The sequence below is a fragment of the Battus philenor genome, unplaced genomic scaffold (genome assembly GCF_028537555.1).
Source record: "Battus philenor isolate CCGP_79_NKW_IND1 unplaced genomic scaffold, ilBatPhil1.0.hap1 SCAF_15, whole genome shotgun sequence".
NCBI classification, from domain to species: Eukaryota; Metazoa; Arthropoda; class Insecta; order Lepidoptera; family Papilionidae; genus Battus; species Battus philenor.
This window is the reverse complement of record NW_027181677.1, coordinates 5,261,214-5,322,161: the sequence shown is the minus strand read 5'-3', so window position 1 is coordinate 5,322,161 and position 60,948 is coordinate 5,261,214. Positions and strand designations below refer to the sequence as shown.

At 31.6% G+C, this 60,948-nt stretch overlaps 1 protein-coding gene across 1 annotated transcript; it reads right to left on the bottom strand.

The window, feature by feature from the left end:
* Positions 1–424: 424 nt before the first annotated feature.
* Positions 425–38,188, bottom strand: LOC137918728 (microtubule-associated protein futsch). Its single transcript, XM_068761612.1, is given in 33 exon segments — positions 425–1,927; positions 2,750–2,885; positions 6,024–6,210; positions 6,631–6,816; positions 7,717–7,893; positions 9,221–9,297; positions 9,577–9,729; positions 13,272–13,418; positions 14,358–14,495; positions 15,235–15,358; positions 15,825–16,010; positions 16,374–16,585; positions 16,906–17,123; positions 17,191–18,044; positions 18,108–18,317; positions 18,394–18,692; positions 18,770–19,301; positions 19,394–19,544; positions 19,621–19,704; positions 20,262–20,429; positions 20,615–20,752; positions 20,959–21,153; positions 21,222–21,863; positions 21,929–22,068; positions 22,190–22,302; positions 22,392–22,581; positions 22,687–22,816; positions 24,051–24,116; positions 25,124–25,228; positions 26,812–26,976; positions 27,488–27,592; positions 35,100–35,230; positions 38,129–38,188. Coding segments are annotated over 33 exon segments (6,426 nt in total). The 5' UTR covers positions 38,144–38,188; the 3' UTR covers positions 425–1,875.
* Positions 38,189–60,948: the final 22,760 nt, after the last annotated feature.

The window sequence follows — 60,948 nt, the reverse complement described above, 5'->3', positions numbered from 1 at the left end:
TACGTCGCATACATTGTTTAAACATTCAGATGTAATTCATTTTAAGATGAAAAGACCGTTAACAGTTGGTATTTCGAAGTCACTGTGCTATTATAAGTTACTTTTCAACTTCGTTATAATTCCTATCAGACCTTCTGGCTAACTTAGACTCTGAAATATATATTGCAATAAATAAATCTGCATTTTAGATCTCCAAGTTACTTATTTACTGAACACATTACAGTAACTATTTTAACCTTCACAATTTTATTGAATATTACATTGAATAATTATTAATATAACGTGCGTTTTTAAAATTCATTGCAATAAATTAAACAGATTTATCAATAAGTATATATCAATATTAAACACTCACTAGTTTTACATGGCTAATCTAAAAGCACAAACCGAGTCTGTTTTTATTCAAGTCTTTATTCTTTATTTAAATATATTTGAGCTTTTACATACAAGATATCATTTTCGATTAACCTTCTTTATTATTTAATATTTTAATGCACAATTTTAAGTCACCTAATATGGACCACGTCTAAAGGTAGATAAGTTAGCATTTAATATTAAATTTTCTAAAAATTAACCTGATATCAATAACAATAGTTGAATAATATTTGAAACACATCTCAAAAACACGAATATTTTTAATATATGCAAACGAATTCACGTCGAGATAAAATTTTTGAATAGAAATGGTTCCACAACATCGATAAAATATGAATGGCCTTAAATTAACAGGTAATTAATATTTTTATTGAAAAAAAATACATTATCCTAGTGATAATCATTTTCCATTTGTTTCTTAAATATTTAAATGTCGTAACATCTAAGAGACTAGTATTGGCACATCGATATTAAAACAATCGCTTACACTGGCACGTAACGTAGACAAGAATGACGAACTTTCTTTCCTTATTCATAGATAATAACTGTATTTTACTACTTCTATGATTTATATATTATTTTCGTCTACATTAAGTTCAAAATCGATTTGATTTTTTTCGAATATTTATCTTTCATAATCTTTACATCACTACGTCATATCTAAGATCCATTAAAATTTTTAACTAAACATAGTCTAATGATAGTGGTGATGACGTTTCATTTCTACGGTAAACTCTCTATTTATTATGTTAATGAATATTATAACTCTGTTGATATATAAAGAGCCGTATTTATCCGTGATCGATATTTAAAATGAACTTTTTAGTCTCATTGGTTCAGTCGCGTATATAAAAAGTGAATATTTTAAATCTTCATCTCATGTTATTTTAATACATTTCTTTAAGTTAACATTGTTTAAAGCTTTGCTTTTATAAAACAATGATCACTTTCGATGCACCGTTACAATTTATCTTAACTTTACTTTCGGCTACACTTTAATCCAAGTTAGTATCTAGACTTCCAGAGGTCCATTTGAGTAAATATTCATTACTAAAATCATATTTTTAATAACTGAATATTCATTGAAATTTATTTTTAATCTTTATAATTTACATTTAAACTTTTTTAGTATTTGATATCAGCAGGAAGAGAATCTTTACCTTCAGGACGGGTGGAAACGATGTCTTCGTTTTGCTTTATAATCTGCCTAAACATCAATAAAATAACTTCTTCGTGTCAATAAATATAACATTTTTAATTTAAATAAACTAAGATGTCATCTATTGTAAATAGTACATTTCCTTAAATAGAATACTTCGCTCTACATTACTAATAATCATTTGATGTTCATAGCTAATCTGTAGTATTGAAATATCTAAAATTAGTTTGGTCATTCGAGTAAGGAAGTAAGGAACGTATATAAATAAAATGAGGACTAATACATTTTTAAAAAATAAATTATATAATATCGAATGAATCTTCCGAAAGAATAAAATGTCGTCAACCGGCCTTCATCCATCGATCTATTGAGTACTCCAAGGCCGCCATCCACCTACAAGAATAAATTTTAATTGAATAAAATAAAAATAGTGATTATTGTATTATTTAACAAAATGTTTAAAAGTTTTTTTTAACAAAAAATTTGAATAACAGACAGATTGATATATGTTTTCAACTCAATGATGGTAGATTCCATAGAGCCACTGTAACAATTATAACACTGCAAATATATATATAAAGAATTACTTCATTTTCCAAGAAGCTGTAAGGCTCTGATATTGATTAAAATTTTGATAAAAGAACCAAATTTTCAATATTTATATATTTTTTTGATAATTATCTAACTTTCATCCTCCCAATAAAATAAAATTTTGGTAATTTTTAAAATCAATCCTTAAATTTATATTAAATTAAAATACTCCTGTCATTTGACAAATAAAATTTACTAAGAAGGAAAGAGAAAGAAATAGAAAAAAATATTTTTGTAATTTTCCTACAGCAAAATTAATTGACGTCTAAAATTTAAAGATAGATCTAACAATAGGAAACTTAGAGATGTATTGTATCAATAGTTTTTCGAAAAGTCTGCTAATAGCTATAGCAATTTGATGTTAAAAAAGTGATTTATTGTTGGGATTCAGCTTACCCACGCCTCATGACCTACCAGTAAGATCATAGTAAAGTAATGTTCACATTGACCATTTCATTCAAGTCCACGTAAATATTTTTATTTTTTGATTAAAAAAAAAAAGGGTTGGTCAAGTGAATATACTATATAATAACCACATAATTACGGATAGTGATTGTTAAAACGGCGTGGGTTTTTCGATAGGAGTGTTTAGTGTAAACAAAAAATTACTAAATAATAACTAACCGTTTTCTGTCCATTTCCGACTCTGTATGGAAATAGAAGTGTCTTTGTTTCGGCTCTGTTGGCATCACTTCGAATGCATATTTCTTGCCTCCCGGTGCACACGTCTGTATTCTGTATCCGTGAAGGCAAGCCATGCCTGTGAACAAATATTATCAATGTAATCATCAATTACGTCGAAAGGCGTCCACTGCTAGACTTAGACTCGCCTGTAGGTAACAATAGATTAAAAATATAATATTATTATTAATAAAAAGTCCGTGTATGAAGTTACCCGAAGTACTAACGGTATTTTTGACCAGCATTTACTGCTTGAGCTGGCAGACCGTTATAGGCCCTTAATCTTATGGCATTTAGAAAAAAACCTTATTTACGTAACTTTGCACGAGGCCTTCCTCAGGAACCAAAGCTCGGGACGTTACAATACATAGATTATTAACTGATTGAGAGGCCGCCGAGTTCTTATATTGCTTATTTTATGGATAGCTCAATTGTTGTCAATTAATGTACGGTATACCTTAATGTGTGATCGCTTTATACAAGTTGATTTGAAATAAGTGTTAAATTTTTCAGATGAATGAGCTATACATTATTATATGCTCTATAGCTTTTACATTTAAAAACAACCACCCTGTGTATTTATATTTAGAATTCTAAGAGTTTAGTCTCTATTGCAATTAATGAGAAGTCTCTCCTGAGTCTTAAAGATTATTTGTGGGAGACCAGTAATTATTTTTGAAAAGATTGGTTTATTACATACAAGCTATTTTGTGCTTTCGTTGTATGTATAAAAATTAAATATCGTCAACAACTTCATTAAAAAATTATTTTCCTCAATAGCTGGAGACATATTTCATTGTTTTTTGTATAATGTAATACCAGGTCAGTCAAAACTAAACATGGAGTGGTATACATATAGGAAAAAATTGAATTGAAAGTAAATAAGAAAAATATGGCCGCGGTCTAATGGGGAAATTCTTTAACAAACCCTTAATCTAAATAGATTTAAGAGATATTAATTAAAGTTATTGATTTAATTAGATATTATTCATAATTACAGATGAAGTAAGAGGCAATGTATATGTATTTTATGTCTCCTAATAAAATACAACGGAAACCATTATATGACATTTAACTTACTACATTCGTACAAATTCTATAAATAATTTGAGATTTCTTATGTATCATTAAAAATGCTAGTGAAATAGCTGCACCGTGCCTTAGCACGTCTACACGGGGGAGTTTCGGCCGCTTCGCCAATCCCCCGTCAAAACCGCCGCCCTTTTCTGAGGCGCGGTACAGCGGTTTCGGTAGCACTATAATAATCTTAATTATGGAAAATAGCAATCGCTGCTTTTGGTTTACATTATCATCTTATAACACATTTTTATAAATTTATTGATGACATCTGATATTGTTTTCAAAAGTAAACGATTGTCGAATAATTATTACCATTATTAACGAATAATCGAGAAACTAGTAACAAACTAAAAGTACAAAATATGTCTGTCGAAATTAGAATATCACCTACGAGACGCAATCTTAATGACCGAAACAGTGTACCTTTATATGAACAATAATTGACTTTTTTGTTAAAGCCTTTTATAGACAAGATTCCATTTAAAATTCTCCCACGTATCCGACGAACAAAAAAGGCCGTTTACGTTTTGAATTTTTTGTGGATTTTATAACACAAGAATTTAAAATCTGATATTCAAATACTGCTACTGTCATGGTTAAAATAAAAATAATTATCATATATTTGCTCCGTACTGGGAATAATTTAATATTTATAAGTATTTTTTCATTTAAGCATATATCCAAACATTTTGATTCAAATTTAAAATGTAAAATAAAAACATATATTCTCATACCTAAGTAGTATTTCTCACAACCAAACCACAGAGTAAATTAAAACTATACACAGCTGTCAAATATTTGACGTCGTTAAAAACCGAAGAAAAAAAAACTTGTTACGATCTAATCAAACTATAATTATCGTGACAATAAAAAATAATCACATTCATAGGTCTTCCAGTATACGAAACGTCTATTCCTTTTGTTTACTGTGATATTATTTATTAATGATCTATAAATGAAGTGATCGTTATAATAAGCATTTTGTATTTATCTTTCGCAATTTAAATACTGCTGGAAACTTTAATACATCAATACTAAGGATCGCGGTCCCTTTTGGAAAGTTCGTCGCTATGGTACGCCTTGTGTGAACAGCTTCGGTCATTGCAGTATCAAGTGTAGATCGGACCTGATCCAACCAGCGCATGGGCCTGCGGCCTCGTGACTGCCTTTTGGGTGATCAAAAGTTTTTCTAAATTGTCACAGTTTTTATGGGTTTTGTGAACGAAAAATTAAAATATCCTCCCCATGCACGTAAAGAAAGGTTCGTCTTACACCCAGCGCAACCACCTTACAATAAAATTAAACCTAAATATTTTATATTAGTCATTTACACTATCGTATTCTATTACGGTTTCTCTATGAATTGTAAGACTTTGTTTAGTCGCGGATTAATATCCGGACAAACGCTATGTTTACCTTGGGATAATCCCTTTAAGTACTTTATTTATAAATACAGGTACATGCAGAAGTATCAAGTAAATCCTTATTCGCACGATCGAAGCACGAACTTTTTCTTAGAATATTTTAAATGCAATGTAAATCGATTCTTTTTTACTTCGTAGTTAAATATAATGAAAAATATATTTCACTCGGCATAATAGTGTCGTAATTGACAATGAGTTTGATGGTCTTTACAATTGCTAATATTATTGAGATGCAAGCGGATTGAATAACATCGTAATTCATATTGGAGATGTAACATAGACATAGGTAAATTTTTAAAAAATATAAGTTTTCCGATTATTTTAGAACTAATTGCCTATTCGGCTTTGTTTAGCTTTGTTGATGTTGAGTTAGTGTAGTACAGTTGGACCGCGAACTAGTCAAATAATCTACTAACTAAACCGTCGGATTGTCTGGTGAGTGATGACATTTGCATGTGTGAAGAACTAAGCAAGTGTCTATGTTTAGTGTAGTGACTTATGTGTGGGATGCGAGTTGTACTATCTACGAGGTGGTCAGAACAGGTTACGGATCCCTTCTAATTTAAACAATAAGTAAAAAAAAATAACTACAAAAGATATATATGTTAGATATATATACCTGAAGAAGGCTTATTTTTTTCTTTAAAACCAGTCGCAATTAAAATAAAAAGAATCAGTGATATAAATTGTAATGAAAGCATTTTAGTACTAACCAAATGCACTTTTGCTGTTGCCGTCACTATAAAAGTATAGGCAAGCGTCTTTTAGGACGCAGTATCTCTTGGCCCAAGATTTCCACTTCGAGCCGAGTTTCATGAGGTATCCGAAGCAGTCTGGACGTAGAATTGAAGTTGGTGGAAGCTTCATATTTCTCATAGTCACCTCCAGCCATCCATCTCTCTGAAAATATTAACAAATTAAAAAAAAAGTTAAATAAAATATATCTATCAGATGTATTATTTTTACCACTTTTAGTATAATAATAAAAGCATCACAATTTCCAATAAGGCCGCCTGCAACCCCGGATCTTTTTTCTTTAATTCATTTGTTTTCCTCAAGATAAATTTCACATAATTTTTAATATAATAGGAGGTATTTGCATGGATTTTAATTTTTGTATATTAGGTGTGGTAACGAGATATAAAGAATTAAACTCTAACTTACTGCTAAAATAGTTGCAGCATCTTGTCATGGTCAAAGTCTACAAAACCATATACTAGCTGATCTGCAGTATACATATATTTTAAATTAAAATATCGACTTACTACAGTGCCACCTGTTAGTGTAAGGCTAAACTACTACGACGAATGTGTCAAGTACCTGATTACTAGCTTCGATAGCATGTGCGAGCACAGCACGCCATCTAGCGGACGCTTCTGCGCTGTCAGCTGCGAGTTGCAGCCGTGTGCCACCGCCTCGCTGTAATCTGAATCCATATGCTCGCCCCGCATCTTCTTCTGTCAGTTGATAATTCACCAGCATTAAGGCTCCCACCGGATGAATGCTCTGAAAGGACAATAATAATGCATTTGTTTAATTTTAAAGGCTTCATTAAAAACCAAATCGTGCTAACAAACTTTTTGAAATAATTCCCGCAGTAAGAAAGATTCTCTTAATGTACAAGTATTCGAACATAATTTACTATGTACGCAACGTAAATGCCAGTTCTTTCGACGCTTGAACGCTTGCCAATTGAGAAACGTTTATTGATTCTTCTTAGAGAAATAAATAAACAAATCTGTTGTCTGCAACGATTAAAATAAGAACTATACAACTATTCAAAAAGATTATTTTCACACATTTAATGACAAAATTGCCTTTGTATTCAAAGTATAAAGCGGCCAAAAGGGAGAAATATCTGATTTACAAATTAATTCGTAATTTACGTACATGTAAATACATAAACATCTACTTTTTAATTTTGAAGCATTTTTATGCGAAACTTTGCTTGTATCCTGTTACTATTTATGACTTGAAATTAACAATAAAATTAATTATATTAAAACTTTGTTGTATCACTATTAATAAATCTGCTCAAATTTATATGTAACTAAGACAAATAAAAATTGCATTTCGATTTTTTTTTTATTAAATTTTTTTTATATTTTTAATATTGAAGATCCTTTATTTACCATATTATTATGAAGTACGACTAGAAATTGGTGTAAAAGCTTTAAAGCTTTTTTCTGATAAACGAGCTAATATAAATACATTTTTACGTATTAAATACATTCTATAATATCTTTTTTTTATTTACAACCAAATCTTTTCTCAGGTTTTACTATTAGACAATGTCCCGGAGTTAACGTTAAGACTCCACACTTTGTGATACACTCTTGATGACACTCCTGTATATAAAAAATATAGATAAGAGCTTGTGTAAATACGTACACGAATTTTACTTACCGAGTCGGTTTTGTAGTAATATAAGCAATTATCCCTTTTAAGCACGAACCACCGTCTCGTCCACCTCGGCGGGTGGTGGGGTTTTAGTGGAGCGGCTCGCCACAAATACCCCGAGTACAAGGCTGCTGGACCTCCCTCGTGTGCTAAAGACGCCACTACATCACAAGTTCTTGCTACCTGTGAGACCACAATGTTTTTTTTTATTAAATATTGTTAACGACAGAAGTAATTCGGCCAGCTAAGTGTACTGCTTTGAATTATTAGAGAATATAAAATACAGCTAATTGAGTTTTTTTGGCACTTAATATTATATATGCTCAGTCATAGTATCATAGTCTGTTACTACACAAACTAATTCTCATTGACCTTTCAAATCCCCTTTAAATTGATTACCATCTAGTCATAGCCTGTTCCACGATTAAACTAAGAAGAACTTGTATAGCCGGCCCGAAATGTAAGGCCCGTGGCGATTGCGATGAGCTGTCTCAGGATCACTACATGGGTGATCAAGAGAGTAGCGAAGTCTTTGCTTCTACAGCATAGCTGAAGCGAGGATAGTATTTAGATTTCTCTACTCTCTGCCACTAAGCGGAGATCTGCTGGCGGTTGGATGATATTTGTCCTCCACTGCCGAATCATGGTCAGGAGCAGAGTTAAAAAATCCGCCACAATGAATTGTAAAGGAACTGCTTGAGACTACATTTTTTCTAGGTTCCCTTAGACTGGGAATCGGCCCTGCTTTGAATATAGGGGCCGAAATGAATGCGTAACGTTTCGGCGCTGCTGTATTTGTAAAAAGAAAGGGAGATTTGGGCTTCGGATGTGTGAAAAGATCATGAGGCATCACATATAGTGACGATAGAGGATCATTGTAAGGGCTATAATTGGCTATATATAATCTGTCAAGAGCGGATATACCAACTCATATCCCCACGTAAAACAAAATAAGCTATTCATTAAGTACGAACGCGTTTCCATATTTACATAAGATCTAATTTATTAAGGGATAAGACTAAATTGAGTTGAAATGATGCGTCACTATATTCTAAACTCGCATTGATTGTAGCTTCGTTGTCATTTAACACAAAAAATATGGCATGATGATGTGAACAATGAATACAAAGGAGTAGGGTCACCAAAATAGCATAGCGATAAATACCTTCATTGCAAACGTAGTATCTCAGGTCACGTACTAGCACAGAATAAGAATACTGATGGTTATACTGCGTACAAATTTCATATAACATTTTTCGCTTCTCAATGGATACGTATCTTGCGTATCCAGATTATTTAAGTACTTAGCATGACATATTTTATTTGTGGTACAATTTCTATAAATTACTGGTCATGGCTATAAACATGTCTTTTACATTCGTCAAATAAGCTTTTAATGCTTTTTGTTACTGATATTTTTTTTAAATTAATAATCTTATGTATATGTAAATACGTTGCAATCAAAATAACCCGTTGGTAAAGAAGCTAGTGTACAAATTTTAAAACTCACTTCTAATTCCAATATTTCCGATCCAGAATGCGCAATTTTCACCACTTCAGAATGTGTCTTGTCTAGCACATTGATTCCTGTAAAAAATAGTATTAAAATTTAATGAATAATTTCCACTTTTTTTAAAAAAAATATTTCACTGTGAGTTTTATAATTATTTAATAAAATAGGCAATGGACATAAATCATCTTTTGTTAAGGTAACTAAAAAAGTAATATTTTAAAAAATATTATATAATTAGTAATTCAATGTTTATACTAAAATAAAGATTTAGGAGACGTAGACGAAGATGATTGGGATAAACTGCAGTGTTATTACTCTGTGTATATATATCTATAGTAAATAAATTATCTTACCATTAACTGCAATTACAATATCACCAACTTCCAAGCCGGAGGTTTCGGCCGGTGTATCAGGCTCGATCGCTGACACGACGACGGGTTTGCTACCGTGAATTCTGAATCCAAATTCTTCATTGCCCCGCCTTACGACAACCGTCTTGTCGCTTTCTGTTTTCATGCAAACATATTCGTAAATAGTTTATATCAAAAAAGTACAGACGAAAATAGATCATGTACGTATTTATTCTTGAATACACAAATAATTTAATAGTGTTTTACTATAATATTTAGTTTAAATTCATAAACAAACAAGATGGAATATGATATCTTGTTGCAACTAGACCTTCGGTGCTTAATAGAGGAGAATTAAAAAGAGATTAAGAAAGCCTACTCTAAATTAATAAACGAAGAAGAAAGAAAAGATAAAGAAAACCTAATATCCGAGCAGTAGGGGAATTTTAATTACTAAACTCAGTCTGACCATAGAAGGGTTTGATTTTCGCTACGCGCTTAGAGTGTGGTTTTTTTTTTAATGGCCCCCGCTATTGGGGGCCTCTCGTACCCCCTATCTTTTGTGGGACAGGGACTTTACGGGCAAATTTATTTAATTATTCACATCTTTTTTATTTTCTTTCTCTTCATGTATACTTCTTAAGATCTTTCATTCAGTTTTCTTACACATTTCTCCTTTCATTCTCTTCACATTGATACTAGTCACAAACGATTGTAAGAACTTATTTCCTAGAACCAAAACAAATAATACATCGAATCTTGTTGCAGATTTAGATCCACAACCTGGTGTTTTCTCCAAGAGGTTGTGACCCAATATTATAATGCTTTACGATAAAAACAAACTTAAATCAGTTAAAATCCGCCAGTGGTCTGTGTAATCTTTTCTTGTATTTTAAACGTAGGATATTTTTGGATCGCTTCTACTTACGCACATGACGACCTAATATTTTTTATCTACCTCAATACATTCATGGTGCGTCAAGATTTCAAGAATACAGCTGACCATGACACAAATTCAATTGCTCGATAACCCAGAACGGATATAACGGCGTATTTGCCTGTCATAATGACTTTCGCCAAATGTTTTGGCTCTATGCCCGGGCAGTTTAGATAAACAATGCCTCCCTGCATGGATGGTAAAAGTTAAGTTGAAACATACGTAATTTGGCAGCAAATTGACGTAATTTAGTTAATGTGTTATCATTCACTAAATTACGTCAATCATCTGAAACTCAGTTTATTAGTAGTTAGTCATTTCTGAGTTCTGGAATAATAATTATGCATATTATTATAACAGCGTGTTAAAAAATCATAGTCAATGAATTACAGTTTTACAATAGGCAATATGTCTATAAAGAAGTTTTTTCGTCATTAAATGATTAGGTACAAGTTTTATTAAACAAACACATAGAGATAGAGCTTATTAAACCAATCAGCTTATTAAAGAAAAAACCTCTCCTGAAAATACTATATGTAATTGATTTTTATATTAATATATTATTTGTACTATCATTAGAAAACGTCTAAATATTTGCAGCTAACAAACTACTTCTTTGAAATGGATTCAGAAGAAATTCTTGCTTTTAGCTTTATGGCTTTTTCTGTTTCATCTGACATGAACTTTCGGAACTATAGTCCGCTAGCTCTATATCAAATATTATAACCAAATACGTGGCCGTAGAGTGAAGGCTTGTACTAAAACAGTTTGTTTAGTGAGAAGAGAAGGTTACTGGTTAATTGTTAAAGCGAGGTCTACTCGGTGGTCGAACAGTACATGCACGAACCCTTTCTACTAATTGACGAAACTATTTCTCTACCCCTATTATCTATCTGATTTTAAAAATTTGTAAATAAATCAACGTAGTGTAGTGTATAATTTTATGCTGACGTAGTCAATGTGATGACTTATGGCAAATATATTTTTAATTTTTTGTGACATTTACACGGTAAATAAAAACAATTCATTAGTATAATTAATTATAAACAATCTCCTATCAATATTCTTAATCGTCACAAACTTTAAGATCTATTCAATTCAAAAAGTAGTAAAATTATTTCATACTTATGAAATATTATATAAAACTAAAAATACGTTAAAATTATACCAATTTGATGTTATAAGACAAAATTAACAAACACTATTTTTAATTGAGTAAAAAAAATGGATCGAAAGTTGTAACATTCATCTGTAGATGTTACTGAAAAAGTTAATCAGATGGACTTTCAATTTGACAAATAAAAAACGCTGAAAGATAAGAAAATAAATACAATATCATTACAAAAATATTTTATACCATTGAGCACTTTCACAATTTTAAAATTATACAATATTAGTTGTTAGTATATAAAAGCATTTAAAATATATAAGAGTTGTGTTAAAATTTCTCATTTTACCACTGGGTTCTGGAGCAACAAGTCTGTTTACTTGCGATTGTCGACACCATAACACGAGCATCAATTTAAATATTTCCTCCAATTTCTTCCGTAAATTTCCGCTTGAATTATTCAATACATCTTTAACTATAATTAAGAAAAGAAAAGTGATTATCAGTGATTGTAATTTTTTTTGCGGTAAATAAATTATTTCGATTTAGAATTATTTTGAATAATAAATCAAGAAAAAATTATGAATAGAGTACTTACATGTGTGTCCCATATTGATGTCGATACATTCAAATGAAGGATCTTGACCCTGATTCGTCACTTTTGTAATTTACGCGCATGTACTGTTTCTAGGATGACGTCACTCAACAATTTCCCGATGTGAAATCAATAGAAAATGTAAGAATTACAGCGACCGATGTATAAATACCGTCTAGCCGCAGTCGCGTGTCTGCATCAACTGAGTACTGACGTTTGAGAGCTTATAGAATTAAATTTAGTTCGCTCGAAATCGGTTAGTAACGGAATGGTCAATTTACTTACCTATAGATTATTTTTCGTGTCTCAATTTTATGAAATGATTCACTTTTTATACATTTCAACGAAATATTGAAGGTCACGTAAAATCCAATTTCATTTTTTCATGTTTCGTAACAATTGTAAATAGCATTCGTCAATATATCTGTTACATCACGGTTGACTAATTTAACAGAAATACAAGTATATACGAAAGAATTTAGGGGACAGTTCTATAATAATGGGCGATGCTATTTAAGAGGCGAGTGTACCAGAAATAGGGACCACGTCACTGTTCCGCTGTAACACGTCCAGATTGTGCGTTGCGTTCACGATTGTGACGTAATTATAAACAATAGATAGATATTTTTGCGAACGATCATCAAAATATTTTGAAGGAAGAATAATGACGTTAAATGACAAACAATATAAATTTAAAAAGATATTAATTACGTAAGAAGCAATTGACGAATCATTTCGATCAGAACTATCGAATTTCAGATGTTTTTTTTACCTCACCGCCTTTACACATAGACTTTATTTTTTACTACCAATGTCATCACCATTTCAGCCCTGGAATGTCTACATCAGGATTTAGGCCTCCTCCATATGTTTCAAATAGAACTGGTTAAGAGTGACCTCAATAAGATCATTCATCCACCTTGTCGGTGAAGACGACTTACGCGGCGCTTGTCGAACGCCCCAGTGATCATAAGAACAGGTGTATGTCAAATTAAAGTAGGCAGGCCTGCCCACTATACTTTGAACAGTACACAAGATATAAGACAAGTATTGCTCACCGAAAGAATTGTCAGCCTGTCTTCTATTAAGCTCGATACAAGCTCGCCTGTGAACAAGTCTGTGGGTCAACGCGACGTATCTTTTGTTGAATTCTACTTCGGATTCCGTCAACTCGTCGTGACTTGACTCCGTTGTTTCTACCAAATCTGTAAAAATATCTTTATTTTGCATATTTTGTAATTTCTTCATCATCATCATTTTTGGCTGTATGGTGTCCAGTGTTGGACACACATTTCTCAAGATTTACAATAAGATCGGACGGAAACGGCCTTGATTTAGCAGCTTCCGACGCAAAGTCATCTGTCCGCCTCGCGGGTGGACCGCCTTGCTGTTCCGTGGTTTTTACTCTAAAACGTACAAGGCGCTTGCCCACTTACACTTAAACTTGATAATACTCAGATGATTATATGTATATGGGTTACTTTTGTTTATCTACCGATCTTCTCATTCCTAATTCGATCTCTAAGAAAAAAAATCAAAATATTTACTATGCTTAATTATTTTGTATAGTCTTTTAGGTCCACATATTCTGTTAACCTTCAATAAATATATTTAAATATGTTATTAGGCGGGAAGACTTTCTCACTTCATAAATATATATAACTATGTATTTTTGATTGATTTAGCTATCGTTTTTTATGTTTTTGTTAAGGTTTTTGTGGAGAAAGGGAATAATTAAAAAATTTTTGTGAAAAGATGACTTGTCTTATCCTGTACCCACCACATAGTAAATTAAAATATCTGTATGTAACGACAAATTATTTTACGTCAATCAAAAGAAGTGTATGAATTTTAATCAATGAAAATGCAACCACACTATTTGTAATAAAGACTTTAAATGTACGAAAAAATATAATTTTAATTTGTAAGCCATTTCTGTTTCTGATTAACGCATTAAAGTTATTAATCACTCTGATATAAGTTATTTTTCTAGAGGACAGCTAATAACCAATAACTTTTGATAGTACGAAGTCTGTCGAAAGTCTTACATTAAGTTAGTCGTATAAATAAAGGTTATACGATAAAATTGTAATTAAATTAATTCACATAGTATTGATTAAATTGCTAAAGTAATTGTTTCTTACCTGGCGGTATCCTAGTCCAATGATCATCATTCTCAGATAGCAAAATCCAATTGCCACACCACCACGGCGCCGCGTAAACTCCTTTTTCTTCCCGGCAGTTTTCAGCCCCCTCTGAGCTTCCGGAACATTCTTCGTGCTCTGGTGTTAAATTAATGTAATTTTAAATATGCTGAACTATTTATCTTTTTATCAAAAAACAGAGATTTTTTTTAATGCCCGCAGACAACCAGACAATTTCTTCAAACTGCTGGTTATAGGGAAAATAAATTGTTAAAGATCACGTGGTCGATGACCTACCTACTGTTTTGATTCAGTCAAATCAGTAACTGTACTCTCTATTTCTACTGCTCTAAAGTAAGCAGAGGATCGGAAAATATGGAAAGAGCTTATCATAGATTCCGTCAAGATTTTTCTAGATGGAATTTTAAAACTAATGAGACGACTATGAAGAAGAAAAATCAGTAAATAATACTTTTTAATCAATCATGTTTTAAGATCGGAAGATGTTTAAATGGATACTAGTGTTATTGTATATTTCGTTAAAGCTTTTGTGTTGGTAATAAAAACATTTTAATGGTCAAATTACTATGAATTGATCACATGAACAAATTGCATTGAAAAATATAAATATTTATTTAATATAATTCATACCATAGATAATTCTTAAAAGACTACCTTAAAAATTTACTTTACCTTGAAGTACTACGTTAAGAATTTCAATGAATAATAATGAGCAGATAAAGAACTGTAGTGTAATATATTTTAATATTAAAGGCGTACTAAAAATTGGATTCGCAATAATATTTATATCAGTAATTATATTTTAAAATATCATTAGACCTAATAATAAAAGTTTAAAAATAAAATAAAGACTAACCGTCTGGGTCAACGCTTGCATTTGACCCTGCGAGTTTATCAAGGCTGTTTCCCGCAGAACGTGCTATACGCGAATCTGGAGGTTTCTCAGTAGTAGCGTATTCCTCCTTACCTCGTTCTTCAGACTGAACATAAAATATGTACACTTGTAATCATACATTATAGAATTTTAACTAAAACTGTGTAATACCGCATATAATTCGGCTAAATTTCTTATATATTTCTAATGTTTAATTAATAATGCAATTTCTTTAAGAGGCCGATATTTTATATATTATTCCAGAAATATCATAAAGATTTTTTACTAACATTAGTCTAAATTATCAATTGTATAATTTACTATTAACAAAAATTATTGAATTTATAATTTTTTCATACTTTATCTCGAGACAAGTCCAAAGGTTTTAAAATGGAATTATAAAAAAAATGTAGTAACACATGTTATAAAATTTACTTTTTGTGTTTCGCAAGGGTGTTTTGAAGAGTTAGCTATAGCTCCACAGTAATGCTAGGAGTTGTATGACGGTAAAGAGCAGCCAAGTATAATAACATGTTTTTTTTTAAAACATCTATTCGTAATAACTAACAAACCTTTGCGCGGACGTCTTGTCTGTGGCGATAATGATGTTTAGACTTATCTTCTGATCGATATCTTTTGTCAAGCTTTTTGTACAAACGAGTTCCACTCGACGACTTTTTTTGAGGTAAACATGAGGGCGAATCTGCAAAACCTGCGGGTGCTGGCACTATATCAGGAGTTGCATCAGCGTATGATTCCTAAAATTAAAAAAAAAAATAATCACATCATCATTATTTAAGCTGCAGAACGTCCATTGCGGAACATAGACCTCTTTTATAGATTTCCCAAAGAATCAGTCGGAAGTGACCTGCATCTAGCATCTTCCGACGATCTTAAGAATGATATTTTTTAACATAATAGGTGGACATATACTCTGCACTTGTTGGCCTGTGGTCTCTAGTCCAGAAACTTAAGGCTTCAGTGACCATTTGTTCTACTGTTCTGTAGCTTGCCTACTGCCACTTTGACTTGCCAATCTACTGAGACACTGCTGTGCCATAAGTCATCATAAGAATATTCATTTTGAATCTTATTTAAATAAAAAAATTGCTTATTCTTACATCCGTATGAGATGTTCTCGATGCTCGACTGTCGTGGTCATGAGTTGCTGTTACTATGTGAACTTCTTTACCACAATGTAAACAATGTGCTCTAGCCTCTCCATCACCGCCAGTAACACTATGTTCCGTTTGTTCCGAATAAAAAACAGAATCGGAACCTGGAGACACAGATCGAAGTGATTCTGCGGAAGCTGCCTTTGCGAATTTTCCTTCTGGAATTAAATCTTGTTAAATTTTAAGTTTTTGACAAGAAACATTAAAAAAAGTTTTGCTAAATTCAAACGATAGACTCATTTCATAGATCAGTTGTTAAATATCGATGTTGACTTTCTCAAAGCTAATTGAAAATAATAGTGTAAATATGTTTTGATTTTATCTTAATAAATAATTCATATAACAAATGTACGAAATATTATGTTTGTCTTCATACAATTTATTAATTACATAATAAAAAGGTCACTTTCAATTTTAGAGTTCAAGAGTGAAAATTTTTAATGTCTTCAATAGTAGTTGCAAAAAAATCTTTATCAACCTTTATCTTGTTTGCGATGGTGTCGTGGTGATGTTGTTGGGCTTTTTACGTAACGTAACGGTGTCAATCTTGTTCCCGCGCTGGCGAGAGTCCGTGTAGTTTCTATATCCTCTGCTTCGAGTGAACTCATACAAGGTACAGTAGGTATTGACTGTTTTCTACGAGGTAAACTTCCGGGCAGCGATATACTTTCATTAGATCCACTTTTTCTTCGAGGCCTATTAAATTAGTTAAAAGTAAGTAATGAAGCACGAAATAACACAACTGCAATGTTAATCAATATACCTGTAGCAATGATTGTTTCCCGATGTAGGTGATTTTACTAATATAGAATTAGCACCGGTTTTCCTTCTAGGACTATCGCGTAAACGTCTATGTTTTCTAGGAGACACACTTCCGTTACCTACACCTTCTTTTCGATATTGTTCACTAGAGTCATCAGAAGTTGGAATATTGAGGTGAAGTTTCATGTTAGAGCCTAAACCATCTCTACGGTCATAATGTTGAGGCCGATGTCCGTGCATTACATCCATGTTTTTATTTTGAGTTGGACTTTTTGCTTTCAATTTTGTTCTTTTTACATAACGCTCTCTTTCAACTGGTCGCTTCATTTCAATTTCCTTTTCTTTTAATACCTTTTCTTTAATAGATTTCTCGATGTCAATTGGCTCTCTGGGAGATGAGTGGATACTTTTGTTCTTTTCAACAAAATGTGTTTTTTTCTTTCTGCTTTCACATGGTTTTTCTTCTAATGGCGATTTAGCGCTGGAAGGTTTGTAGGCATTTCTTTCAGAACGAATATTTTGATCGACATCTTTATCCTTTCGACCCCAGTCATCTTGTGAAGTGGAAATAGAATCGTCATATGATTTAGAAAATTCTAAGGTGAAAGCCCTTTTTTTTCTTTTCTTTTCATCTGCAAGCCAAGATTTCTGTCTGCTTGTTGATCTATATTTCTGTGAATGTTTGTATGCTACAACGAAAAAAAAACATAATTAAAAAAAATGAATAGCTGGCATTAACTGACTGTAACTATGTAATTACATACTCAGTCCGCCATCGTCGTCATCATCTACAGGACTCTCATAGTATCCAGAGGAAGAATAATGAGCGCTTCTTTCATCATCAGATAAGGATCCCTAAAAAATTAAAAGCTTTAGCATTGCAGTACATAAATTTAATATAAATTAAAGATGAATTACCATCATCTTAGGCACAAGTTGCTCTTTTTGATCTTGATTGTCCTTTTGATCTTCCTTCGCTTTCGGAGCTTGCTTTTCTGCAACTTTTTTACTACTTTCGCCAATAGTTTTGTCTTCTACATTTTCAGTAACATTTGGATTTGAGCCACCTATACTGTAGCTTCCGCTAGAACTACTTTTACCGCTAATTGTATCACGAGTCGTAGTACTCTTGAAATAAAATTTTAAGTTTTTTGTTCAATTAATGTAGATAAGAACACCAGAAGAGATATAATAATCTACTTACAGTTTTTGACGCCTCTTTAGGTTTATTAACTTCAGTCTTTTCTCTCCTTATATGTTGAATTGTATGATTAATATCCGCCTTTACTTCAAATCTTTCTACACTAGGCTTTGATATTCTATCTGACAAAGTCATAGGAGGCGATGATAGATCAGGAACTATAAAATCTTCATTAATTTGTAATGGCGGTGAAAAACTTGGAACAATTAAATCTTCTGCAATATTATCTGTTTTTGTAGAAGAATATAAGCTAGAAGCACTTTCGAAGGACGAGCCTTCTTGCGTTTTATTATTTTCAGGGTCTGAAAAGATTGTATAAGAAATTAAAAATCGGAGTTTTTACGTTAAGTTTGTAAATTGTAGTTTTATTTTTACTTACGATTATTTTGATTTTTACTGTTGCTTTTCTTTGAACTATCCGAATTTGCGGTCACGTAATCTTCCGTTGTAGTTGTACTTTCAGAAACATCTGTTGTATTAATTTTTCCTGAATCAGTTCTAGCTAAGCTTGTTTCACTACTTGTAGTTTTGGTTAATACTGGCTCAGGCGGAGTTTCGGCAATCGGTTTAGGAATTGATCCGTTTGGTTCTTTCTGTTGTGCTTTTTTCTGAAGATCTCTTCGCCTTGACGGACTTAAAGCACGCTCTCTCTTTTTGTTTATAAAACTCGGTGTTCTTTTAAACGGAATATCAGATAAGTCGAGACTTGGATGTGTAATAGCGATTGCTGGTGTGTGATTTGACTTTGGAGGTCCAGTTGGAGATGGTGTTTTAGATATCATAGGTTGTTTGGTTATCGGTAATGTAACACTTGGAACTACGGCCGGTGGTGATAATGATACTCTTATTTGTTGGGAAGAGCTTGTACTTGATGTATCTAATTTTGTTCGTGGTGAAGTAGGCGATTGGCTCTGTAAAATTAATTGTATCGGTTAAATTTTTCATGTTGTAAATTTTTTACCTTTAATTTATTTTTTAAATATAGGTCGAATAAATAAAATACTTGTGAGGCGTCGAATTCCTCATCTAAAGCATCAGTGTCTAACGACGAACGTTGCTGATGTTGTAATAGTAACAACTGTTTCCTTCGTGACGTAGGTGTTAATAGCGCTAGAGCACCTGGTGATGCAGCAAGTGAACTAAGATCAGAAGAACTGAAACAGAAAATGTTAATATAGTTTTACAGGAATTTCTTGTAATACCTTAAATTCTTTTATTTATCTCAAATACCTAATAACAGTTCCATTTTCTGTGCCAGAGTCTACTTGCAGAACAGTGGTTTGTGATTCGTTCCACATGCCATCCGAATGATCCCTGTTATAAAGTTTTTTTACAATATAATTAAAATATATATAATAAGAATAATAAAATAATATAAAGGAATATTAAATAGATTTTATATGTATAAAACCGTTATGAATATTCTACAAAAAATAAAAATGTATAAATATTAATAGAATATAATACATTTACACGATTTAAATTACCGATGCAGAAAGAATATTATGATTCTCTTTATAAATTTTAAATTATGGGCCTATATTATTAAAAATAAAATTGAAAAGAGACTGCAGCGTCTAGCTGAAGTAAATAATCAACAAGCAGTCAGAAATAAATGAAGGAAAATACGTCATTGTTAGTTTAAATTAAATGGACTTAAAAATAACATGTGTCATAGCCATACTAATACTACTTTGCGCTGATAAAAAACATAACAAGGTACCTTTTCTAAATTTGATTGAACTCGATATGTTAAATCGGTTAAGAGCTACCGATTTCATCTTAATATTGTCCAAGTGAACCATATACAGTTTATAATTTTTCATTACAAATAAGCCATGGTACATATCTATAATATTGTTCTGTCATACCTGCTATGGTCAATTGTAAGCGATTCATTGGAAGCACATAGTGATGTTTTTTCTAATGGTGTTAATATTGTCGTGACGTTATTAGAAATTATAGCTCGTTTTGATTTTGGTTCCACTTCATTACCAAGTAACACCGGGTCTGGGGACCCGGGACTAGACTTAGCCGTGCTAAAATTAAACGAATTAGATGTTAAAATACCTTTCCAATTAACCACTTAAAAAACGTTGCGAAAAAAATTGATAACCATATCTATTTAAAAATTTTAGTTAGGTTTTTCTTTTATTTATTGTAATAATCCACATTTTATCAACATCATTTCAATAATCATGACATATTTTGCAAGCGTGCATACCTGGGTGTGGGTATCCCATCCTTGATGATAGAATCTGTCTGTTCCTCAAAACTAACGCTTCGAATTCTAAATGGTTCATGCTTGTAACTAATATATTTTTCATGAAAATCTTCATATGGTGCATTTCCGTCGGAAGAACTATGAAGAGAATTCTATGCATGAGAATGGATGAAGAGAAGCATTTGCATACTGAATTATACTTAAATGCAACTAGATAATAGGCAAGAGCTTAACAGAAAGAATGAATTTTGCATTATAAGTTATCGCACCAGTCTGTGGAAGTCTTATGATTGTGCAGAAAATATACTGCATGCTCCAGCATTAAAATTTATTATGTATTTTACCTGAAAGAACCGTCTGGTTCAAAACCGAAAATGCCTTCGTCCTTTATTGGAGTTTGACTATAATTTTGGCCAACGTAATTCTTATACATATCATCCCTTTCACGATCTTCTCTTGTCATATTTTCTTGACTAGTAGACATAACTATCGGCGTGTCTTTGATGCCTTCGCCACTGGAAATAATTTCATTTTTTCTTCTAAAAATATAACCAGAGATAGTTACACGTACTCTGTTAAAACAAAAGTTAAACATAAAGCAACTTACACGTCCAACAAGATTTCCCCCTCAGACAATGTCTTTTGTAAAATCCTTTTATTTTTTCGCCGTAAAGTTGTGAATGGTATTGCTTCATCATCAGGCCTGGGTTCAAAATCTATTATAATTTCTTTTTCATTTTTCTCACTGTCGTCTGTTGTAGTCGCCGAAGTCTCAGTAGAAGGCTCTGATTGGAATGTTGAAGTTTTTGATAGAGGTTGGGAAGTATTTACTGTCTTTTGAGAAGCATCACTGGTGCTTTTAGATAAGATTGATTTCAGGGATCGTTCACCCTTCGCTTGTTTTGCTATTTCTTGTTGTAAATATTCCAAATTACGACGATTAAGCGCCATACTTTTCTCTATATTCTCAATATCGTCATCAATCGTATCGTCACGATCACTTTCGTGAATAAATTGAAAGTTCTGTTGGAAATACTCTTGTGCTTGTCGTTGTAATGTACTCAATTCAGAAGATTTATCTATTTGTGATGAAGAGGCTACAGACTTTACGGATGAAGAGGTTACATCGTCGGAATCTTCTCTTTGCATCAGCGGTGATGAAGGCATTACTGAAGTTGGTGACCGAGGCGACCTAGGTGGCTCTTCGGATTGCGTTCGATGTAATTTTTCGTGATCGTGATTTATAAAACTGAAACATATATAAGTAAATATCATATATGATTGTTTTAAAGTAAATGCATTTTATTAATATACCTTTCAATTGTAGCATTGATTTCATTCGAAGTTTCATGGCCTATTAAGCGATCACCCCCAACTTCGGAAAAAGACTTTGTGAGCCTTCGTGCACCAACAGTGTAGCCATTTGTTTGTACACCTGCCGCGACCATTTTGACCTTGAAGAAAATGAAAAAACGTGAGATTTCCTTTTGATTTATATTCACATCAAATCAATAATAACAAGACGTCATATGAAGAGATAATAAAGTTTTAAGATATTTAAAAATAAATACGTACTCTTTTGATTGTTCTAGGACTCAGTGATAAATAATTTGGAGGGAGCGGCTTTCTTCCTAAGCAAACTTCAGTCTGGGTAGCCTGTGTTCGCATAACTCCCTTTTTAATTGAATCTAAAATAAAAATACGAATACAAAGTTTAAAAAGTACATATATAAAAAAAATCTGCATTCATATAAATAATATATTAAATTTTACATACCAAGCACGACAACTTTTGGTTGATCTTGCTGTTGTGGTCTTTGCGGGGGCGCTACAGGATGAGCTGGTATTGGACCAATCGGAGGCGGATAGTGAATAGGTGCCGGTACGTTTTGGGCAGCTATGTATTGCGGATATGGTGTAAATGGTTGGAACATCACTGGTAATGTTGAATAAGGTTTCGGCTCAGGCTGCAATAAATGAAAAACTAAATTAATGAAATTACATTTATCAAAGGAATTTACAAATCAATTACTCGTTTTCAAATACATCCCGAATAACGAAAAATATTTTACCTTTACAGTTCTACCATCAATCAGACGTTCACAATCGCGTCTGAACCGATTTCCACCAACAGCGGCCGGCATCACAGAATCGTCAAAGGTTGTCAACGTGTGAGATCGGGCGAAGGACACGTGTTTAGTTCTAAAGCAAATAAGATTTTTATTATACAGTTATTAATCACATGTGTATACAATTTATAAAATAATTTTGTTATCCAGCAAATATAAATATCAATGATATCTATTTTCAGGAGGAACTATTTTTTTTACTAAACGGAAATTTACATGAAATTTAACTATTAATTGGTTCCCTGTTTATACTAATTAACGCCACTGGATTATTTTTTTGGGTCTACATTAAAGAAATAGTGCAAACAGAAGCAATCAAATCGACTGCAACTTTTAAACTAACATGTAACGATATTTCCGAAATAGATTCATCATGTTGGAAAAATGTGATTGAAAGTTTTATATTAAAGGATCCACGTCTTTGCCACCTACGCAGGACCGAGATGACGTCTTTAGCCGTTTTATAATTTTTCATAAATATCAATTCTTAAGCTCAATTCTCAAAGCAAAAGATTTTGAAATAAATGCGAAATATTTGTTTTCATTCAATGATCAACGCCATGCTCTGGTGTTTAACATTTTGAAATAATATTATTCTGTCCCTCACCGTGATTGGGGGCAGCATCTACAGTTATAAGATGATACATCTCGTTAGACAAGTAATTTCATTAGTCTGTCTTGAGAACGAACGGTTTACTGGCATCAAGCTGTTAAATCCGATTATATTAAATTAAACCAAATATACAATAACCAAGTTACCTTGTTAATTATTTAAAAATAAATGACAATGTCTCGTTTAATGAGTAGCACGTATTGTATAGATGATGATTGGATGTGGATGTAAAATGTATAAAAGCGTCAATGTATAGCACATTTGTTGGTAATAGGTTTAATTTAAAGCTTGTACACCTATTTCCTATCATCCTATACATCGTGATCACTCTAAGATATGTTACGTTAGTTAATTTTTTTATTGGAATACGATACGCCGTATATCTTTTGGTACTTCAAACTCTAAGGGGTAGATAGTAGGAGATTAGTGAACAAAGGGAAAAATTATTAATATAATTATAAATGTTAAGAAAAAAAATATCGGAGGATATGAAACAGGGGATGGTAAATAATATGGAACTTTATTATAATATTATAATTACTATGTTATTATAACGTTATTTATTATTTCTTTAACCATAGTTTTTTTAAAAGGATTTTAATTCACCCCTTTATCGATTTCACATCCATGATCCTGCAAATATATTCAAGTGTATTGTGTGTGCGATTCTTTGGTGAAAAACTCGAATGCTTACCTGTGTGGAGGTATAGTGAGGGGTGGTGGCGGTGGCGGTGGTGGTATTGGGGTGTGCGCGGGACAACTGAAAATAAAATGTCTTCGTTCATACTAATTACGAGCGTGTCGATACTAAATTATAAACTGTTGCATTTGAATTGGATAATGAAGATGAATATGTGAAAGATAAAAGCAAATATTTTACTAAGTGCTACAAATATGTTGTTATTTGATTTTGGTCGATGTCGCATCTAAAGTTTCTCTATGTATGGACCAATATGCTTTACTATAATTAGATTTAGTAATCTATAAGAGTATTCTTCTATTAGAATAATAAAACTGTTTAAAAAAAATTGAGATGAATATTGGTTCAACAAACATTTGCTCAATACTAAGTCTTGTAACTGTACGCCCAACAGGTTGGTAATGTTTTCACTATAGTATTCACTACCAGCGGCGGTTCTAGAAAGCGCCAATAACAGTTAATAAGTACTTTACAACCTTTGGTAAATAAGACTTCCCAACGAAATCAACATTAATTAGGATATTTTGATATACTAGAAAGAGAATACCTAACACGGGGTACAAAGGCTTGGCTCGGAATAGAGTACAAAAAAGAAAACAAAGATATTTAAAACGAAGTTTGTAATTGATTTACGACTGGTATTTGTACCTCAAGTAATTTGTAAACTACAGAAGATTCTTTATAATTTCGTCGAAATGAGCGGAAAAGGTCAACGTACAGGAGTGGACGTTTTACGGTTAAAATTATGATAATGTTGTATTGTTATCATATCTATCTATCCGCGTACTCGCTCTATCTATCTGTATCTATCTATATCTATCTGTATCTATCATGAAAGTCCTAGATTCTAAAATTTATACACACGAAGTTTTTTATTTCTACATTATGTATATTCATTGTTAATCTGTTTGTAATTAGCCAAATATACAAGACATTAGGTTTCCGATCCTGTTAAAACCTTTAGAATTGTTCCAGCTAATTCTATTCTTATCAATCTAGGTTCAAATAAAAATGATAGGTATGTGAAATTTAAACTGTAGGTAATTGTAGTTTAATAAATGACTTACGGTATTATTGAAGGAGGCCGAGGTAGAGAACCTCCTCGGCTAACAGACGCGATTTGGTCGACATTGTAAGTTTGCGGCCAACCCGCGTTATCTTCTATTACCGATCTGTGAAAAGAAAGTGGTTGTGTATAATTTTTTTTTTTGTATTTAATAAGGTCAGCTATCATTTATATTATTTTGTATCTTAAAAAGCTACGCATAATCATCACCATCGCGTAAGCTCAACTTAGGCATACTCCTAGGATCCAAGATCATGGAAATGACCGGTTTTACACAACTTGCATTAGGCCTGCATTTAGGAACGTGCCGCGACCTTGATTAAGTTTTCAGTCCATCCAGTAGTAGCCTAGCCACGTTGCGTTTTTTTCTACTTGATGTACGAAGATGAGCAAATGTCTTTATGAGTAGTTTTTATTGGACTTTATAGAAGTATGTATTTTAATTCTAATGTTTATAAAATTGAGCTTTTTAGGCATGCAGGTTAAGAAAACAGGCTACTAATCTTTCTATTCTTCTTTACAGACTGCATCAAAATTTTGGTTAAGAATCGGCCTATAAAATATTGAAGATTCGCCGCCATCTTCAAACAATTTTAAAGGTACTAAAGAACACTTGGGTATAGGGTGCCCAAGAAATAAGGTTAGATATTTTACTACGGATTTCGCAGACCGGAATATTTTCAATATCGCCCATAGTTAAGTACCTTTCAACATTCTCTCCCTTAATAGAATTTAGATACGCTTTGCCGCGTTTCCGAAATGACCTCAAGGTTTTATATACATTTATATCACCGGTAGGTTAATTGGATACAGGTTTTTATGATAGTACTACAAATTGAAAATAATTTAACGCCCAATATCTAGAATTTATATTAGATACAGCATATATATTTAAGGTGCGTTTAGAGAAGAATTTCCACCCACAGGTTAGACAGAAGACATTGTACCGTGAGCTTTCAACCGGTAGACTTTCTACGGCTGAAATAATGATTTTGATGATATAATTTATAAAAATATATCTTATACCATAATAGAATAACTCTACAACTATAGCAATCAGTATAATCAATAACGAAAACACAAAATAATTTAAGAAAACACATAAGTACTTTTAGCATGCAAAATATAGTAACAAGGCTAAGAAAATGATAATGCCTGTCCACCAATAGTCGTCAGCTTTTTTTTTTTTTTTTTGTTTTTACTTCAAGATATAAAGCAAACCAGTTTCACCATTTAGGGTGATTAGGAGAGATCTTGAAAGTTTAAAGCAAATGTACCTAATACAGGAGATTCTATTATTTATTACGATTTTGAAGATATAAGTACCTTGGTGTTCTATAATAGAATTAACGTTTTACATAATTATATATTTATTTAACTTAGTTACAAAAATGTCTTCAACTATAATTAACATTATCGCCCTGTTGCTTCTGCAATTAATGCGCAAAATTCCCTAAAATCACGTTGGAGGAGTTCATGTGATGTTTGATGTAGCACTAAATTTTAAATTGTAAATTATTTTATTATTCAGTAAAATTATGGTCTCCGTGTCTATAAGCATCGTGGTTTGGATCTCGATTCTTGACATTTTTCAATGTTTAGGTTACAAACTATTTAAAACCGTTTTAATGTCTTACCTTTGTTACATATCTTAACGTTATAGTTAATATTTAATTAAGAAATACTAACTGTGGCCACTCCATCCGGGTGAAGTCTTCATCCTCAGGCATCCAGGTATACCTTTTGGGGTCAGGTTGGCTGCACACGGACCGTGGCCTCCGACGAAAGTAGGAGCATTCCAGGTCGGCATCATAGGCGCATAGTTCTGGTGGTGCTGGTGAAGGCTGCCCAAACCTGACGTATACAATAGAATAATTTTTTTTCACCGATAATTGCAACCTTTTGAGCCATGGTTTCGCTTAGTTTGGCAAAAGATGTGGCCCTCTAGTAGGCCTTCAGGCAAAGCTACCTGAAAGAGGTTAGAGGTTAGTGTTATGTGCCTTCAGCGAACGGTTGTTTAGTTTCTGTCTGTCTGCGTCTCCGGGGCCTTATACCCTGTCTCTCTAAAGAGGGTTTACGTATGTGAAGTAAAAGGTTTGGTGTAACCTTAATCGTTCCCTTCGCGTTCAACTAGATTTAGTTTGAAGAAATCTATGGTAAGCGCCTTCAGCTCCAACCCAATGAAGTAATATGTATCAAGTGATAGACGGTGTTTTTATTGATAAAAAGAATATCTTAACCACTTGTAATGTGAACTAAACATTTTCACGATAAATTTAAAGATTTCTTTAATTAAATACTCCTCGATAAATTTTCATATCGAAAAAATATTGAAATGTTCAGAGTAAATCAAACCCTTCATAACCTTTGTATGTTTTACCTGGGATAGCGTTGTATGGGTGCGTAATCAGTGTTGAGGTTCTCATCCGAGGGCACTCGGCGACGGACGCACACGGATAAAAATGATGCTCTGTGAATAAAATTATCCATTGTTACTGAAATATTAACATTACTTTTTGTAAGAAAAGGTATAAGAGTTTTAAATCAAAGGTGCTTTTGTTCGTTTTTCAGCAATATTTTTTTAATTTTACTTTAATTGGAGCACAACCGTGGGGAAGTGTCAGTGACTCAAATCCATTATGCAGAGATTAAAAATAGTATCCCAAGACGCATTGCAAACGCATCTTGGTTTATAACCAAATCAGGAATCCATGGAGGACTGAACTTGGCGCTGTTAAGGAGTTCATGGTAATTGGAAATAAATATTATGCGACTTGAAAATCACCCGAATGATTTGGCTACCGAATTAACAACCATACATTAGTTATGTCATAACGTCAATACGTCTCAAACGTGATACACAAAAATTTGGTGACGGATGGTATAGGATGAGGTATCTCCTACTCAGGAGCCACTTACAAGTGATAAAGGAAAAGGAAAAAATCTGCTTTAAGTCTGTCCCTCAACAGTACTTTAAGGGGCACACCTAGTGTGACAGCCAGAAAAAAAGGCGATTTTTGGGAATTAATAAAAACAAAACTAGTAGATCAATCGTTTTAAAATTTTAAAGGTATATTTATACATGTTTTGAGAATACACAGTATAATTTTTGGAATAATATTTTAAATATTTTTGAAATAACACGCGATCTCCGGCGGCGCCAAAAAAAAAAGGCCCTCCACTGCTGGAGTGATTGCAGCCTTCTCCGTTGATAAAACCTAAAAAAAAAAATTCTCGTTAAACAAAAACATATTGTCTGTACGATGACCCTCGGACGAATCAAAAATTCAAAAATTGACAAAATGGCGGCATGTTGAAAAAAAAAGTTAAATTTTACCCAAAATTTTGGTGGTTTTTGGCCTACCAAAATCCGATTTTTGATCAGATCAAAAAACTGGAGGGTCATCGTATGGAGAACTATATAGAGAAGATGTGAAAAAAATTTGATAGCGATCGGATCATTTGTCTCCGAGTAATCACTCCAGCAAATTCGAAAAATGCTGTTTCGAGATAAACGCGTTTAAAGATAAAATAATCGTTTTCACTGTTATAAATGGATTAAAGTCGTACTTACAGCTAATCTGCTATTCCAGGCCCATATGTTTCACCTTCCTCTTCCTCAAAAAGGGCTCGTTGAGCTGAAGAAGCTGTCCACAAATTTTTAAAACATCCATCAAAAGTTTGATGGTAAAATTTGCTTGCTAGATCCATTAGTCCGCAAAAAAGATTGATCCCATTTATTCCGACGTCCAAAAGACGCATCACAGCAACAAGACGTCTATTTATTTCAAATACGTTATCGACCTTTGGTCCAGAATTAATGTACCAATTACCACATTCACAAATGATAGCTATTTTAAACCCCTGGCCTCTTGGACTTGCTTGATTAAAAGTAATTTCCTTGTGACATGTTTTGCACATCACTAAATTGCTGATACCTGGAGGCTCACAATAGAAACCTGAATCCTATTTGCAAAGGTTGGAAAAGACGGTAGACTCCGAACAGTAGCTCAGGTATGTCCCGTAGCCAATGCAACTACCTAACTGCCGAGCGGCTACTCTTTTAAATGGCTGTAACTCAAAAACTATTTAAGATATCAATTCAAAATTTTAGTATGTTATTTTTAAAGGTATAACCTATCGAAATATGAAAATAAAAAAAAATCGATTTTTTGAAAATTTCACACTAGGTGTGCCCCTTAATGAATTTAAATTCGTCAATTTTTGGTGTATTATGATTTCATCTCTTAATGTTTATAGGACGGTAGAATAAAACAAGATATTTATAGGTTAGAAAATATTGTAATAAAACATAAAATATGATATACAACCAAAGACTTAGCCATACGAAAATTTCGCAAAAATTATAATAACATAAATCTCATTGGTCGTTTCGGCCCATGAAAGCCTACTACAAGCCGTAGACCTTCCCCATAGGTATCTTTGGGGGTATTCCATAATCGCCACTATTGCGTGCGGGTTGGCAATTAGAGTGCGGTATTATGGTACGCAGAGGACACTGCTGTCCATCTTCTGGAAAGTTATTTGTGAATAGTGGCAATCCTATATAATTAATGCACAAAGTATGAATAATGCATGTATGCATCCTGAGAATCGAACCCCATCCTCTATCGCTGGGTTACAATTGCTCGCACAAAGAGTTTTAAATCCGTTTACAAAAATGATAAATATGAAGTTAATTAAGATTGCGAATCATTATTTGCGATGGTATGTATAAATTCAATTAAAAATTATTACCAATCATTTCAACAGAAAAATTGTTTGATATTTTTATGTTTTTAAAATTTTGATACAGAATGTATGCAAAACATATTTTTTGTTTACTGTTTATATGTAAGATATGTTCAAATCTTGCGTTATCAGTTTCAATAAAAAATACGTGATGGTGACAACTTAAAAGCATACACAACAAAGAGATCGATAACACATTGAATTTTATTTACACCCCGTCGTATCTTCCTCAATTTTTTCATATAGACTTAATAATATCCCGCCAGCGGAGAATAATAAAATGCTCAATTTGTTACTCCTACGCTCCCAAAACGGTTCACGTTTTATTGATAAAATCGTGGCAGTTGCTGAACACAAAAGGAAAATAAAAGAAAGCTTTCGATTACTTTTGCCAATTTAGCTAAGAAAACGTAATAAAATTCGTCGATTAATTAAACTCTTCGTATTTTATTCATTTATATCGGATCGGAAAAATAGCCTTAGTAATTTTCTTTTTTGGAGAACTACTGATTTCCAACATTACTAATATATCTACTCGTAATTCTGATTACCACAAAAAAAATTAATACGATATAATTTCGGACGGTCTTCGTATATTCGACTAATAGCGTAATACTGTCTTAAGAGATCCCGAAGGCTCTGTTGTTTCTAGCGACAGCTCTGTTCTGTCAGCGAGTTGTAATTTATGGCGTATAAATAACGACGTAATCTAACAAGACACAAATAATCGCGTCCCTACAACAATTAATTTTAAGAAACAAGTCGTAACAATATATGCTGCAATATTTGCGTCTATTGCTGAACTTAGGCCTCCCTCATAGATTTAGACTTATTATATTAGATTTGTTGGAATCGTACTATATCCAGCTTCTTCCGATGAGTTTAGTATTATCATCTATCCGCCTTATGAGTGGACATTCTTCGCTGGCCTGTGATCTCTACACAAAATCTTTAATTACCAGCAGTCATTGCAATGTTTATATCTTTTTTGGTAACTGTATTACTTTTTATGAAATGGCGGCATAGAATGCTAATAGACAGGTATGTACATTATAAATACTATATAGATGTGCTATTAAATCTCCATAAAGTCTTTGAAAGTCAGGTTTATATTTACATAAGTATTTAAATGGCATGAAAATTTAATACGCAAATGAAACGAATATTTATATATTATTTCTGTATTACTAAATTATTCCTAAGGAAAGTTTGGCTGACGGCGGTACAGGTCTTTAATACCACAAAGTATTAATGTTTCACAAGTAAGCTCGTTGAGGAAGTTCGCTTCGGCGAATTATCAGTAGCGACTGAAAATTAATGCAGCGCTACAAAGAGATTTCTTAATTTGTTGCAGACTTCCTTTGTTACGGGAATAAATATTTACGTAACGGTGGAAAAATTAATATACTTTTATTCCTTGAAGTAACTTTGTTCTATAGTTTTAATTATTACTTTCGTTCGACTACCTCTCCGCAAATATATAAAAAATACGATGTTAGATTTATTATATTGAATTATTTAATTACAGTTGATACAAGAATGAAAGTAAATAATTTTTATTATGTTAAAGAAAAGAGATTTTTATTAGGGATTTAGTTATTATAAACCTTTGAGTTATGTGCGGGATTTCTCTACGTGGATTTCTCCATTCATATACAGCGAGATTCGTAAACGATTGAAAACATCCGACACAGCGTATTGGCAAATGAAAGTGACAGTAGGCAGGTCGTATAGAGTGCAGAAATAATAGTCGCGGAAGCATTAAGGTTTTTGGACTGATCACAAACCGGCAAGCACTGCGTAGGACGTCAAAAGGTGGATAGAGGAGCCTGTTAAAGAAGTCGCTTGATACACAGCTAAAACCATTAAAATACCTTTGTTTCTGTGTGTGTGTGTTGCACAGGTAATACAATGAAGATACCTAGTCTCTGAGTACCTTCACAGGTTCAAGCTAAAGGAGGACCCCTCGTGCTTCTGTGAACCGGGCGTGGGCCAGACCGTGGTCCACCTTGTGGCCCACTGTCCGGCGTTCGGAAGACTGCGCGCAGATTCCGAATGCCGGATGGGCAAAAAGATAGAAGAAAAGAATATCTCGGCCATCATGCAAGACGAAGGGGAGAGAGTATGCTTCCTCAGCTACTGCAGGAAGGTGGTAATAAATACAATAGGTAAAAATAAATAATGTTGCAAAATAAAATAGTAAAGAAACCTAGAATGTAGTGGTTGAGGATGAATGTATGGCTAATGGAATGAATTGAAATGGGAAAATTGTAGAATGAAAGAATAACGACAGATAAGATGATATATGAAAGAGAAGAATGGTAATAATAAAAAAAAATGAATAAATTACTAGAATTAAAAAGTCTCTGTCCCACACGAGATAGGGGAACGAGAGGTCACCAACAGCGGGGACCATTATATAAAAAAAAATTAAGATACCTTTGTTTCTGTGTGTGTTTGTTGCACAGCTGAAGCAATGAAGATACCTTTCTTTCTGTGTATGTGTGTTACAATGTGTCCGTTGTGTGTTTTGCGGTAGTTGTACACGAAAAATATATTTAGATCTATATGAGAAACTTTTGGGCTTATTTGATTTTGATGATAAACTGTTTATAAATAGTTTTGTTCCAACTTTGAAACAAATAGTAGCCTTACTCAGCGTATCTCGCGTAAGAGGCGTGACTCATTAGGCAAATGGTTATTTGACGAGAAGTTGAACAAGCGTTTATTTCTTTTTAAATAATTGTAAAAATATAAAAAAACAAGATTTACCTTTTATGAAATTAAAAGCATTGTCGTAAAAATTCTTTGTAAATTTGCCTTACGAGCAAATACAGTTAAATATTATATGAACGGCAAAAAGGGATTTGCTATCTATCCCCCGTGGGTAACAATTTCTGAGTGGCACGTATAAACATTGTGGAGAATTGACTGTAACATATATTATGCAAGGACAGAACATTGATAGGAGCCGAGGGAACGACCTCATTCCTCTTAAGTAAGAACAGGTGGAAACTTTCTTATATAACATCGACATGCCGTTTGGTGAGAAGTGTTATCACTGACAAACGACTGTCTTCGCTTCTTTATGCATAATGTTCCATTTTTGGTTTCATAAATGTATTTACTGGGTATATATACTTTTTGATTTACTTTGCAATATATTTATTTATTTTATAACCATGCTATTCATTTAAAGGTAACTAAACCGACCATTCCATAAACAGCGCGCATTCAATTTTTCATTATACAACTAGCTGCCCCGACTGACTTCGTGCTGGTAAAAGGGGTAAAAGCTCTGTCACAATCTAAGAGGCAAAATAAACAATTAAATCGTATTTTAAAGCAATCGACTTATAAAATATGTAATTAAATGACATTATACAATATACTAATAATAAACAACGATTGTTTAGAATATTTGAAATCAATAAAATAGAGTCTGTGTTTTATGTATAAGTTAAGGTGTTAAATCTATCGATATTAAGTAATCTCATGTGTGAATGGATAAAGATTCCATTAAAGACATTAAGCTCTACTAATGCTTGTACGATAGTATAGTTACCCTTAACATAGTTTTTAACAGAAGTAAATCTTTCTACACTTTACCCGTAAGTTGTAAGACCATAACAGTCTTGGATTGAGATTATATTTTTTTATATAGAGAGATTATATAAAAAAGAGTTTTTGATTATATTCTCTTTCCAGACTTCTTATTCAAGCAAATAAAGAATAACGTCATAATTGCAAATGTCGAAAAATGCCAAAGTATTGATTGCTTAAATTAGGTAGTTTTGGTATGTTTTGTGTTGTGAAGAATTTCTTTCCTAATAGAAATTCTTTTTCCCAAAAAATATACACGATGAATACTCTATTAATATTAAAAATAATTTGCAATATGAAGAACTCTCAGTGTAAGTATCGCAAACATGTACAAAGGAGCTGGTTATTAATTCACACCATTAAGTGCTTAAGAACTTAATAAGTAAGCTCGTAATAAGTCCTTAAGAACTATAGCCAACACTCATTACTTTGCTAAGAAGCCACAAACGTAAAGTTTCATAACGAGAATAAAAGATTATTTAAGATTGTATCCCTACACGAAATGTAAAGTATTTTATATATGTAAATGAAAGCGTCTGAATCCAAATACGATTCTAAGTATTCAAGAGTAAAAAAGATATAATTTTGATTAAAATGACAAAATAGAAAGAAAAATATTATAATACATAAAAAAATATTACACACCCGGATAGATATTTGTTTAATGTGATCAAATTGAAAAATTGCTAAAAGAACATTGAAATTGATACTGAGTAGTTAATTAACGTCATATGTCATATTCCGGACCAAAAAAATCTAATACAGGACCCTAAATATAATACATGTATTCTTCCCTGTTTCGTATTCTTGGTTCTTTAGTCACGGTATCGCGTTTAATTTATAGTATTTTTCTCTCCTAGCACAGCGCAGGAAGTTTACCTATAAGGTAGACAAAGATGCTTCCAACTTAATCCGGTGACATTAGGTCAGGCGCAGTCTAACTTGTTTCATTAGAAATCTATCCGAGAAACCCGTTTCTAGCAGTCTATGCTCTGCGGCTGAAATTATGATCTATCACTGCATATCCCTGCAAATGTAGTATTAACCAGAGATTTAAAGTAGAAAATATATAATAATACAATATTAGTTTTGCGGTCACTAGATCGACATATAAAATAATGTTTACTATTCGCACTCAAACAACAAAAAAGATTGTTAACGTTTTCTATATCAATTTTAAGAAAAACGGAGTCTCAGATCAAAAGAAAAACTGTAAAAAAAATAATTTAAGAAAAACCCTAAAATACTATCATTCGTATTATTTAGTTCTTAAATATGTATATGTTTATATTTTTAGTAACTAAATATTTAATAAGGATCTAGTTTATTAAGAATTTTACTTGAAGGTAAAAATTATCATCAGATATTAACTTTTATTTAACTATAATAAATCATTAATAAACAACTTGTACAAGTTAAAATATAACTGTATCTATATTACTCAACAAACTACTGGAATATTTTAAAAATAATGCACTGGGTAACATACGAACAAAAGAGCAGCTCAACAGAAAGGCTTAGTTTTGCTTAATAAATTTTTAAACTCTCGAAAGAAGATAAATCGTATGAGTTTTTAGTCCCGTTATAGTTTTCATAAGAAATGTTTAAATTTTGACACGTACCTGTTGGCTCTCGAACATGGACTCTCGATGTGGTACTGCGACAGGCAGCCGAGGAATCGGTCCTTTTTGGACTTTTCCAGCTCCAACAAATCCAGTTGCTTGTTGTTGATACAGTATTGCTCTCGGAACTCCTGTAAAATAATAATATAGATAAATGTTAGACAGTCTATTCATTCACCATTCCTAGACTGAATGTGACTGAATATCAAATAAAGCGATTTTTTTAAGAATTACGTTTATGGTGCGAGTACTGAAAATACTTAATTTATTTCTCGCAGTTAATGTTCACTCTAGCCAAGCTCAAGCTCTAGCTCTATCGTATTAAGGAATTGATTAGTCAATGTTGCAGCTGTATTAATACAGTCCTCAAAGCAAGGATTATCTTTAGATATATACAGGCTTAATGCAGACAGCGTGATGTCATATCTTATGATTTTTTAATCGAAGGACTTTTATTTGGTGTTTCTATCTATGCAAATAAGTAATTAAAGCCAGCTGTCGATCTCGAATAATAATGTCGTTATTGCATTGTTCCGAAGCGATTTCAATGTTGTTAGCCCTAAGGCCTTTACAGCTTCGTCAGATAAGAGTTTTAATATCGATAAGATAATATTGTTACAAATTCCTCACTTTTTATGCTACAAGACAAAACATTTCATGACCATCATTCTATCGTCTGTTAACGCCATCTAGTGTACTGGGACATGAATTAAATCTTCTTAAATCCAGTGACCTAAAATTACGATATATATGTATATTTGTTTGATTTGATAGTTTCTCTTAAACGTGAACCGTTATGATGTAACTCTGCTAGAATCAAGATACAGATTTTTTATTACTAGGCAATAGTATTATTTGATTGAAAAAAATGCTACAATAATAGGACACCAGATAAAATTCCTAAAGTTTCTGTTGGTAAATTAAAAAAAAAAATTGTTAAAGAACATATGTGTGCTATGGATTACTTCACTGTAAATGACTTTACAGAAGATAGGACACTGAACTGATGTACTCGTGTTTAAGATATTGTAATGCTAATTAAAAATGTAATTTTATTCATGTATGAAATGTTTGGACTATCATCGAAATTAGTGGTACATTAAACTAGACGTCATCAATTAGAGGTGTAAAAATGTGTAAGATTAAATGGAGAATTGTTGACTTTGAATATGATAATCTATATAGTCAAGATATGCAGCGATACAATGCCATTTTACAGTACAAGAAGTACTAATGCTTTAAGGCTAATGATTATTATATAATAAGCACAATGTATGCTGTACGAAGCCGAGGTAAAGCAATCTGAAAACTAACGTAAAATAAATGATTCCAATTTGAATATCGTTGTATCGAATTTCATATTCTATTCGTAAAGATTTTGATCCTCCACGCTCACCCCATTTCACGTGGCTTTATTCAGCTAATAGGATTTAAAGTCATCCATCAACCGGCGTTGTATCGGTTTCAGTTACCAAAATTGCAAAATTGCTCACGGCTGCACGCATGATTGAATAATCTTGCCGCATTCTCTTGTTTATTCTATACATATTTTTGAAATACCTTACGCTTAACATAAACACACCCTTTGTAATATTTTTGTTGTTAAAATTATTTTTTTATGTATTGATGTCCTTATAAAAATGAATTTATCCTTAGCCATGCTAAGGAATGAAAATAACTCGAAACTATTTCATTGTTTTTTTCTGTTTCCTGATATTTTGTAGGAAGTTCATGTTAAAAAATGTAATACAAGAAAATTAATAATATAATTTTGTTTTTACATAAATTTGTTTGACAGTACAGGCGCTGTTAATTTTAATTTTAAAAATTTCATTAATTAGTTTTTATCGTTTTCGTATTTATTTTAAATATTATTTTATTAACATTAAATCAATAAATTATGCGATCACTCTGTTTAATTAGTTTATTTTTATTGCAATGCGACATGCTAATCACTTCTGGTAGTACAAACTCCTCGATGTACGCTTTATAATAATACTTATTTTGTTATGACACTTACGCTAGTTAACCTGTAATTTTGGTCACCATGGCGTTCTTAAATAGAATTTGGTTATATATATAATACTTTTAGGCGGCTGATAATGGCATGGTTGTAATATTTAATTACTAAGCCTCATTCAAAAAAGACTTGCCAGTCATTAAAATTACGTCAAAAGAGTTTACAACGACCATGGTATCACAATTAATAATTTTAGAGAAATTATATTTGAAAACCGATACGTTTTTATGAGTTTAAATTAAAAAATGATTGAAAATATTTAAAGAGATTACATAATTTTCATTAAGAAAATATTAGAAGTTGCTTCCTTCAAAATCTACTGAAGTGTTTGTAGTAACTAAGCTTCGTCTGCTCAATTTAATGAGAAACAATTTAATTCAGAACGTATAAAAATTACAAGATAAACGAAATTTCATATGATTACTACTTTTTTCGTTACACTGAATTCTCTCAGTAAGAAAAATACTTTTAATCGATGGAGATGTATGTATTTAGTATTTCTTTACTATCGTTACGGAAGCAGGCGCTTCACTGCAGGATTTTATCATCTCCTATAGCTTATCAATAAGACTGAAAATTAGCGGCCTCAATAATCTTCCAACGACTTTAATAAGGTCGTCTATCCACGTTCTGAGTGGACGTCCTGGGCTATGCTTGCCTGTCTGTGTGACCTTAGGGTCCAGGGCCACCTCTTCTGAGCGCTATGTGGCTTGGTCTACCTATTGCCACATTAACTTGCCAATTCGCGGGTAATTTTGTACGTCTACGTCAGTTTGTATCTCGTAGAGAAATCCCGTGCATAGCCGAAGAAGCTCTAAATCTTCTCTCCATGTTTCACTGCCTGGAGTTATCTGGTAACAGAAATTGTTTGTAATGTCGGGCGAAGCGTTTGTCCTACGCCTAAAAGGATGATGACGACTCTTCGTCAGTCAATTTAATAGAACTGATATAGTATATGACCAATGAAATAACATATAAGTTTATTAGTAATACTTGTTACAAAACAAACCTGCTTGGAGTACATGGTGGTCTTGCTGGCAGGCCGGTCGTCGATGGCCCTCTGCCGCTTTCTGCCCGCGTTTTCATCCTCTGACTCGTAGCCTTTGGCTGAATGCGCTATGTCGGCCTGTAAAATTAAAACAGATTAAAACAAAGAGCTTTTAAATCTTTTGTTAATTACTATTAGATAACCATCAAGTATGAATTATATGAAACACAGGCTCGGTCATAACGACATTTTGATGCCTTTTTTAAGTATATGCTAACTAATGTATATCGACGAAAATGGCTAAAAGGTGTGTGGTTGGCAGGCAAAGAAGTCAGCTGACTAAGTTCTTCTCAGACCATGCTATTACAAGGGAGGTTAATTTGTGTTAGTTTCTATGAAATTAAGATAGTAATGCTTTGGACACGCTTTTCATGACTTTCAAAATTGATTAGTGTAAATTGTCCAAGTGGATAATAAATAGAGTAAATGACAGAAAGAGAGAAGAAGCTTTGTTTGTACAATAAGAAAGGCAACCTAAGTTTCTTTCATGTTGCTAGTTTGCGAGAAGACCAGCTACATGAAAGAGACTTGGGTTGCCTTTGTACAAATAGAAGGTTGACGAGGTGCAGCCTTATTGTTCCCAGAACGTTAGGGAGAGGCTTTTCCTAAGATTGAAAAGAGATCGGAGGGAGGTTAATTATTTTATTTTTTTTCACTCGATGTAAAAGCTAAATATCTTCTGATACATGATTAACCGTATTCACCATAACAATTAATATTTCAATGAACAGTTATGTTGATCGTTCCGGATTACTTTCCGTTTTACGGATTATTATAAAAAATAAAACAAAAAAGAATTTAGAACTAATATATCCGTTTACATCAATTCTCAGATTTGATGGATCGTTTTATTACCTCGCAAAGAAAAAGTTAATGTAAATGAATATGATTCATAGACGGTAGTGATCACATATATTTTCAAGGGCTTATTCGTTTTTTATCATCACTTAAGAAAAAAAGTCTTATGACGTATTTCTATAGCAGAAGATGATACTCTCAACATTATTTTTGATCATATCTACTATTCTCGCCTTGTGCAGTCTTTTTTGGATTAAAGACATGCCGGTATCCTTACTACTAAAAAAAATATTTAATGTCTGTTTCTTGTTTTGCCTTCGATTGTAGATTATAATACCTAAAACCTAAGCCACTACATACTACATAGTACAAAAAATTTTTTGTTCAAATATCTTAGTTGGGACACAAACTATATTTTGCATGTATACATATTGTATGGTACACCATAACATTTCCTACAAAAGAAATGGTAATGTTATTATAACAGATGGTAGCATAACGATCGTCCTAATGACCAGCGTTGTTATGAGAGTGAAACATGTTCGAGTTCTTCTAATGATCTACGGAAAGAAAGTCATCCCGCACTTGACCGATCGTCAGTCCAGCACGGCCCAAATGTCGTATTCTAATTCTGATTCTGACACAGTATTCTGATGTCGCTCGTGTACATTATCAAATGAACATTATTATACACGGAATTCCGTCAAATGTCTTCTTGAGTGGTTTCTTTCCTAAAAATATCAACAAAAGAGAGTCTACATTGGCAAAATTGAAGTTGAATAAACATAAAAAATCTTCTCATGAAACACACGTAAATTATATTCAAATCTAAACTTTCAGTATTAATGTTATTTTAAGTGAGCTTTATGTACTAGCGTGGTAGTAAAAAAAAGAAAAAAAAATGCTAATGGACTTTTCCGAGATCTGTTCTTAAATAATTTGTGTCGTCGCTTCAGTAAATTTTAATCAAAAGAAAACGTAGTAGTTTGTTATCGGAAAAAAATACCCTGCTCTCTTTACTTCATTTGATAACCAATTATAAATTACTTTATTATTTTGTTTATTTTATAAATTGGACACAGATATTTGGAATAACAAAGTGAGCCGATGCCAATGTTAACTCGGCCTAGATTTGAAAGTAATATTTTTTGAAAGTACAAGATCTTCTTTTCGTGGCGATGGAGCAGTTTTAGTGACGAAGGTTGTTGCAGGATCTGCTTTCATGATGACAGTGAATTTTTTGCAGGTAGATAAAGCTATAGCATTAGGGACTGTAACAATAAGTCGGCACGTCTAAATTAATAAATTATGTGAACTCCTGGGTAAGAGAGAGATGTAGATGCAATCTTCTCATATCTTGAGTTACCTTTTTGTTCTGTCAAAATGGAATATGTAATATGTTAACATGTCTATATGAATGCTAATGTTAAAAATAGAAATAATATTAAAAAAAATTCATAGCAGCTCGATCAGCTAAATGGTTACAATTTCTTTTTATTGTCTTAAGACTTATATAGGCATATTAACATAGGTGCGTTTCAAATATCTGTAAAATTTCTTTACTTTTATTTTGACTTCATGTCAAAGGTGCCAGGGTACAATATCAATAAAAAATTAGATTGATTAGGTTTTTTATTTGCCTAAGTACATGGGTACAAAGTAGCAGCCAGATAATAGTAACCGATCAAGTTGAGGTTCAGCCTCGGGTGCCTTTAAGTCAGAATGCGAAACAGGTATTATCTACGAGTGACAGGAAGCTGATATCCCCTAGTGGGGGCCCTTAAGCTTAGTGACTCCACGGAGCGTCAATATAAGCAATCTAAGAGTTTCGCGCACTCTTAATCCGGTAAAATATTTGTATGTCGCGGCCTGTGCCGAGGCTCCGAAGGAAGCCCGCGAGCTTCGCTAACTTACAAGAGGTTTTACGCTAAGCGCCCTTTACAGGGTGTAAAACACCCCCAAACACCTCCAGAATTGGAAAAATCTTCATGAGCAGTAATGTGATAAAACAAAAAAGAAAAATTGTATTTTTTAGGAATTAAAGAGGTACTAAGGGCCGGCGCCCTGTGATAACAACGCACTTCCTACACCACAGATAAAGCCACATCTGAGAAGAATAATAAATTGAACGTACCTAAAAGTTCATATGATAAAAATAAATAAACAAATAATTTTGTCAAATAGGAACCACTAAGGAGTAATTCCTAATAAATATTTTGGCAATATAACTTATCATATTCACGTGAAAGTAAAACTAACGACTGTGGTAATGTTCTGAGAACTCTAAATCGTCTCTTATGTTGTTAGTTCTCTAGAGAATTTCATACGAACATGACAATGCTTTTAGTTATAACAACTGTTCTTGTGGTTGACTTACGGAAACTATTTGTTTTTGTTTGTAATATAAGAATATGAGAAATATTTATCACAGATATTCCTCTATATCGTCGTATTGAGAGAATAAACTGTAATGGAAATTTTTGGAAAGACGTGATAGTGAAAAATCTTTAAGACCAACTGAAAATATTAGGGTGTGCAGAAACAGCGCTATTTTAAGCGCGCTTGAACTGAATAAATATTTACTATAGTTTAAATAAGAAAACTCATTTTTCAACTTTTCTTCATCTCTGACTTAAATGCGTAATAAGCTTCAGTCATTAAGGTAAAATACTTGAGTCTTTTCAGACAACGACTTGTAATTATTTCTTTGAGAAAATGTATTTATAAGTCATGACTTAAATAATATTATTCAGATGCTTAAGATCGCTATAATTTATAACAGCTTTAATTGAGTGAAGTTTATATTTTCTGTCACATTTTTAAATTAGTCTCTCTTTTTTTTAAAAAAAACTTGTTAGCTCATAATTTTAGTCCTCGTTGTTTGAATCGAGCTTGGAATGACGAATATGGTTTCTCAGTTGAGTTTGATATTAAGTTGCAGAAAAGCTATTTTTTGTTACTCAATCTTAATCAATTAGTTTCATTTTGAAAAGATTTATCATCAGATATACCATTCATCAAAAACAAATTTTTATAGTGGTTGTACATTACGCAATTGGTACTATAATAAGAAAAAACGAAATTTTTATAGTTTGTCACATGGTTTATAGTCTATATTTTTGGAATAAATTAATAGATTAATCTGATTAAATTATATTTTTGAACCCCCTTTTAGTAACTCTATCAAAAATAAATTTTAATTTAGAACTAGAAGTATCAGATCACGTAATTTGTAGTATATACTGTTCGTCGGATGACTCTAATTTTACATGCTTGAAATATAAAATAATTTACAGAAAAGATATTTATGTTCGGAAAACTCTAACTGTAACCTAATCAAAACAAATTTTAATTGAAAACTAGAAGTTTTAGATGGTTTAAATGATAGTATAGCTAGGGAACGATAAAGCGTTTACAGCTTGTCAGGTGGTTTAGTTTGTATTTTTTGAAAAAATTAATAGATCAATTTGCTGAAAATATATTTTTTAAACATCTAACTGAAATTTCGTATACTATAACATCGTTATAGATTTCGTAATTTGTAGTAGAGTTATGAAAGAACGTAGTATATGCTGTTCGTCAGATGATGAAAGTAATTTGTTGAACAGCACACAGTTTATATGTTTGAAATAAATTAAGAAATTAATTCACCGAAAAGATATTACTGAACATTTAATCCCATCAAAAGAAATTTTAATTAAAAAGAAGATGTTTTAGATCGTATAATTTGTAGTAAAGCTGGAGAGTAGCGAAGTGTATAAATTTTGTCAGACGATTTTTAGTTCTCTGAAAATATATTACCGAACCTCTAACTGTAATTCCACCAAAACAATTTTCAATTGAGAATTAGACGTTTCAGATCTTGAAATTTGTAGAGAGCCAGTAAAGAAGTGTATAGTGTTTCACAGAAAACTTTTTATATATAAGCTTCCAATAAATAATTTTCAAAAAGGTTTATTTTGAACATTTAACCTTTATCTAAAGAAATACAATGATACATTTTAATTAAAAACTAGAGGTTACAGATTCTGTAGTTTGAAGCAGAGCTAGGAAATAACGAAGTATGTGCTGTTTACGGTTTTCTGTTTACATTTTGAATAAATTAAAACAGTAATTTATAAAAAGGATATTTCTGAACTATTTTATTAAACAAATATTATGTTCGCGAATTTCTGATCGGGTTCAATCAGAAAAATAAGTTAAAAAGCATTTTATTTATGTAAGTAACTTGAACCAATCTGTGAAGGAACACCTGGGACTAAGAAAGGCTTTCACAGTTCTTTCACAGACGGCATTTCATTAAAATGGAATCGTATATTAAAAGGGTGCCCGGGGCGTTGCTCACAACTGTTACCAGTTGACTGGACCACTTAAAGGCTTTTATCTTTTCTTTTGGCTTTCGGTATTATTTCAAGAAAAATATTGCAGAGAAGTATTGTAGATATAAACTGCTGATATATAAATAGCTGATATAGACTGCAAGTCAACTAAGAAGCTAAATAATGTCCAATAATACAAAAAATTCAAAGAAAACATTGGTTATTGAAAAAGATAAATTATTAATTATCTTAAATAAACGAAACAAAATAAGTTACATATTGATTCTGGAAAGTCAAAAAACTAGAGTAGGAAATACAAAGGTTTATTATTTTACATTTATTTAAGTTTCATTATTGTTTTCATAAAATAAAAAAGTCGTTATGTTGAAATTTCGATCCATTCAGCATTTGCCATTAGTTTTTATTCAAATTGTGTACGACGTTTTCCCCAAAAATATTTTGCTGATTATATTTGTAAAGATTATAAACAAAAATTAAGTAATATTCTTTCTAAAATGTAAATAATTTTGAAGTTTATATAGGTTAGGAATGAGTTGCTATAACTCTTGTATTAAAGATATTTGTGAAGGTGATCATAGAAAACCCGACCAATTTTTTGCAAGCTATTCTCAGAGTACGTTTGGATTCCTCTTGGCCACGTGTTTTAAGTTGAAGGTCGTCATTAAAAGAGAGTTTAATCCGTTTCTCCTTTCTAACAAATATCGTTTCCATCACCTGAAGTACACAAACAAGTAATCACTATGAAATAAACAATGAAGAAAATGGTAATTATTCATTTACTTACTTCATTATTCATCAACAGGGTGTAAAAAGGAATCAAAGAGGGAATCCAAATAAAGGCAAAAGGGGAAGTACAAGAAGCTGTTATATCACAAATGGTTTCGATTTTTATAAACTATTATAGTATAGAATAAATAAATGAAAAATTGTATCAAGAAATAATTAATAGTCTGTACCTAATAATTTTGCACCGAATAAATTCTGAACCGGCACAGGACCAGAGGAAGAAGCGAAGAGTCCTTTTCGTGTAAATTTTGAAATTAGTTCATTGCTAACGTAATGGAAAAATGTGAGGAATTTAGTGTGCTTTAAAAAAATATACTAAACATATGTGACGTGAAATCCGGGTAGACCAAACTAGACAAAAAAGAACAAATGTTTTCTATGAGTGTAAGCTTAAGTTCTAACAGTATTACAACGCCACATCTGATGTTTTATAATGATATTGAAAATAGATTTTGTTATATAATTCTAATTAATATTCTGTATGGGATATTTTTTTTAAATCTCATGTATGGTATGCTATAAATTTACCTGGGTAGAAACTGACACCCCCGATCCGCTCACGCCACCTGGAAACAAAATAAAAAAGTCAATTATTTTTCCATGAAGACTTTTTTACTGTCCGTATTTTTCAATTACGAACTATACATAGATTTGTATATTTAGGTTATGAAGATGAGTTGTTGTTTTCATTTTATGACTGTTTATATACATTAAGGACTCTTCTCTTTATTAAAATAATAATATTACGTAAATTTTTATTTCACTGCTAAAATATATTCAAATATAATATTACGTTAGATATAACACATCGAAGATTAAACTAAAGCTCAACCATTTGAGTGTGAACCAACAGATTTCCACATTTATGACGTAAATATAGATTTATGATAACAGGCGTGAAATAGAACAATATTTCACTCTACAGTGAATTACTAAGCCTTTCTGTTTTTCGCGCAAAATATATAAAGGTAATTGGTTCAGGCTTCTCTCTGCTTTGATGACATTTGAGACCTGAAGGTATTACGTTTAATTCCAGTAATATAAGTAACCAAAGGTCGATGGTTGGAAGAAAACTTTATTGGTGTATTAACAATTTAAATGTTTGTAATTTATGAGTAAATAAAAATTATAATTATTATAATGTGTTTATATATGGTTTCTTCGTGTTGAATAATCAAATGCACATGACAAAATAAATTTATAAACGCACATTTTTTTATTCTAGAACATTGTGTTCACTTTTTATTTATTTCTTAACAGAGAACACACAATGTACAATCAAAGTACAATATTAAGTTTTTTTTTAAAATAAGTAGGTGATTAGTATAAGATGAATCTCTAACAATATATACACACACACAAATAACAAACATATGAAACACTATATGCTACTAATATTAATACTACATTATATTAAGATCAAAGGATCAAACGAATTTAATAATTAAATTGGACTTTGATCACTGGAACGGGAGATGAACGGCCCCATGCACCAGTGTATCTGATCAGGTGAACCACGCTCGATAACACAGTATCCGAAGCAATACACTGCGCAGAAAACCCGCACAGATGGTGTAACAAAGTGTGCCAAACAGTTTCCAAATAGGTTCACGTTCACAAACAGTGAGAGTTGCAACGCAAGGAGAAAAAAAAAATGAAGAAATTCAATTTAATTCGTTTTTAAAGGCATCACGATTGGCATTGATATCCATGTATACTTTACGATTTTTTTTACACCAACAATACACGAAAAATTGTTAACGGATTGCAAATTTAACACACATACAATTTAGCTGCAGTTCAATCAAATTTTAAAGCATAAATGATCCTTTAAGTTTTGGAAATCAAATCGATACATTCCTACTTAATGTTCTGAGAAAAAATTGAAAAAACCTTGAAGTCTTAACATATACCGCATACCTGTTGGCTAATGTTCATACGCATAATTAAGTTAGATCACAAATATCTTCGTCCATATTTCAAGACATGCAAATGAGACTGTGCAAGAACAAATTCAATTTAAAAAATTCTTTATTCTATATGAATAAAATACAACTCTTATCGAGTTTACTGTAAATTTGTATGATAAATCTTTCAGGTCTCATGAGTTTATAGTTAACATTTCTAGTACATTTTAAAATAATTTTATGAGAAGAAAAACCGGGTGACAAAAGTTTTTTCGAATGAATGTTACGTCTTCTTGATGAGAGGTCATCTATAGTGTGTGAGTGTGCAAGTGAAATATTGCTAGACTTAGTAAACATTTGATGCCAATAAACGCTTGTCTACAAACGCATAGAACTTTAATTGTGAATTGATTAAGACTTTAAATGGAGTATCGCTAAACGTTACATTAGAATAACAGCCTGATTTCGTGTCAGTCCGCAGTGTCTTATTCGTGACTTAATAATTACTTTTCAATAATTAGTCTTTAACAAAAAATGGATATGTGTTCATTGATTAATTTTAATAAATCTGCGATAATACAAATCGATCACCCAGTTATTTAAATTAATATTTTATATGCCATTCAAGCAAAAAGTATACGTATAAAATATTTTTTTTTTTATATTTTGTAATTATATTTTTTGCTTGAATGACACATGTGTTATTGCCAGTAAATAAGAATTACAGATGTAAAATTCGGAGCTTAGAAATATGTGATATGAAAATAAAAATTACTTAAAAATATTCTTATAATAAAAGTCAAAATGAAGGCAAAATTTTGGGAACATTAAGCGTGAAATGTTGTTTTTTGCTATAGTATCTAATAGTCAATAATATCTGATTACAGAGAAATACATTTGCCTGTTTCGTTAGTTAGTCTTTGAAAGAAATTATCTATACATATTATAAGTTCGATAGGTTAGCTTTAGGTTAGCGATATTCAAAGCTCTAACTTATAACGAAGCAGCTCATTTCTCAGACACAAAAGACTTCGATATCGTAAACATTAAAGTTTTAATTAGTATTTTACCAATGTATCTTCGCTGAACATACAGTTTCGTGATAGATTTTGTTTTGTAACAACCTCAGGACATGAAGTAATTATGTAACTTTGTTAGAGTTATACTTCAAGGGACCTAATTAAAATCAAACCGGTCGTGTTCATATTCACTCGTTAGCTTTTGAACTCACTGCCAACTAAAAATTGTTTTTTGAATAAAGTTGTGAAATTTAACGTGACTAGATGGTTTTTGTTCCACTAATTAATGTTTTTTTTTAAATGGCCCCGCTATTGGTGGCCTTTTATTTATTTTAATAATTTTATCACTTACATTTTCATTTTTGCGCTCTTCTTCCATGTATATTAAGATCTTTCATTATTTCCTTACATTCTACATATAATCTTTCCGAAGCCTTTCACCCATCACCTCGTTTCTCAGTTTTTACCATTTTTTTTTCATTTTATATCATTTACTTATATACTTATTATTTTGCTTACATCCGTTTTATTTCATTTACGTTTTTCTTAGATTATTGACTCTTATTTCTTTTTATAACGTTTATCACAATTTTTCTACATATCATAAGAAACTCTGGTCGCATATCATTCTTACGAAGTAATGTTAAGGTGAAACACAAAATTAAAATCAAATAAAAAATGTTGGGCGCATGCAACGAATTTTTGTTTGTATGACTATTACAAAGGGTTTATGTGTAAAAACATCAAAGGAGTGAATATAGCTTATTTGTTAGGAAAAAGCTTTACCGTGTTAACATCTATTTCCAATTACTTTATATAAATCTCCCTAAAATATCATTTTTTTATATTTTAATGCGACAGGCAGAGTCTGTGGGGATAGTAAACAAATATTAATTTTACTATATAGTAATCCGAATATTGAAAATGCTTTTGTATACTATGTTATCATAACGTTATCTATTATTTTTAAAATCATAGATTTAATATTAAATAAAATAAAAATCATAATTTTAATTTCGTAATAAGCTCAAGTGTTTAGTGTCAAAACTTATCAGGATTTACCTTGCGGAAGTCCATCCTAAGTAAAAAAAGGACCAATATTTAGCCACTTCCGCACATGCAGTGGTAGTCGTGCAACAAAAAAAGCTCAAGTGGTTGCGGATTCGACTTCGTCAATATGACCGCATACTTTCCCTTCTCTATAGTCTTTGTTTAACCCGAATTCCCTCTTACCTTATATTTATATTTCTTCTTTTAGGTGACACACATGATAAGTTGTTTAGATCACCGGAAAACTTGAAATTGACTATGCCTGTTCATTCTACTATATTAATGGAAAAATCTTTCACCGATGTCGATGTCAGGTTATGGATTAAACTATCAGAACCTATAATATGCACTAAATCGCTGTCAGAATTTAAAAATATGGTAAAAGCGCACTTCTTTGGCCTCTAAAATAGGATTTTGTGTAACACTTATTACTTTTTCGTATTTATAGAATACTTTTTACACTTAATATTTATATATATATATATATATATATATATAAATACATACATATGTGTATATATTTGTATATATGTGTACCCTAATCTGCCCTCTTCTACATGTCTCTTTTCTTTATTCTATGATATTTCCAATCACCCTATATAGAGTGACCATTCTAACAAAAAGATTTTCTTTTAAAATTTATCCAAATACGACGTGACTTAAGACATGTTAGAAATAACTTCATGAGATGTCTTTTCAAATATCAATGTCTTAATGGAGATAAACTGGCAAGAACAGCATACAACGTCTGTTCACAAGATACACAGACGTGTGGCTTCTAATTGCAAGGTGTCTGTATCCAGTACAGGCTGCTTCTGAACCTGTTGTAAATCTATTGGAGAGGCTCATATCCATAATGCTAAAAGTAGATATAATATTACATAGGATTTTGTACAAAATTGCTTCGAATCTATACTGTTTAGCACGTAGCCAACGCCCTGAACGTCTAGACATTTTCTAGAATTGAATTGAAAAACTTTTAACATAGCTCCCAGGGGTCTTGGCTGTCCAAAAGTATCCAGTCTATACGTGTGCCACAAAATCATTTGAAAATGTTATTAATATAAAGTTATGTTGTGACCGTCATAAATTACAAAGTTTGAGACTTATCAAAGCACTGTTAAACGAGTAACTTAAATATTTAAATAAACAGGCATACCATACATTTATTCAATAAATTTTCATTAGTGCATATATTTGCATACACAATATATTTTACACTCACTCTCTCACATTCTTTATCTACTCTATAATATTTCTTTCAATCCACTCACTACCTCTTATCTTAAATCAAGGTTTCAATTTCTTCAGGATACATATTAGAGGTCTTTGAGATCATCAGAGAATCTGGAATTAAAAATACCGGTGCTTTCCTCCTCGTTCATCGCCAAATTTTTCACCACACAGGCCGTTCAATTGCGGAATGATTTACCACTGAGTACGAGTATAAGACGTGCTAACTCACTACCTATTTTCAAGAAAATGGTTAAGAACTATACCTTTCTCTGTTTTTTTTCTGAGGCAAGTGCGATCAAAATCAGTTAGATGTTTTTATTTATTATTGTATTATATTTATAATTTGTATTAAACCTTATTTATTATAAGTATATATGTTATATACATATGTATGTATATTTAAGCATTTATGTCTATGTATGTTTATGTTCGTTGGTTTGTAAATATGTATGTTTTGTACACGTCAACTACCCATTATTAGTACAACTAACTTTTCCATATTATGGTTGTCTGCAAGAGATTGCCTTGTGCGATAAAGCCGTCCTTTGTATTTTTTTTGTATATTATTGTGAAACTATTTAAATGTATCCTAACGTGTACAATAAAGAATATTAAATAAATTAATAAAAATAAATTATTTTATGCTTGTTTTTATTACAATTTGTATTAATATATATAAATTTTCAATAATCATCATGCATATGTAACAATAAAAGTTATACATTTGGTGGCTATTGGTCCTTACAATTTATGCATAAAGAAAGCCGTACATGAGATGCAGATAACAAATGAAGTTGATCAAAAAAACAGTAGTAACTTTGCGGAAGATAGGAAAACCGAGAGCATAGCCGAGAGTCAGGATTTGCGACAAATTGTAAAAGATTGTTGAGATGAGCCTCAAAAAGAGTGTCCGTCAAGTTCTCGCATGCACTGGTAATTGTAGATATTCATAGTTTATATAAATGATTGCTGCCGGATGCTTGTTAACCTTTTACTTCTTTTAACATCTTGTACAGTTCCTTGTAACTCGGAAACAATGACGACTTTTTATAAATTGTTACGAATGCAGTAAAAAATTACTAGAATGAGAACTTCCAACTCTTATAAAATAGTTCTTTAGCAAGTCGTTTATTGTTCATGCTGTGTGAGTGGAGATTTCACACAACACGCGGAACGTGGTCGCTATTCATGAACTTTTTGGTCCCAAAGGCTGTCGGCTGCACGAGCGATGCGCCACGCCAACACTTTTACATTATTTGGTAATGTATTCATATATTCCTTTTTCTTACTCTGTTATAATTTTGAATGATTTTTTACGCTTTATATATATTTATATTTAATTTAAGTAAATGATGACGAATTTTGTTGGTAATTAAATTACACACTATGTGTTAGTTTAACATTAATAGATAATTAATATTCTTTTTATATAACATAATTTCCCGTTTTACAAATCAATCCACATCTCTATTAAAACATGAATCCTATCCAATCGAATCAATGGATATCTGTAAGGGGTTGCAGAATATTATAAGACTGCAATAACTAACCAATAGTGTTTACGATGATTAGCTCTCCCGTTTGCTTCAATCGATAGCTACGAAACGATCCTATGTGGCACATAGGTGATTCCTTTGGAGATACTGCCCTGCTTGTAATATCCGGTCAGTAACTATAGTCTATCGAAATATTATTGAGGCAGTTAAATGTACACACGACATGTGGATGACATGACACATGACAGTATAGTAAGTTTATTCTATTCAGATAAAAGTTCTTTGTATTTATCATAAACGTTTTTTTCGATGTCTTATAAAAACTGTATCTTTGCCGAAATCAATACCTCAATATTGCTAATTACAACATATACAATCATCTTCAATACAACAATTTCAGAGAATCTTCAAGATCCTAACGAATTGGCAGTTCAAACGTCAATGTTTTCTTCTGTGCCGTCAGGGAACTATTATTTGTACTCCTTCATTAGTTTATCTTCAGTAATTATTTTTTAATAATCAAGTGGTTACAAAGTATGTCTTTACTCCACAATAATTAAAATTCAAAATTTAGAGGACAACGATCCTATTTATTACATAGAAAGAAGTAAAAACAAATAAATAAAACGACGCTCAAACACGAACCGTGATTAAAAAGAGACGAATGAAATTTGCTGTTGATGGATTATTTTTACTATTCGTATCTAATAGTATAAGTGAGTATATAGACGTTTCAAGCTATCATTTAAGTATATTCAACTGTCCTACTTGTGTCGTATCTTTCTGACAATCGTGACCCTGCTTGTGTAATTACCATGGTTGTATAATTATTTTTTGGTTAATAAATTATTGATTCTGTTTTTATGACTTTTTAATATAAAATAAAAAAATTAACTTGTACTGAATTTATTGGTAAGTTAGTTGTCTCACCCTTTATCTATCTCTCTCTCCTATTCGTAACAGTATTTTTTTTTCAGAGATAAGTGTTTTCTATAATAAGCAAACACTAATTATGCATATAGTAATTGAAATAGCCCAGCGTCTTGCCAAGTTGAAATAGCAGTGGGCAGGCCGCATAGCGCGCAGAACTCATTGCCGTTGCGTCCGCCCATAGGAAGGATAAATGATCTTGTTAATGTTGTCAGAAGTTGCTGGACGCAGCTTGCAACGGATCCTAAAAATCTATGCGGGAAGCATCCATCCAGAAGTAAGAAAGAAGTAACGTCTTATGGCTGAAATGTTAACGATGTATTCCAACATCTACATACATTGCTCGGAGAATATAAACAAACATTTTTAAATCCGATACAGTGTTGCAGTTATTCGCAACTGTTATATAAACAGAGAAAGCCAATTGAATTTTATAACAGGCTAAAGAAAATGGTAAATACATTTGCTTTAATAAAATTACACTAGTGCTGAAATATCGTTTCAATTTATTAGATCACAGCGGGAAGATATGGAAAAGTTCCGTTGTTCAGACGTCACGTTTCCTTTAATGAACAGCACAATAAAGTTCTATTCGATGTATTTCTGAGCTTTACAGTTCACTGAGTTGGAACATTATTTCGTACTTAACGGTAACCAATGGTTTCGCTTTAATAATATTTTTACTTATTCAAATTTTGTATCTTCTGCGCTTCGCTGATATTGATATTGCTTAACTTTTTTTTTCTTTTTCGAATTCAGAACGCACATTCATGAATGGTTCGTTAATCGAATGTCACGCATTGAAATATTAATAGTAATCTAATCTAGTTAAAATTAGTCAAAATAGAATCTACATTTAGGCTTTTCGGCCCAATTTGCATGGTTTCTAATTAGTCGTCACCTTGATACATTTATAAGTGTTCCCATATATTTTCCCAAAGAGCCTATAGATTTGTTAATTTAAAAATAAATAAATATCTTACAATACTACATGCGAAGGCGTGACTTTGTTTGAAATCACTCGATTATTATATTTAATTATTGTGTAGTTAACACATATAGTGTTATCACCTTATTATTAATGATTGGTGATAAATAATATAACATGGTATAAAATATTATAAATTTAAATTAAAATGTAAACAATACGGCAATCTACGGCACAGTAAGAGAGTTGTTACTTGAACTGCCGGAGTATTAGTATCTCTTTATTAGTATCTCGCCGTTTGTTGGACTTAGATTCACGGTTTGAAATTATGTTAGTCATATTTTTTTTTGTCTAGAAATGTGGTATATATATATATATATATATATATATATATATATATATATATTTATATATATACATATGTACTCATTTAAGGAAATTCCGCACCTATAATTGTTATCACGTTCTGGATAACAAATTTGAATTAAAATCGTTAGCTGGAAGCTAGGAGACAATATATTATATTAAATAACTGATAATATATTACGTACTATGTTACATGTTAATTGATCATATAGAACTATGATATGATATCTGGAAATATATAAATATGTCTTTTTCATTCAAGAGATTCATCAGGTATTTTGTTAAATTAATATTATATAAATAAACATAACATAGTTACTAACAAAATATCTTACCAAATAGTTAATTAGTTCCACCGTGAATACGAAGTTGTATAATTAAATCCGAATATGTTAGTTTCAAATTGCAAATAGGGAAAACTTTAGAATATAACTTTTAATTAAAATTGTCCATATACGTATAGCATTAGGGAAGGTTATTGAAATTAAAGTATTAATTAAGATAAGTATCTTTTAAAGTTTTAAATATATTGTTGACTTATTTTCGCTTAGCATTTGTATCTTATTTTTTGACGCATTAAAAATTTATTGAAAATTTCAAAATACAGTTTTCCATCAATGGACGTATTGGGATTTTACGTATCAGAAAACTACACGTACATCAATCAGATGGAACATGTACGGTTTTAATAATTCTTGAATATACGTGAAACCTGTCAAACGTAAATTTGGCGATATGTCGATAAATTACAGACGTTGTTTACCTTTGGGTTCACGTTATTTTTTATTCTTGATTGACCAAATGTCATGCAGTATTGTAAACAATATTGTTTCTGAAAACAAAAGGTTTTAAATAGATATTACGGAATTTTTTTTATCCTGAATAAAGGAAACGGGTGTAATAATTTACTAGCAGCTCTGAAGAAACGCTATGTGATAATATTATAGTTTTTCACAAAAAAAATATTTTCTATCATAATATTAGATAATGTTTTTCCAACCGTCTCCATTTGTACCGTGTAGTATCAACATGGTGGAGCAAAGAGTACAGATTTGAATTTGGAGTGAACGGTCGAAGTCTTCACAAGTTCACTGATTAAGTCTATCTCGCATATGTTTTGATGGCTATTCTGACGTTATCTTCGAGAGCTTTCGAGAGAAACAGTAGTATCAGTATTAATATGTGATACTCAGGTTTCTTAAGGATGATACATGGGGATATGATCACACGAAATGGTCCATAACTAAAATATAGATAGCTAGAGCATATTTGTTTGTATCGTATGACTCATTATATTCCTATCTCTCTGGCATGAGTTCTGTATATCCCTGAACGTAAAGGTGTACGTAAAGGGAGTTGGAGGATCCACTGCATCCGTTACCTTACAAAACCAAGTTGTGTTGTACTTTAGCGTTGGCAGCTTTACGAAAGCCTGTTCAGGAGTAATAAAAGAGAAACAAGGAGAAGGAGGTGACGCAGGATTTGGTTTCAGTTTCAGTAAACAAAAGTTTGAAATAATCAAAATAATATTTATGATGACATTCAAATTCGTACAACATAAGTTCCAAGTTTTTACTTTGACTGGTACTTGGAACTTGTGTTGCATAAATTTTGATATCCGTTATATCTTTAACGTCTTATATATAAAAGAGGATATAAAACCATAAAGATATGATGGAATTTATACGAGCCATTTACATTTTATCATCGCAACACAGTGCGTCTTGTGTTAAGTCTCTTCCAGAGATTGCCATTTACATATTTTGATTTATGTTGTGTGCATATGTAGTCGCATGCCATTCTTCTAATATTAATTCTGAAGGATCACACGCTTCTTCCTTAGAAAAGTTTAGAATACTATTATATGTATTTATGATATGTATAGCAAGACAGTTTATTCTAAAATTAATAAAAGCAACTGACAAACTTCACTTCTGAAGAACCTCAGGTTTCAAATCTACTTCTTCTACTTTTTCTACTACTTCTAGCCGATTAACGTCCACTGCAAGCCATAGGCCTCCACCAAAGATAGCCACAAAAACCGCTTTTGCAATGCTCTCATCCAACGACGCCGCGTTTTACGACTCGTGTGCACCACATGCACGAAAAAGTTTACCAAAACCCTATTAAAGTGCAAAGCAATTATTAATTTGTTATACAATAAAATTAAAACCACAATGTTCATATAAATTAAATCGCGAATCTCTCAGATGTGCATCTCTAATTATTTGCTGCAGTCAATTTATATAAAATAACCACCTTTTGAAGATGCGTTCTTTTGTTGTTTCATCACATCTTAACACAACTATCAGTTATTAGTACCACGATCGTACAAAGAAGATAAGAATTTTTTACAAGCTTTTCTCTAGCTTTCTAATGCTCACTTTTTTGTCTTTTCAGCCCACAGACATACACTACATGGTATGGGCCTCAAATAAAGATATCAAGGGGTATTATACAATCGGTACGCTTGGCAGGTGTGTTAGCGATCGCATTGTGGTATCATGGTACGTAGTGGACGCTGCTGACCATCCTCTGGAAATTTGTATGAGTAGTGGCAATTGTATGTAATCAAAGCACAAACAATTATTTAAGATTGTATCCCGGGAATCGAATCCGCGACCTTCGATTGAGTCTCAGCCGCTGAATTACCACTGCTCAACACCATCCATGATTTTTTTTTTAATTTATATGCTCGAATATTGTTACTATAATCATACATAAACTTCCTGCGTAACAATAGATGTTAAACGTATAACGCTATAGAAACTTGTCAGATGTCGAGAATCTCAACTAAAGCCTTTGTTATATTCTCGATATTACAATCTATAACAGTAATTAAGCTAAAAGCTTTGCGAAGTTATGTTCAGTCTATTGAATGACGTTCGAGATAATCGTGGAATTGAAATTGTCGAACTATTCTAATACCAACCTTGTATAACAGAGTGTAGGTAAATACACATGTCGTAATGATTTTCAACTAATTATTAATCAAAAATTTAATGTGTACAAATAAAATAAAAAATAATATATTGATAGGATTCAGTGGAAGCCAAAACATATATGTGTGTTTCTAAGTTGTCTATCTCGGATATGGTTTGTTGGGCTCTAGGCCAGTACAGTATAACTTATGTTGATGTCTATTTTTTATTTAGTATTGCAAGTGCTCACAAACAAGCTTCCAGAGAATCGACAGTAAAGTCTTCTGCGTACCATAATACCACACTATGACACTCCAAAGATCTTTACGGAAGGAGTAAGCTTTGCATTGGGCGTCTTTGGGATGAAACGACATGTTTCGTTCTTTGAATAAATCACGATATACATATTTATTATATTAATTGTAACTAATTAATTTATATGCATTAATGTATGGCATCATTACCATAATTATCAGTACAACGGTTACGCAATATTCAGTTATATTGTGGAATTTACATAACATAAATTGATATGTTATATATGTATATTGTATGCGATTACTAATTTTGTCAATATTAGAAGCAACATGTAGTTAGCTATTGTAAACAATATTGCATAATGAATTTACGCTACGTTTCAATAGATTCAATAAAAGTAGTATAGACATACGAATAAAATGTTAGCTTAAGAAATAAACAGTAAAATAGTTTATATAAGACGTGCTCGTAATGCCATAGACAATTAATGGCGCATTAGATTTTTTTCTTTTTTCTTCATGTTGCTAAAATCACTTAAATGAGCTAATTTATAGGTTTTTTGATATTTTATTTATTTATTTAAGGATCTCTAAGGAGTAATATACGATATACAATAGTATAAGGAAGTGACATTTTACAATTTACTCTACGATGTTTTCCGATATTTTAAGAGATCATAAGAAGCAAACCCAAACAACGACAAGAAAAAAGAAAGAAATCAAATCGCTTTACAATTGAGTACACAGACAGTAGCCGGTAGAAAATTTGACAAAAATTTCAATATAATTTTTAATTTTACCTTCTGATATCGTAATGATTTTACAAAAAAAAATTAGGATGTTTGTGGATGTTTCAAGTTGTTATGTAAAAATCAATATGATATATTTAATTACATGTATTTTTTATTATTTTATCTTTAAAACAAAAACTGGCGTGACGTAATATTTAAAAGACTTTATTTAAAAAAATAAAATCTGCACATGTCTTTTTATATTTATTTATATAAATGTTCCGTTATAGAGGGTTTCTATTTTATTTTGAAATATGAATTGTGCCTCCAGATACTATACTACAGCGTACTTTCAAGTATTTTAAATAGAAAAATCTTATGAAAATACATGTTATATGTAAACATATTATTTAAAATTTATTTCAAACCTTGTAAAACATGTTGTGTTACTAATGTACTTTTATTGCATGTAGTGTTCGTTTCTAAGAAGTTATAAACATAGTTCAATTTCTAAAGTATTATTGGCGAATTTGTAGTTATTGTCTTATGTACTCGACTAGTTTAGCGGTGAACTAAATGCCGCAAGCAGAAAAGGTGAAATATATTCATAAATATACTAAAAATATCAATGAACAGGAAAATTAATTAAAATTCGTTTTATAAAGTGTTTGTTGAAAGCATGTGTGAAAACAAACGATGGTTCATAAGTGAATTTCAACCATTCACAATATACAAGGACTTTTCACGTCAGCGTAGCTCTATTAAACTGCTACAACGCTCTACGTCGACTTGTAATATCCGCTACGAGCACTCATTTCGAATATCTCGTGTCTATATCGACACTCCACATCCTGCACTACTGCGACGTAGTGGTGTGAATAGTAATTTATACTATTAAATTTCAAAGTTTTATTATGTTTTGTATTGTATTGTCTCTGATGATATTAATGTTCTTAAGGCTTTTACAGCTTCGTTGGTACTGAGTTTACGGAGCGGAAGGGTCCGTGAACTAGATTTAAAATCTAAAAACTAAAGCTGATGGGGCGCCTACTGGCACGGGTACGATCGCACGTTTCTAAAGCTCTTCACGGTAGAGCTTTGACGGGGTGTGTTGCTGGAGTGTGCTTGCGGTTTAGGACGGCAGCGTGGACCACAGGCGAGCCGAAGAGGGATCCGAATCAAACCATGGTCCGCCCACGTTAAAATTAATAGTAAAAATACATAGACTATATTAATTAAATAAACTGTACGATAGTTTAAAAAAAACAAAATGATGAGCATAATATTCCAACACAGTAAACATTAAAATATTATTAAATTTTTAGTTCCAATAAACCATAACTAAGTCGAGTTCAGTCTGTAGATGTGAAATGTAGCTAAATAGTCAAAAATATTGAACGTTAAGCTGCAATTACAAACAAACAAGAGCACTTAAACTCCAAAATACCTCTCTTGTGTGGATTGTATACAAAATATTGAACAAATTTGTTACATCCAATGCTATTATTCACTGCTCAATTGTTGTTCAAATATTAACACTTTATATAACTATAAATATTTAGGATCTAATTAAAAAGTTAAAGATAAACGAAGCAAAATTTCTTTAAATAATATGTCACTAATTCAGGCTTTTTGGAGCGAATGTCGAACAGGCATTGAAGTAAGGACAGCTTACAAGAAAAACAGTGGTGCAAGATAATTTTTTATTACAAAATTAACAATTTATGTATTTAATTATTTTGCTTCTGATTATTTTTATTGCCACTATAATATATAAAAGAATGAAGTTAAAAAAACAATATATAAGCTAGGATAACAAGGATAAGAGAGTCAAATAAGTTTTGATAAAATGATTTGATCGCTCTGCAAATCGATCTACAAAAAAAAAGGAAAACGTTTTCAAAGTTACCTTACTGTACCTACTGTAGAAATATTGGATAGATTTTACTCTAGTTAGGTATTTAGTTTTGCTACTCCAAACACAATGCCGTTCGCTGTTATTCTACGTTAATATGCCTTGAAGGCATTTCCTTGTCCGGACAAGCCGTCGGACTGAAAGCTAGATATAACTCTATTGTGGAATTCGTCTGTTATGAAACGTTATTATATGTTATACTTAATGATATATCTATCCACAAAACGAACAGAAGTACTTACTAATGCTGTCGAAAGACGTGGATACTTGCCAGATTAAAATATTACAGAAAGAATTATGAACAAAAACAAAGTAAATTATTAACAACATAATTTTTTTATTATCGGCAATCCTGTACTTAAATTATTCAAAACATCGCTTAAAGAAAACATTGTATACTTTAATCATCATAAAACGATGTCATTGACTCTTTATGTCTCAGTGACATTAAAAAGTAATTTCTTCAATCCCGTAGAGTGTAATGTTTCATCAAAAAAATTATGGTTCGTGTCTAAATACGTATTTTATTATAAACGAGTCCAAAAAAGGTTTTTAAATATTCGGGTTACATATTTATTGCAAATGTGCGTGAACAATTGCCGAAGTTAATTATCGATAATAAATTTATTAAAAATACAGTTAAATCATGCTAAGTTATTATGTAGGCGGATTCAATGAGAAAGTAATAGATAATTTAGTATTCTATTTTTGGAATTTTTAACAGAGCATACACTCTCACGAGCAAGTATAGGTATCTAACTCAGAAGCTTATTTGCAAAATGATTTTCAAGTGGAAAATTTTAACTTCTTTTTTTGTTTATATTCTAAGGTCCTTCATCGCTAATAATTTACATCTAACGGCAAATAAGCCTTGACAGAAATAGTACGCCAATTACGAAGTACACATTATTATTAACTGAAATTTAATTACGCCAAATAAAAACGGAACAGAGAAAAAAAAGTACGGAGAGTGTATGTTGAGTATTGTTTGATTAAAATGCTAATTTTGATATATTCTTAATTTATTTTATAAATTAAATAAATAAAAATAGTAATCAAAATTTTGAAAATTTTATTTTTTGAACTTGTTATATTGTGACCATCGTTGGTTTTTTTTGCGGCGTTAAAATTTTTACATCATCACAATTGCAGCCGTAGGAACTCCAAGATTAGTCTTATGACTTCCCCATAAATTTCCAATAGTACTGGTTGGAAGCAAAAATTATAATAAGGAGGTAATAAAAACGAATAAGAATTAAGATCGGACTAATAAATAAACAGGTATGTATCTGTAATATAAAATGATAGACATATTTAAATTAGAATTGTTGAAAACAAATGATTTAAAAGAAAAAACGAAATGAAAATTGTAAAAGAAAATGTTTACATTAAAAAAGATTAAAAATTAAAAGGATGTAAATAAATGTAATATTGTAAAATATGTGTCGAAGAATGGTAGGCGATGCATATTAGGTTATTTACATAAAAGCAATGAGAATCAAAAAAACGAGAAGAAAGGAAGAATCAAATAAAACTTTACTAAAACAAATAAAACTTTACTAAAATAGCTTAATGAAATGAAAGTCCCTGTCCAAAAAAATGATAAGGAAAAGAAAGGTCCTCAAAAACGAGGACCATATAAAGGAACCTTTTGAGTTGACGTCTATTTATTTAAAAAAATATTGATTACAAAACCCAAGATTTTAAGAATATTTTTTTTCTATAACAGCCACCACACGACATATACTTAAGTAATTTCATTTTCAATTATAGCTCTTTTTATTAATCATGGTAAATATGTGAATAAAATTTACGAGATTTTTTTTGATACAAAAGTATTTTCCGTGATAAGATAATGTATTTACTTTTAGGTACAAATTGCCGTCTAATCTCGGCCTATATAAGTAATTAAAAAAGTAAAGAATTAATCTTTAGTTGTGCTACGAACGTCCTTACAAATCAGTCTAGTTATAAAATAGACAAAATTTTAGACCCCGCTATCATTTATTAAACATTTAGGCAATGTAAAATAAACGAGCGTAAATTATTTCAAGCTATTACAGAAGAGACAATGTAAAAATTAACATAAAAAAGGTCATTT